Here is a 71,613-nt window from a genome sequence, read left to right on the forward strand (position 1 = left end):
GCTCTTTCCTGACCACACCCTCTAAATAGCCACCTTGAGGCATTATTCCTCTTTCCTCCTGATATTTTCATTCACAGCTCTTATCTCCAGTTTTCAACTATGTAACTGACATGTGTGTGTGCATGTGTGTATTCTGTGTCTGGTCTTCCTCCTTTAGACCATGAAGTCCACAGTAGAAAAGTAGAGACTTTTTAATACCACTGTGTGCGGTTGCTGTCACATTCTCACATAATAGGCACCTAATCAGTGTTCAGAAGCTCCAATACTTTGGCTACCTGACGCGAAGAACGGACTTATTGGGAAAGACCCTGATGCTGGGAAAGATTGAAGGCAGGAGGAGAAGGGGATGACAGAGGATGAGATGGTTGGATGGCATCACGGACTCAATGGACATGAGTTTGAGCAAGCTCCGGGATGGACAGGGAAGCCTGGCGTGCTACAGTCCATGGGGTCGTCAAGAGTTGGACACGACTGAGCGACTGAACTGAATTGAATCCGTGTTTATTGAAGGGATGAATGAATGAGTGTAAATTTCACTCGCCTGATGAAAGTGCTGTCCCAGCAATGCTGTGTTGGTCACAGTAGAGACCTCAGAAGCTTCCACTTTGCCTGTCTCTGTCCCAGTTTCCTCACTTGACTAGGGGACCCCTGCACCTGGCCCCTGGCAAAATCTGGCCCCAACCCAGCCCTTTCTCTACAGAGCTGAGGTGGTGCCTGAAGCACTTACTTGAGTTCTCTTCCACTTGCACTTGCCCTTTGGACAATGTCCCACGCCCCTCGGACAGGTGCTCCCGGGTCCTCTTAGGGAAGAGAATCTTTCCAGCTCCCTCCAGCATGGCAACTGTCTGAGTTCGTGGTTTCAGATGGCCTTTTTAAATGACTGCCTATGCATCTGTGACTTTTCCAGTAAAGACTCTGGTCACAGGCTCTAAACCACAGCCTGGACTTTAGGGTTAGAGCGGTGGTATTGTTCAGCTGCTAAGTCATGTCTGATTCTTTGTGACCCCTTGGACTGAAGCACACCAGGCTTCCCTGTCCTTTGCAGTCTCCCAGAGTTTGTTCAAATTCATGTCCATTGAGTCGGTGATGCTACCCAACAATCTTATCCTCTGTTGCCCCCTTCTCTTCTTGCCCTCAATCTTTTCCAGTGTCAAGGTCTTTTGCAATGAGCTGGCTCTTCACATCAGATGGCTAAAAGATTGGAGCTTCAACTTCAGCATCAGTCCTTCCAATGAATATTCAGGGTTGATTTCCTTTAGGATTGATTGACTGGTTTGATCTCCTTGCAGTCCAAGGGACTCTCAAGGGTCATCAACACCATAATTCAAAAGCTTCAGTTCTTTAGCCCTCAGCCTTTGTTATGGTCCAACTGTCACATCCATACCTGACTACTGAAAAAACTATAGCTTTGACTATATGGAACTTTGTCGGCAAAGTGATGTCTCTGCTTTTTAATATGCTGTCTAAGATTGTCATAGTTTTGAGTGGTACCAGCTTCAAATTTCCCCCTCTGCCTCTTACAAGCTGCGAGACTTTGGACAAGTCACTTCTCTGAGTCTGCACCTTCAGGGCTCAGCACAGAGCAGAGACTTACAACATGATGACCAGGGTCATTATCATCATTACTGTTACCTTTCACATCAGGATGAAGTAGATGCTAGGAAGCCTAGGTTTCCCTTTTTTTCACCTAGAATTCCAGGGCTAGCCTGGCTGAGGGATTGCCTGTTACTTTTTAATACAGAGCCACCAATACCTATCTCACAGCCGGAGTGGCAACCTCTGCCTCAACCCTCTTTTCCTTCTCAGTCTGGAGAGATAACTTCAGGGCACCCTCTTCTGGTCGACAGCTCAATTCACCTGACACTTGAGGGCAAAGAGACCACAAAGAGGGTTGGTTTGTTTTTGGTGGGAAAATCAGGTTTCTCCTGGCTTGTTCCTGGTTTGAATCCCTGCGTTCCTAAAACAGGATTTCTGCCATCATCCACTTGTCCTGAGACACCAAGGAAGAACGTTGGGAAACTGGGATGGGAAGCCAGGTTCCAGCCTAGTCTGCCTTGGGAAGAGACGTCACCCGGTTGAGGACAAGCCACTGCTAGACTGCTTTCTATGGCAATGTCTCACTTCCAGTCCTAAGTCTGCCTTCTTCCCACCTCCTCCCAGGTAGGCACCTGTCTCCATCTCTGGCTTCAGGATGATGCTGAGGGCCCTGACAGGGACTAACTGTGCTGGCTGCTCTTTAGGAGATGAGGGATGGGTGCAGAGGGCAGTTCTCCAAGGCTGGTACCAAGAAAAGCCCCACCCCCTAAATCCATCCACAGCCACATCCTATGGCTCTACCCTTGTCAGGCATCTGCCCAGGGTGGTAGAGAGAACAGATGCTAGGGTTCTGAGCTCTTGAAATGGTGTTGCTTCTAGTTGACTCTAAGAAACAGAAACTCTTGTGTGGAAAAATCACCACTGGCTCCATTAGCAATTAAGCACATGAGAAGAGTATGACTCAGAGCCTCAGGTAATGTCACATACTGTCTGGAAGAGCAAGTGGCTGTCAGGAAACCTGGCCCAGGGCAGGGAAGGCAGGTATCCATGCACGTGGGTTCAGTTCATTTTACACATGAGATTGGGGGCCAAGGATACACATGAGGTATCAATTACCAAATCATAAAACATTAAATTTTGAAGAGTGACCATTTTGTCTGAATTTATTTTATAGACGTGGGCATAAGCCCAGAGGCAAGTGACTTACCCAGAGCCATGAAGGGGGCAGTGACAGAGACCAGCTGGGTTGCCCAGCTCCTAAATGCAGTGCTCTAGACTTGAGTCATTTCATAGGCTGGAGCAGAGTTTGTTATTTAAGGTGGTTCAGTGGAAAGCCCATATAAAATCATCCCTAAACTCTCTTCTTGCCTCTTCCATTTCTATTTTTGGTAATTCCAGATTCTCAAATCTTAGTTTTGGGCTTCAGAGGCCATTTGAGTTTGATCCCTGGGTTGAAAAGATTCCCTGGAGAAAGAAATGGCAACCCACTCCAGTATTCTTGACTGGAAAATTCCATAGACAGAGGAGACTTGGAAGCTACAATCCATGGGGTTGCAAAGAGTCAGACAGGACTGAGTGACTGAGCATATCAGGGGACATATTCATAGTTACCTGTCAAACACAGTCTACACAATATTTGGCTACATGGGATAAGAGCCACTTTTCCTTTTAATATGGAAATAAAAATCCTGGCTGCCATTAAAATATAACAAATATATATAATATAAAATAAGGAATTACATGTACAGACTTGGAAAGTGAAGCCTTTCTTTATGGCTCATTTATCCTTTTTAAGAGGGCTTCCCAGGAGGCGCTAGTGGTAAAGAATATGCCTGCCAACGCCAGAGATGCAAGAGAGGTGGATTCGATCCCTGGGCCAGGAAGATCCCCTGGAGTAGAAAATGGCAATCTGCTTTAGTATTCTTGCCTGGAAAATTCCATGGTCAGAGGAGCCTGGCAGGCTACAGTGTATGGGGCCACAGAGAGTCGGACACGACCGAGTGATTAAGCAGCAGCATCCTTTTTCAGAGCCTTTGGTTTTAATTCCACATAACCTGCCTGATTTCCTACTGACCTGAAAATTCAGGCCCTTCCCCTGGCTTGATGTCTGAGCCTCTTCCTCATGAAGGCAGGGTGGCAGCAGCCACAAGGAGGCCCTAAGATGATAGGACTCTGAAGATCCCTTGTCCCTCCTCGCCACCTGGAGCACAGGTGAATGCTCGGACATTGCCCTGTCTCTTCCAGTGATGGGGGTATTTCTTTGGGTGTATGTTAGAGAAACAGTTTCCACCCTTCCTTCTCAAGAATAAAGTTCAAGCCCCAGGAGGCCTTGCCTGAGAACATTCACAGCAGCAGTTCCTCCAACACACAAAAAAAGAGAGAAATATTTAAACATATGTCAATAGGGGAATGTGATTGTGGCATATTCATGCAATGGAAAATAACACAGCAGCAAAAAGTAAAGGAACTAGAGTTACATAAATCTGCATCAAGGAAGCTCAAAATTTTAACGTGGAGCAAAAATAATGTGATACAATTTGAAATTAAAAACACAAACTACTCTACGAGGTTTACACATACATGTAGTAAAAACAGAAAGGTTTGGGTGAGAAACCCCAGGTTCAGGATGGTGATGTCCTGAGTGAGAGGCTAAGGGGATTTCAACTATATTTGTCAAGTTTCATAAAACTTGGCAGGAGTTCACGTGTGTTTATCGGATTATTTTTCTGCATTGCCTATGTCTAAAGTTTTTTATTTATTATTTTTTTATGCTTCATCTTTTAAAAAATATTTGTCCATTCACCGATGGCTGCACTGGGTCTTCTGCATGGGCTTCTCACTGTGGTGACTTCTCCTGCTGTGGAGCACAGCTTCTAGGTGTGCGGGCTTCAGTATCTGTGGTGCGAGGGGTCATTAGGAAGTCGATTCATAACCACTGGACTACCAGGGAAATCCATGTCCCGAGTATTAAGAAACAGGAACTCGAACACACACATGCACACACTAGGCAGCTGGCCCTGTTAGAAGTTATTTATTAACCACTGAGAGGTTTTTACTCCAAAGTATGACACCAGACATATGAGTACAACATCTCATGCGTCTTTTTGTGCTTCGGTTCGTGATCACAGAATAGACACGGCACTGACAACAGGAAACACAGGCAGCAAAAACAAATCCAAGGACTAGGTCTTTTTTGGTGGTCCTCACCTCCGACTGGCGTAGGCTGGAGTCGCCTGCTGCCCAGGACTCCTTTATATCCCAGAGGAGCTGCCCCAGAGGACTGCTCTCCCATCCAGCTCTTTCTATACAGCACTGACTGGAGGAGATTCATCATTACTCAATCTACACCAAGAGTCATATCTCAAATTGAAATGGGCAGACGCGGGAAAGGTCTTGATCAATAGGCACTCAACAAATACATACGGACTTGATGTAAGAAGTGAGTCGCAAGATGAATGAGATTAGACTCTCAGTTTTCTACCCCATCGCTGTATCTGTGACAAAGCCAGATCACCTTGTGGGCAACAGCCCAGTCAGAGACGGTTTCTCCCTTTATTTTCACCTCTGCTTCATGCACTTAGAAAATGCTCCCTGGCAAAGGACCAAGTGTTTCTTTTAAAGAAAAGATCGGACGCATTCGCACAGACCCAATTACTCTAATCTGATAGTCAATTGCAAAAGTATCTGGTACAAGGTAAGCGGATGCAAAGATTACTGAAGTTTTTTCATCTGCAAGTCTGATATCTCTGGGAATTTAAAATTCACTGAGATGGAGTTCTGGTGGGAAACATAGCTTTTATATTCTCATCTATATATCCTCATCCTTATAGCTCACTATGTTAATTATTTACATAAAGTAAAATTAAAGGGAAAGTCACTCAGCCATGTCCGACTCTTTCAACCCCATGGACTGTAGCCCACCAGGCTCCTCTGTCCATGGGATTCTCCAGTCAAGAATACTGGAGTGGGTTGCCATTCCCTTCTCCAGGGGATCTTCCCAACCCAGTGATTGAACCTGGTCTCTGTCACTGCAGGCAAATTCTTTACCATCTGAGCCACCAGGGAAGCCCAATTATTTACATAGTGAGCTATAAATTGTCATTAGGTGAATGGTAATACTCAACATTATGAATTTCTAGGCCAGCTGCTGAGGTTTCTGATGACCTTACCACTGAGAACTCAACTAGGACTCGGATTTGCATTCAAGTTAGATAAAAATGTATATTTTTCCTCCTACTCCTTTACCCACCCTTCATTCACTAATTCATTCAACACATTTTTATTAAGGGTCAATGAGTCAACTGTATTCTAGGTGCTTGGAATACACCAGTGCACACAACAGGCAACCCCCCCTGCAAAACCTGTCTTATCTCTGTTTAGTGAGATGAAGGCTGACACCGAACATGTCTGGCAGAGACACTTGACTCCTTTCAAGGACACCCGTTTTGTCTGGATTCTGGAAAACAAAACCTTTGACACCAAAGAAATGAATGCCTCATGATAGACGGCTGTGGGTGGACCTGATACTCTGGCATCAGGGGCCCCGAGAGCTCACTGCAAACATCCTTTGGTGTGACTGTATGGCAGGCTCGTGGACTTAGAAGGAAGTAGAACCCACCTTTCCTGATGTTAAGTCTAGGATCCAGACTCCTCTGGATCAGAGTAGCAGTTGTCACCAAGAACTGAGTGCTGGTCAGCTTATGCAGGGGAGGCTTTGCTCTGTTTCGGCATGCCAACCAAAAAAGGGAGGCCAAAGTGGTGAGAGGGCTCTCGAAAGATGTGTTGTGGGAAGTCCGTGACACACGCCTTGCCTAAAAAACACTTGGCAGGAGGTGGCCAGACTTAATGGGAGAAATGTCCGATTACGTGAAAGATCTTCTCATTTGTGAGCAATGAGATATTGTTTCTGTTCCTTCAGGGGATCGGCAGAAGTTATCTCTAAATGCTTTCCTACTGCTGTCCAGAAAGGGAAAGTGATGACAAAAGATGACACGTCTCTGCTCAAACTCTCAGGCAGAGACCAAGAATGACTTGACTTGTTACAGGACTGAAGGAAAGGAATTCTCTTCTAGATCAGGGGCCCAGGGTGACCTCTGAAGGCCCAGAGTTTGGCTGTCAGTATTAAAAAGTCCAGATGCAGAGTCCATGGTTCTAGAAATGTCTGGCACTTGCCAGGGATGCTCAGCTGCCAACAGGAAACTTAAAAATGATCTGCTGGTGGCCTCGGAGTTTGTTTCTAGTGAGGGGTGCCTATGGCATGGGAGTACAATTTCATCTATTGCATCATTCACAGAGACCAAGCTGCCACACCATTAGGCTGCTTTTATGGATGGTCAGCAACAGAACCCAGAAATCCTGGTACCCAGGCAAATATTACATCCACTCGAGCAAGGCTCATAATATTATACTTAATGATGTGGACAGCTATGTGGAATAATCAGGTAGCAATGTGAATCCTAGCTGCTGATTATTTACTAATTAATGTGATAGGTCCTAAACACAGCGACAGAGGCACACTCTGAAAGATCTCCTACCCTCCTCCCCTTCCACAGACCCGGACTAAATTAACGTGCGCCCCGGATGGAATTCCTTCTCACGCGGCTGGTAGGCTGAGAAGGAAGGAGTCTGACTCAGAGGGTCACTTTGGTGATGCTGGTGGACATGACAACTAGTGCCCAATAACCAATGGGGGAATCCCACCTACTCCTGGTCAGGGAAGGGCTCCCCAAGTATAACATACACTGATTTTGAGATGAAACAATACACTTATTCAATAGAAAGCACAAAATTCAGTCCAAGAGCAGGATCCAAAAAAAGCGCAAAAGAGAACGTTAAGAATTCAAATGATTAAAATGAAAAACGGAGGCTCCTAAATTTCACACTGTGGTTGAAATGTCCAGCAATTGGCACTGGCTGCCCCGGGAGTTGGGGGCCCGACAAGGACTGTGAAACCGAGTTGGGGGTTTTGCGAAAGGGATATCTCCAAATGCAGTGCTTCAGCCTCTTCATCCGAACCACTCTGTGCTTGTTAAAGACGCAGGCTCCTGGGGTCCAGCCAGGATGATGGATTTGGAATGTCTAAAGCAGGGTCCGGGAATCTGCTGGTGATTCTTCACACACTGTTTGGGAACTGCTGGGTTAGTGCCTTGGGTCAGTAGCACGATTTCATGTCGGCTGATTTTCCATCCCGCCCTGACCATCTCTAATTCTTTTGAGATGATCCAGGATACAGCATTTCCGTCATCCTTCTTGACACGCTTATTTTTAAAAAGCCACATTCTTTGCATCTGTGATTTCCCCAATTCAGCTTTCTGTGCATCTGACACCCACTGCAAAACCTGCACACGGATCATATTTGATAAGCGTCTCTTTCAATAACACAGATCAGCAAAATGTGTTCCTTCTGACCCACATGTCCTGTCTCCGTCCTTGCTCATTAAGAAATAGGAGTGTGATGGGAGAGGAAGAGGGTCCTGGTCTCTGCACACACGTCTGTCTTCTGGTGTCAGAATGCGGATGGGGCACAAGAGGAGGGGACAGAGGGTAGTGGGGTGGGGGGCGCAGACTGTACCCCAGGAGGGCGGCGGCTTGGGTGGCTGCCTAGAGGTGCAGCTGATGCCACATGGCGATCTGCCGGCGTGGGTTCTTCAGCATCTCCTCCCAGTGGCTGCGCTCGGAGCCTGAGGCATGCAGGCCCAGGCTGCAGTGGCCAAGCACGCAGCTCTGCCCCTCAGCGCCCAGGCCCAGCACGTCCAGCTCCACACTGGAGGCCCGCAGCAGATCATCTGGCAGCTCGAACATGATCATCTCATTCCACACGGGGTTGATCTTGTGCTTGGCTCGTTTCGTCTGCTTCTTCTTCAGCTTCCGAGCCTGGTGCTTTAAGGTCACCTTGACAGAGACATCTGGGGAGGGACGGAGGAAAGAGACAGAGAAAGGGGACAGGAGTGAGCTTCTGGGGTCTGGGGCGGGGAGAGCTGGGGTGGAGCTGCCTCTTGGGGATGGAGAGACAGGGTCTCTGGCTCTAGATCCTCACTGAGGCTTCTGCTCCACCATCCCTTTCCCCCTACCTCATGGGCCATGTATTTATTCAACAGAGGGATACAGCAAAAGCTCCTGCCTGGATTATGGAAACCAGATCAGAGCATAGTACCTATGGCTGGTCATTGGGTGGCCCATGATAGGGTCACGCTGAAGCACCGCTAGGAAACCTTTCTCAAGAGCCCCTCTGAATGCCTTCATGTCCCATATCAAACCAGGCCCAGGATGATGGTTCAGACATCCTGCAGCTTGATTTTAAACTCGGACCAGGAACACTACGCTATCCCTACATCTTCATCCGCTTAGTTCTTCATCCAAGCATTTTCGTCTCTTCCTGAGATAGCAGGTCTCCTGCTGGTTGACTGAGCTTTTCTCTTCTGTTCTTTTGCAAGTTTTACTGGAGGATCCCACCCCACGTGGAGGGTGAGGGCAGCCTGCCTTGACCCCAGTAGAGCTGCCCGGCTCTCAACCCACACCCCAGAAATCAGGCAGCAGGTTACTAGACGAGCTTTCACATAGCATCTTGAGGCTCTAGACTGGGATCGTGTTTTCATCAGTCAGGATTTCCAAAGCTAATGTGAGAATAATTGTTACTCTATATTTATTGCTATAATTATCACCCCCAGGTGGTTACTTTGTTATTTCAACAGAGATATTTGAGTGATAAAGTGTTGAGCTGTAATTGTCCTGACAGGAGCTATAAAAATTAAAAAAAAAGAAAGAAGCAGGAGGCAAAGAATTGTCTAGAGGGGATGAGGCAAAGGCATTGAGTTCTGACCTCTGGCTCAGGGATCTGTCAGCCAGACCAACTTGGGTGATTTTTCATTCGTCAAAAATCTCTTGCCCAAAGGTCCTGACTGCAGAGGCAATTCTTTATTTGCTTCCTGCTATAAATATCTATGTATTTATATCCTGCTCTGAGCACTTGGCTCCCAGTCCGGGTGTCACACGGCTGACCAATGCTGCTTTCTTTCCTGCTCTGACCAGAGAGGCTGTTTGGTCCTTAAGCCTTGGGGCCTGTGCTGGAGTATCCAGAGGGAAAAGCCAAGGCTTCCGGGGCATTGAAGAGATGTTTATTTGCGTATATGGGGCAGAGACGCCTCCTCAGCCTGTGCGCCCACACGCCTTCTGCCGTCACCCACACCCAGCTGGTGTGGGGATGGCAGGTCGACAAAGGCTGGGAAGAGAGAGGAGTCTAGGGTGGGTGTGGGGAGCAGAGTGGTGGCTAGCTGAGACTGGAGAAGGGAAATCCCACCACCTGCCCAGAAGATGTGCCCAGCCAGGTCTGGGTGACAAAGTGGGGCCAAGCTTCCCCTACAGCCCAGATTCTCCACTCCCTGGCTACAGTCTGATCCTGGGCTTCCTGTGAACCGTGGATCAGGCTGTTCTTCTCACAATGGATCTGCAAGGTGGGAGCCCTAGGAAGCTGACCCCTGGGCGCTAACGGGTAGGACTGGCCCGGGAGTTAATGGACATGACTTTAGGGAAGTGAGGGTGTCCTTCAGAACTGGTTTGTGAGCTTGGGGGTGGAGGACACAGCTGAGGCTGACTCTACAAAGGTACTGAGTTCCAGGGCCCTGCTCACCCATCCCCACTGCCTCCCAAGCGTCACCTCCATCTGTGCACATCCCTAGAGGGGCCCTGGCTCCCCTCTCACACCTCACTCACCCTTCCCCAGGAGCTCCTTGGACTGGTTAGAGTGGAGGTTCTTGGCCTTAATCAGCACGACTAGGAGGCGGTTGGCGGCCGGGAGGTAGCTGATGGAGAGAAGGACCTCTCCTGTCCCCGCAGACGGCTCCTGAAACAGAATCGGGGAGGCAGGAGGGCAGCCTCACTTAGGGATGCCCTCTGGCCCCGTCACTATCGCTGAGGCTGGGGTCACCCTGGAGTTGTATCCAGGAGGCATCCTGGAAATCACTTACCCATCAGGGCTGCAGAAGGGAGGAGGGCATAGAGAGATCCTACGCCAGCATGTGTTTCAATATGAGTTTGTTTCATTCGCCACAATCGTCATTTTCCAAACAGCTCGTATTCAAACCCAACGTACCAAACAGATCAAAGAGATGCCATTCAGGATACGGGCAGGACAGAGGGCCAGGACTTCCTCTCAGTTCATCACCTGTGACCCCCTCAGGCATCTTTGCACAGAACCCTAGAGTTCTAGTTTGAAAACCACTGCATTGACTGATCAGGTTCCTGGAGCAGCGGGATGTTGCAAGGCATTACTCTGGAAAAGAATCCCTTCCAGCCCCTGCAGGGTTGAGAGATGTGATGTGATCACATCAATAATGTGACGCACTAATGCTGAGCAGGGCTTGGCTTGGCCTACAGAACGACCAACCATGTCAACAAAGGCCAGGCATACGGTGGGAGCTAACACGCCACAGACACTCCCAGGAACTGCGCTTTGCTGAAGCCTCCAAGAAGCATCCAGCGTGTCCAGCCGCCTGCCCCTCCCCCACCCCCCACCGTCTGCAGCTTTACAGAGTCTCTCCATTGAGATTCCTGCAAGAGTTTGTTTGGAATTTCAACAAATCCACTGAGGGCAAAAAATAAGCGAGAGTCCCCACAGGAGGCAGGTCATAGTCTAAGGGTAGAGAGAAGTGTATGGACTCCAGAATCTGACCAGCTGGGTCTCAAGTCTGATCTCACCATTTACTAGCCATGTGACCTCGGGCAAGTTATTTCACTTTCCCAAACCTTCATTTCCCCATCTGTAAGATGGGAACCATAATATCTCCACCCAATAGGGTGGTGAAAATTAAATGAGGAATTATTTAACGGCTTAGAACAGTGGCTGGTGCACACGACGGCATCTTTACCCTAGCTTTGATGATTATCATCAGTTATCAAGAAAGGATAGTCACTACTTCTTGAGAATATTAATTGGGAACAATGTTTCCGGGTGAAGGGGAGACAGGGTTTGGGGAGTAAAGCTGGAGGATGGAGGAGCTGGCCAGCCCTCTGCTTGGGTCATACATTCGGAAAACATGTCTTCAGTATGACCGCAACAATTCAATTAGCCCTAGGTGGCTGGTCGTGTGATGGAATGTTTCTGGGAGTTGCCAGGAACTTTGGTAGCGGCATTAAGGGTAGCAGCTAACACAACACACTCTGCTAGGTGCAGTTACGATACCTATCCACTGAGGCTGTCATCCGCACAAAGGTATTCCCAGCACCTGGTTCACAGCTGACACATGATACGTGTCGTGAGAAGGAAGGGCGAGGCATCCAAGAGTAAGAGGGATACTGACCTGGTTCCCATTTTAAGTCTGAGTCCCTGATGCTCAGAGTGCGCTTCACTGCCTGAGCTCACGTAACCAGTGCGTGTGTGTGTGTGTGTGTGTGTGTGTTAGTCACTCAGTCGTGTCCGACTCTTTGTGACCCCACGGACTGTAGCCCGCCAGGTTCCTCTGTCCATGGAATTCTCCAAGCAAGAATACTGGAGTGGGTAGCCATTCCTTTCTCCAGGGGATCTTCCCGACCCAGGGAATGAACCCAGGTCTCCTGCACTGCAGGCAGACTCTTAATGGTCTAAGCCACCAGGGAAGCCCCATGAAGCCAGTTAAGTAGTGAAACTGAGCCTCGAATGGGGGGTCTGGTCTGATGGCAAAGCCCAAGTCCTAAACCTGTGGTCCTCCAGCATCCTCGACGGACAGACCTCTCCTTTCACAGTGAAGAAGCTGAGCTCAGGCGCCTGTCCAGGCGCCCAGCGGGGTGTTGCTGACCTGGGATGAGCACCAGGCTTCTGCTTCAATGGCACTTCTTGGAGGTCCATCCACAGGTGTTGGCCTGGGCTTTGGCCACATGGTGCCCAAGTGAGAGGAGCCTGGACCCCGCAACCTGTGAAGGGCTCCGCAGCTCTGTGCAGGGTGCCCAAAGCCCCAGACGAGCCCAGGCGGCGACACCACAGCCACCTGCCCCCTCGGCTCTGCTATTGAAAGTACCTGCTGACAAAAAAGAACCCTATTTCTTTCGCCATCCTCTCCCTGTCTTTTCCTGCTCCCCATCTTTCTCACGGGCTCTCAGGGAATCGCTCCAGCTGTCCTTGGTGTGGGCCACCCCGTGGTCCCCGGTGACACACATGCTGCTTTTGACAGGCCATCTCCCGGTGAGAACTGGGGCACGGCCGGCACTTCCTTTAACCCATTCTGACCAAGACAGGAAAAACACGTGGGCTACAGCAGCTGATGGCTCCACCCACTTTGTTCAAATCAGCCCGTAGGATCTGCTCTGGATGGTCAGGCAGAGGGGCTCCGTAGCCGGGCCTTGGGGCTCTCCCTTACCACTTACACCGAGAGCAGCGCCTCTGACTTCTGACTCCATGCTGCCCTCTGACATTGTTCTTATCTGTGGCAAACAGGCCAGGGGTCCAAGCGCATGCAGGAGTGTATTTGTGGAACAGTGACGGCTACAGTGAGTGCGATGATCGAGATGAGTGAGTCACGAGGGTGGGTCTTTGTCCTCATCTCCTGAGCTCTCAGCTTCAGGCACACTGCCTGGCACGTGGTGGAAACTGGACAAGACCTTTGTGGAATGAATGGGTAAGTTTTCTTCTAGGGGAAAGGGTAGAGGCAGGCTAGGTGCCTGAGACTTCTACCTGTTGGACTGCCACCCTTTGCGGGCAGCACCAAACACTCCAGAGGCCTGGAGGGGGAGGCCCTCCGTCTCCTGAGGAAGCTGGGTTACCAGCTGAAGAAACCCACATGTTGGGCGCATCTTCCCAGGGGCCCCGGCTGTGATTCCACACAAGTCCCAAACTGCACACTAATTACAGAGTGTGCTGGGGAACAGCCTGGTTCCAGCTGAGAGTGGCTGTCAATGTTTATCAATTTTCTGAGCCTGGGAAAGAGAGGAAAAGGAGGCAAAGAAGAGATCGCAGCAGATGGGGAGCGAAAGCATACTCTCCCCCAGCGGTGTCCACCAGGAAAGGTGCCTGCTGACCACAGCTCCTGTGCTTCCGGGCACTTATGTCCCACGGCAGCAGCAGGACAACGCGGGCTTTACCAGCAGACTGACCTGGCCTCAAGGCCGAGCATGCCAGGTTCCAGCTGGGCAACCCCACACTGGTTACTGAGCTTCTCTAAGCCACACTGCTCTTGCCTATCAACGCATACTCCTGTAATCAGTCCTGCTTTGCTCATTAGGGGCAGAACTTAGGTAAAGTTTCAAGCATAGCAACTGATAGATGGTAAGCGCTCAAAAATTACTACTCTTCTTCCTATTTTTATTACTCATGGGAGTCGGCAAACTTTTTCTATAAAGGGCCAGATAGTAACTATTTTAGGCTTGGCAGGCTATATAGCCTCCAGAGAAGGCACTGACCAGCTGGTTGAGAGACTGGCCATCCAGAAGGGTCCCTCTAGGCACCATCATGGCGGGCCCTTGGATGAGGGCGTAAATAACCACACACTGCCCCGCAGCCCTGACCCTCCTTGACCTGCTCACTGCCCTGGCCTGTGGGGATTGGTGGTTGGCTCTCCAAGGAACCTCTCTGGACAGCGCGACATCTCAGCAGACGCTTGTTTTCCACTCACGGCTTCGGCAGCCGGGGAGGGGTGGGGAGACCCAACCTGGGTCCCTAGCCATGGTCACTCCTTCAGAGCCCAGCAGAAATGGCACTGCACACCAGGCCTTCTAGAACTCTCTGTCCCAGAGCACTTCAGTTTGGCCCCTCTTAGACGTCTTGTGTCAGACATCCTCAGTATCACAGCCACCACCATCATCGCCGTCTTTTGTGCCAGTTTCTCCCTCGGGCCTGTACTCGCTACGAATAGAGGTGCTCCTCTCCCCTGCAGTGCCTGGCACGCAGCGGATGCAACAGGGAGTGTGAATGGTTCTAGATGGGGATAAATATCGTCAGCACCAGAGTCAGGGCGCTCACAGTGAGATCTTTTCCATGATGGTGAGGCCAGGGGTAGGGGTGTCTGTGCCTGGCAAGCTAGAAGCAAGACTAGACCCCAGGAATCCCCAAATCCTGGGCTATCAGTTTCCTCTAACCGCCCCCCGCCCACCCTATTCAAGACTCCACCTCACTTTTACACCCCGCCTCCCTGCCCAGACTCCCATCCCCAGGCTGGGAAGGTCTCCAAGCTCGTTTCATGAGCACTGGCCCAGTCATGCCCTGCCACCCCAGGGAGAGGCGACCCTACCTTCACTGAAGTCTTCAGCTCGCCCCACTGGGCAGCCCCCAGGGGCACGGACACCCCATCCAGGCCGAGGCGCAGCTCCCCGACCACACTGTGGCGGGAGAAGCGGTCGCAGGTCCTCAGGGTCAGTGTCAAGGTCGCTGTGGGGAGCTCCTCCTCGGCCAGGGGGAGCACCAGGCCTTCCTCCCACATGGTGTGCAACTCCCGCTTCTTGAGGGCCGTCTGGGCCTCCACGGAGCCCATGCTGTTGGCCACGCTGCCCTGGACGTAGCAGTCACAGCCTCCATCGTGGTCGCTGGTCACAGCTGCAGCCAGGGAGAAACAGGCACAGACGCGGGGGGCTTGTCAGGGACAAGGGGAGGTGAGAAGCATGGCCCTGCTGTGAGCTGCAGGATCTGCCTTCGCGGCCATGACCTTGGGGGTCTGAAAGAGACCCCACTGGGGCTGGCTGACCGCACTGGCTTTGTGAGATAGCCTTTGGGGAAGCCGTTCGGAAATAGGAGGTCCTTCTCATTATTCCGAGACTTCTCCAAGGGGCTTGGGCCCACAGACTGCTGATGATTTTTATTAGGGTTGCTGTGGATACCGTAACTCACTTGTTCTCTATTTTAAATATTTATCACATAACCACTTGTGATGTGAATCGCTGGGCCACAACCTCATGAGTGTTGTTTTATGTTCTGAACCTCAGTGTTTTTAAAGCTTTCCCAGTGGAGCTTTCCAGTTTGCACCTGGAGAGCTTTCGTGACTGGTTCCTCAGTGACAATGTGTGAAGTGGTATCTAGTGTTACCCAGAACGAGAAGATAAAGAACAGAGGCCAGTGTCCTAATAGAAAGAAACCTGAACTGAGCTTCAGGGAAACTGGCCTTGTCCTGACTCTGGCACCAAATAGCCAGAGTGATCTTAGACAAGTCACTTGATGTTGTTAGACTTTAGTTTTCAAAACTGTAAAATGGGACTATTGTTAAGACAAAACGTCAGAAAGTCTATGAAATGCTAAAAAAAAAAAAATCATAAAAGAAAACTAAAAGGAAAAATACTCCATCAAAAAAGCAAAATTAAATACAAAACTCCAGTTTTTCTTGTTCCCAGCTTCTAGTTTCCAGGCATCACAGAGTAGCCCATTTTTAGCTCCATGTCCTTTGCAAAGTCTTAGCTTTGTTTGCTGATGGTAAAATGAATTATCAGGGTAAGGAGACCAGGCACGATCTGATCCCATAGGAAAGACTGCTGGGTTCTAGGACTACAGAAGCTTTGCTGACCATTTAGAACACCCTCTGTGTCCAGTGCAAAGCCCTGTTCAATGTCAAAGGCATCTGTGACAGAGATGACTAGCTGTTTACCAAAACAAACAAACAAACAAAAAACCCATTCTTTTAAGTGGGAACCCAGTAAGCCACTTTTCCCAGCCTTCCTTATAGTCAGCCGTCCTGTGACTTGGTTTCAGCCAATGGGAAGTAAGCATACGTAGGATACAGTTTCTAAGGAACAGCTGTGCCCTCTTCCTGTTCTCCCCATCTTTCCACCTGCTGGGAATAGGCCACAAGGAGGCCTCAGAGAGAAAGAGTCTGGTTCCTGAATCACTGTTTGGAGGAAAGATGGCCACCAACTGGGAATCCCCAGTTTGGACTGGTATATGAGAGAGAGGAAAAACCCCTGTGTATCTGAGGATCGCAGGCCTCAGGGGCTTGTTTGTTGTAGAGTGCTCCTCTAGCCCCCAGTGCTCCCTGCAGCCACAGATGCTCAGGCAGACCACACAGAAGGCCGTGAAAGTCGGCTAAGAGCATACCTTCCAGACGAGTCACAAATAGTTCGGCCTTCTGCCTGTCATAGTCCAGGCAGTAGTGAAGTTTGGGAGCTTGGTTCCAACTGGCAGCCTTCTCTGGGTTCCAGGTCTCCATGACACAGACATCCTCCACCACACCTATCAAGAAGGTAAAGTCATTACTGACACCCACACTGGGATCCTGTTTTCTAGCCCATAATTTTCCATCTCTGCCAGCTAGGCCACGAACCCAAACCAAAATCTTCCTAACTGGGTGCAAAAGCATGGTGGCACCACCTGCGGTCCTGGGCATCAGCTTTCCAGGGACCATCACAGCCCAGTGGGCAAGACCTGGGCTTTGGTGTCAGACATGAGCTGCTACATAACAGTTATGGGATCCCGGACATGTTACTTGACTTCATTGAACCTCGGTTTCCTCATCTTTAGAATGGGAGTGACAGCGGTTCCTTGAGCATTAAATGAAATAAAGTGAGAAAAGCCCTTAGCTCAGGGCCTGGCCCCTGGTGAGTTTTCAGCAGGGGAAACTGTCACAGCGTATGTGGCTCTAGTCAGCCTGTGTCAGGCAAACCCTTCCCAAGCCCATCTCCAGCTCCACCTCTCTACAGAGTCCAGTCCATGCTCCCCAGGAGTTCATGGCTGGAAATAAATGTCAAACAATGAGTCAAGCTTAGGGAGAGCAGAGTGGACTTTAGTTCACTCTAAATCATGTTCAGTGATTACTTGCTGAATAAATGAATGACCTTATCTTTAATTCAGTTAGTAAAACTACAGCTATCACTCACTCTTCCCCTAACTTGGACTGCAGCCAAACATCTGGAAGAGTCTCATTAGTCAAGCATAATTCAAGGATAAAAGGATTCAGCAGCTGCAGCAGACTTCACTTGAAATAAATTGGAATTAATTTTTTTTTAATTTTCAGAATTAATTTAAAGGGTAAAGACATAGAGGAGTATTTAATTTTCAAAATGGTTCATTATCGGGTTCCTGCGAGTAGTGAAGAATCTCCCTGGTGTGTCTAAGCAAGGAATGAATTGACCAGGATGTGAACAGCCATGTGGAAAGCCAGACACACAAGCACTCAGGACCCAGGTGGCTTGGACAACGGCAGCGGGGTCAGCGCCAGACGGGGCTCGCCTGGCACCCAGCGCTGTCAGCTCTCAGACTGCCTCAGCCTTCAAACTCCAAACCAAACCAAGACCAAACCAAAGCCAGCACCCTGGGAAATGCGGGAGTGGATGCAGCTTCAAGAATCAGGACCCTGAGCCCGACAAAGGGCCAGTGAGGATCTTTGCTTGTAGGAGCGGACTGAATTCGGCACATCATGGGGACATGATCCAGTTAACGCTGGACTGATCCAGCGTTCTCCTCCCTTGCACCCTCTAGCTTCTGCTCAGTACTTGCTGAGCCAATTCACCCTTGCTAGATTGGAATCCCACCCCAGTACTCTTGCCTGGAAAATCCCATGGGCGGAGGAGCCTGGTAGGCTGCAGTTCATTGGGTCGCTAAGAGTCAGACACGACTGAGCGACTTCACTTTCACTTTTCATTTTCATGCATTGGAGAAGGAAATGGCAACCCACTCCAGTATTCTTGCCTGGAGAATCCCAGGGAGAGGAGCCTAGTGGGCTGCCGTCTATGGGGTCGCACAGAGTCGGACACGACTGAAGCGACTTAGCAGCAGCAGCAGCAGATTGGAATCAGGATTCCACTGATGAATCAGTGGAATCAGAACTTGGTTGTTGCCTTCTGCAGTGGGGAAAGGAATGAGGAACCGGAAAGGGAAGACAAATGTGCTCTGAATCCTTCAGTTCCAGACTCTGAAGTGCTCTGCTACTGTGCTTGGTGGACAGTGCGCATGCCTGGCTTCATCCCAACTTTAAGAAATCTGGTGTGTGTTTGTTAGTCACTCAGTCACATCCGACTCTTTGTGAGCCCTCCAGGCCCTCTGTCCATGGGATTTCTCCAGGCAAGGACACTGGGGCTCCCAAGACAATGGAGCCATCCTGTGAGTCTGATTCTGATAACCACTCCCAAGGTCCTCCTGCAAATTGTTCCCCACCCACCTTGAGAGCTCAGCTTAGCTCTCAAGTCGTCGATGGGTCTATTTTAATTTAAAATGTGGGCTGGCAAACCTGGAGGCTAAAGGCCAACCAGGATTCCTTCCTGCCTCAGGTACTACCTGAATTTGTTCTTGAAGAAATGCCAGCGTAATCACTGTGGTCCTGGGCCGGGTTGGAGGAGGGGCCACCTGTTCACTGGCCAGCGCGTGGGTGCTGGCCCCCGACCAAGAGATGCCTTAGGAGTCAGGTCAGCGTCAGAGCAGGTTTCCACCATCCCCCTCTCTAACCACACAGAACAAAACCCCAAACCACATAACAATCCATTCTCCTGGCTGGATTTTTTTTTATCTCCTTATAAAAGTCTGTGTGCTCTGTTCCTTTGGGTTAGGGACCGTCTCTGTTTCCATATCTGCCCCAGGGCCCAGCAAATTGCCTTACACGAAAAGGCGTTACATTCTCGATGTTGATGAGAAGGAGAATGGAAATAATAATATTAACGATGCTTTGATTATATCCTTGTGCCAGGCTCTGATCTAAACACTTCATATGCATTGTTATATTTACATTTTACAACAGCCTTACTGGGCAGGTGATAGTGCCATCTTATTTTATACTCAGGGAAACTGAGGCCCAGAAAGATGATCGATATGACCAGGGTCACACAGTGGGTACATAAAAGGGGAGAGAATTAAACCCATGACTCTGAATGAAGCCCATAGTTTAACCACAACTCTTTATCCCTTCTTTGTAGTTGTACACACAGCTTGGAAGGGACTCTCCATTTCCCAGTGGAAAGCTGGAGGCCTTGCAAAGACACAATGTGGGAACACGTGGGGAATAACGGAGTGTAATTCCAAAGCCTGGTGCCCTCTGCTCGCCCAGTGTCCAACGCTGCGGACACGGGCTGGCCACGCCCACCAGCTAGAGATGCTTTCCAACCCTGCTGGGTATCGTCCACACAAGAGTGAGGAGCAGGAGAGCCCTACCATTCTGAGGAAGGACGAACAGCTCCTCTGTGACCTGCCTCTTGAGGCGGCTGTCATTTGGGGCCTGGGGGCTGGCCGGTGCAGCGGGCTCTGCCGTGGTCTTCAGCGTGTAGTCGGCATAGTTGATGACCTCGGGGGCCGTCACGGCTGGCCTGGGTCCATAGATGTCTGGGAACTTCAGGAGGGCTCGGGGCTGGACGGGCTCTGTGGACTTTTTGACGTTAAACTGCAAACACAAATCACTCCAGTTAGTCCACAAGAGGTCCTCCTGCCTGTTTCCACCACAGAAGGGAGAGGAGATGACCTGAGCTTTCAGCGGAGGCAGAGGAAAGGCTGGGGTTCCTTTCTGCTCCAAGGAACATGACCTGGGGAGGCAAAATATCACTGCCAAGTGCAGCATAATCTCCACCAACATGAATCACGCCGGGGCCTGCCGAGATGTCAGCCCTGTCAGTCCAGCCCCTGGGCATCCGTGGCCCGGGCGCCCTGCTGCTGTGTCCAAAGGAGTTCCCCAGGCCTGTCATGATTACCCTCCCCCACTGCTCTCATCTGCCTTTGTTTTCTCTTCTCCTTGTCTTCCTCTCTTATTCCTTCTCCCCCTCCCCTTTGGCACTCAATGACTCAGAAATGAATGTGGTCCCACCACACTTAGAACCAGATCTAAACTCCCTTGGGTAAGTGCTTGCCCAGCCTGGCTGTGTTCACCTTTCTGACATCACCCCCAAACCCCTCTCCAGCCACTGAGCAACTTGCTTCTCAAACAGGCTGAACTCTTTCTGGGTCTGACTTCTGGCTCCCAACTCCTCCCCGCCAAACCACCCACCTCCACCTCCACCTCCACAGGCTCTAAATTAAGTCCCTCCTCCAAGTCTGTCCCTTCCTACCACCTCATTCTGCGCTTTGCTTTAGAGCATGGCTTTCACCCTGTACTGTCTCCATCACTGCCTGGCCTGTTGTGGTCAGTCTCTCCCACTAGTGCACAATCTCCATAAGCACAGGGATTATGTCTTGCCTTGCTCCTGCAGCATCTGCTCGTGGGGAACACGCAATACATACTTATGGCTAGGGCTCCCATGTCCAGTTGTGTGGTTTGTGCACTGTGCAAAGATGCCCAGATAAGGACCAAAATGCGATTTGTGCTCCACTTGCCTGGCTATGTGCCCTGGGGTAGGGCTTAGTTCCACCTGGAGGAAAGGGCATCTTTTCTTGATGTACCTGCTTGTCAAGCCTTAAGTAAGCAAAGCTCCCTCATACAGGAGTGGAATCTTCTATCTTTGCCTCCACTGGGGACTGAGATTTCTCTTATTTGACAGATTCAAAGTTACATAAAAGGCGGCAATACTGGGGACCTGCCCAGTCCCCAGGAAATAGGAAATGATAACCAGATCTAGAGCTTGAAACGCTGGCACACTGGGTGGGCCGCCCACAGAACAGCCCTCAGACCGAGGCAGGGCCCAGCAGGGCCCCCAAGCAGCTGCCTGCTCCAGGCTCTCCTCCCGCCCCTCCGCTCTCTGTGGCTGGGGGAAGGGCTGGCCAGGGGTCAAGGTGGCTCTGCACAGTGGCAGGAGTGACTCGGAGATTGGGAAGTCCCTGCAGTCCTGGAGCGGGACAGAGGTTTCACTGTTTCAAAGCTCATGTTTAGTGCTTGCCCTCTGTACATTTCATTACCCCAGGACAACTCCTGGACACTCTGACCTGATTGAAACTTTGTCCCCAGATATTCCTGGGGAAGGCTGGAACTTGATGATAGTGGGCATTCCTAACTATCCTCATTGATTGGACAATGGACGGAGTCCATGAGAAGGTGCTAAAGAGACGAGACACAACACCCACTTCTTGCAGATACCTGAGGGCTGCTGTCCCCGCACTGCATCATGCATCCATCAGAGCTCCCTAAGGGGCTCAGAGGGGATAGAACACCTCATCCTCCCTTGGGAACACTGCCCAGTAGGCTGTAATACAGCCCAAACACATCTACCCTGATCTCTGCCAAGTGCATCAGGCACGCATGAGCTGGAAAAGCACTTGCTGGCTTCCACGGACGAAGGTTTCCTGGGGCCAGACAGTGAGGGCAGGGACAGGATTGAACCTAGACCAGCCTAGACCCAAAGCCCACTGCCCCAGTGGCTCCCCACCTTTTTCTCTGCCTTCAAGCCTTTACCAGACAGCACCCACCCATCAGAGACGCTTGTCATGATCACACATGTCCACGAATCACCCTGGGAGGAGTTGTATGCTTTGCAAAGTCAGGTCCCCTTTGCACCTTCACCCCATCGAGAGTGCCACTGGGCATCCAGGGACCTGGCTTCTAGTACTGACCTAACTGTCTGAGTTGAGCAACTTTGGGCAGATCATTTCGCCTCTCAATTATATCACTCAAGGAAGAGGTGATTTCAAGGCTTGTTTCACTCCCACATGCTGAGCATGTGGAAGACACAGTTCTTTATTCGCAAATGAGTTGGGGAGACCACCAGAAACAGAGAGTAAGTAACAGTGTGTTTGGCAGGTGGGACAGAGGCGGGCAGCAGACAGCCTGTGTGAGTAACAGATGGGAGAGAGCAGATGACACCTCCAAGGAGGCAAGCAGAGCCATCCTGGGAGCCAGGGCATGAGCTAGACCTGAAAGGAGAGGGTGTCTGGAAGGTGGAAGGAGGAGTGGGGAGGAAGGCCAGGCCCCAGAAGGAGAAACGCAGAGAAATGACTGATGTCCCCATGTCTTTCTGTCCTCCACAAAGTCGTGCCCACCTCTAACATTGCATCCAAGTCTGAGTTATGCTAACTGTTCCCTTTCACAATAAGGAAAGGGAGGATGGAGGAAATTCAAGGTCATACAACTGAATAGGGGTATACCAACAAGCCTCCGTATATTTTCACTTCAAGTTTGTGTCATTTCCACTGCCTTGCAGCTGCTTCTCAAAAAAAAAAAAAAAAAATCCCTGTTTGTTTTGGATGCTGGATTCTCAGTGGCAACTGCAGCATCCCACAGCTTCCCAAAGCGACTGGACCACATCCTCTTCTCAGAGTCGTCCTCTTCTGTCACTTGTTGGGGCCAGAACTGAGGCTGTCGGGCTGGTCTGGGGAACATGTTCACATTTTATATTTTGTTTTACCTTAGTTCAATCATTTTAAAAAAGGGTTGTGTGTGTGCAAGCCAAGTTGCTTCAGTCGTGTCTGACTCTTTGAGACCCCATGGAATGTAGCCCGCCAGGCTCCTCTGTCCACGGGATTCTCCAGGCAAGAATACTGGAGTGGGTTGCCATGCCCTTCTCAGAAAAGGGTTGTGTTGATTAATTCCCAATTTGGTCAAATCAGGCTGACTGCATTTTTAAGAGGGGAAATGGTCATTGGGCTCAGTTCTGAGTGAGGGTCAGTCTGTCACCCCCAGCCCCTGCAGAGCCTGGGCTCGCATTCCTCCCTACTGAGTGGGTCTCACTTTGTGTGGCCCCTGAGGACCTCAGGAGCCTGTATCTGGCTGGGTTTTTCTTGGGTGCCCATCAACATTGATCCCCTCTTTCCTCCCACTTCCCTCCAGGTCACCCGGCTCTTTTGGGTCCCACCCCAGTTCCAGGGCAAGGGTGGGGAGGGGGTACTGTTTGGTCTGATTCTATTTGTTCTCGGCATCACCTTGGGGACTGTCCTGGGGAAACCACCCAGACAGAATGAAAGGACTTGCTTTCCACGGCAATAGAAGAGATGCTCTCCCCCGCTGAATAGGAAGCACATGGCCCTGACTGGCGACTGCAAGGTGAGCCAGTCTTAGGACAGAGCCGCCAAGGTGGACTGCAGGGTGGACAGAAGGAAGCTGTGTCTTTGATGACAGTGTCACTAAGCCACCAACTCAACCAAGCCTGGAAGCTGTCTTACCGCTGCACTTCCGGTTACATGAACAATATTGTTCTTATTGTTGAAGCCCCTTTGGATTGAGGTCTTTGTGAATTGTGGCCAAAAGCATCCTGAATAGATGCCATGCATTTTTATCGAGCAACACAGGAGATCATGACCTTGATGTAGAGAAACTGCCTAGACGCAAACCTCTCCCCAGACCCCTGTGCGTCCAGCCAAAGGCATCCTCACTGACTGCTGCTTCTTGCTCAGCGTTGGTAAGATCCTGCACAGCCATGGCTGCCTTTGGTGAAGAATGATTTATTGCCCTAGACCCCACAGAGAGCAGAGCCTGCTGACCACTCCATGAGCCTCTCCAAGTGGTGAAAGCAGCCTCTGATGACCTATCTCCTTCCCGTGTACAATCTTATTTATTGCATTTTGAAACCCTGGTTCCACCTCATCTTACAAATGCATCTGTTTCCACTTAAATAGCTTAAACATCAATGCCCAGGAAGCAGAAAAGAGGTTTGGGCGCTGAGGGAGGGAGCCTGGAAAAGGATTAGAGGTGGAGGGCAAGAATGCTTGGGAGGAAAGAGGTGGTCGGGGAGCAGATGCCAAGGAAGGACCTGAGCTCAAGCCTTACGCTGTGGATGTTGGCGGGGCAGTCTTTCAAAGTGGGTTCCTCTTCTAAGCATCCCTTGGCCCAGAGAAGAGGGCTTGGAAATAGGGAGGCAGGGAGAATCAGGGAGGTTTCCAGTGGAGGCAGGCGTTCAACAACTAGGGAATGCCCAGCTGTGCTCAGCACAGCAGGTACAGAGATGGAGAGACACCCCCATTGTGGCATCAGCCCCTTGTGATGTGTCTCCTTGGCTTCTCCCTCCTCACCTGTCTCTGGAGCTGTGGGCCGCTTACTCCTTCCCACATGGCCAGATCTTCATGGTCACTGACCAGCTCCATGTGGGCATAGCCCCAAAGTGCCTCATGTCACGTCCGTGCCACACCCCTCTTGCCGCCTGCCTTGGGGCTTCTCGTGGCTTCTGAGGTCTGAGACACCCAGGGACACAGTGGGTGCACCCAGAGGCAACCCCGATGTGTCAAGGATTAAAGCTCCATGGGGGAACTCGGCCACCGAGGGCTCCCCCCTTCCTCCTCACTACTCCTCCCACAGGTGTCCAGCAGCCTTTCGGAAGGTGACACATGGAGATCCAGCAGTCGCCCTTGGAACTGGCTGGTGGCCAGCTCTGTCACACTCCCTGTGTGCGCGCCCCTCCCCACCTCCCTCCTACATCCCTGGACGGCTTGCTAATTAACAGAGGCTCAGCAGGCTCAGCTTTCCCGTCATCCAGGCTAAGACAGATGGCAGGGAGAGGAGGGGCGAACCTTCATTTAATGAACAAATATTTATTGATCCCCTATGACAGGCCAGGTCCTCTGTTAAGTGGCAGGAACACAGAAGCAAACAAGACAGATGCTGTCCTTTCCTATGGGGCTCATGTTGAAAAAAAAAAAGGAGATTAATTATGAAGTTAATGATCTGTAAACAAACATTTAACCTTACTAGAGATGTTAGGTGACCCCTTTTGTGACATGATTAATTTTTTCACCTAAAGACTGTTTTATTAATTCGAGTTTTTGCGCTGGGACGTCTATCTTAAAGCATCACAGCATTCAGGAAGTTACTGGTGAGGGAAACAGACCCAGATAGAAATGGAAGCAGATGGCTTCACCCTTTATATTTGAACTTTTAAAAAAAGAGATGGCAGAGAGGAGAGAGTTGAACATAGAGTACTCAGATGAGGTCAAACATGGGCCACTGTGGCTGGGGTCTGCAGCTCAGCACAGCAAAGCCCCCCTCAGGGGGGAGCTGGGTCAGAGGCCAGGGACCTGACAATCTCTGTCATTCTGGGCTCTAAAACTGGTAATTATGTATACTAACATGTGTAAAAGCGTTTGAAATATAGCCTGGTCATCAGAGTTGATGCTCTAAAACAAGATGGCTTGGTTGATCTTGGATCTGTTTAACCTCTCTGTGCCCCTGGTTTCTTATCTGTAAAAGAAGGGGGTGTTAGCAATAGCATCTGTCTCCGAGGCTGTATTGAGGAGTAGAAAAGACATCTGGGTGTCAAGCTCTTAGCACACAAGCGGGCATGGCAAGCCCTTGGAAACACTGGAGATACTTATTTGACTCTGGCATCTCTGCAACGTGGATTCATGCATTGGGACCAGTCCATCAACATTTTTTAACTTCATCTGTGATGAGATATGTGTGTGTCAGTTGCTCAGTCATATCCGACTCTTTGCAACCCTATGGACTGTAGCTCACCAGGCTCCTCTGTCCATGGAATTCTCCAGGCAAGGACACAGGAGTGGATAGCTATTCCCTTTTCCAGGGATCTTCCTGACCCAACGATCTAACCCAGATCTCTGGCATTGCAGGCAGACTCTTTACCGTCTGAGCCATCAAGAAAGCCCTTGTGATGAAACAAGCAGGTGTAAAAACAAAACAGCTCCCTCCCCCAGATGGCTTGAGAAGCTCTGGTCTAGCTCTGGTCTGCAAGAAGCTTCTCACACCAGGGCTGCTGGAGCAAGTGCTACAGTGGCTCCCAGGGACCCTCACCTGCCAGAGGTCTCACCTTTGTGTCATTCTTTACCCTTGATTATTGACTGACCCTTGTGAATTGCTTCTGATGAATAAAATATGCAAACAGGATGGAATATCTCTTCTGACACTGCTGCTGCTGCTGCTGCTGCTAAGTCGTGTCAGTCGTGTCCGACTCTGTGCGACCCCATAGACGGCAGCCCATCAGGTTCCCCTGTCCCTGGGATTCTCCAGGCAACAACACTGGAGTGGGTTGCCATTTCCTTCTCCAATGCATGAAAATGAAAAGTGAAAGTGAAGTCACTCAGTCGTGTCCGACTCTTAGTGACCCCATGGACTGCACCCTACCAGGCTTCTCCGTCCATGGGATTTTCCAGGCAAGAGTACTGGAGTGGGGTCGCCAGTGCCTTCTGACACTAGGTTACAAAAAATCCGATTTTACTAGTTCAAAGTTGGTTTTTTTTAATTGAAGTATAGTTGGTTTATAGGATTGTGTTAGTTTCCTATACTCTGCAGGAGAACCTTGCTTATTTTTAACTAATTAATTTAATTGGAGGATAACTACTTTACAATATTGTGATGGTTTTTGCCATACATCAACATGAATCAGGTATACATGTGTCCCCCACATCCTGAAACTCCCTCCCACCTCCCTCCCCAACCCTACCCCTCTGGGTTGTCCCAGAGCACTGGCTTTGGGTGCCCTGCTTCATGCATCGAACTTGCACTGGTCATCTATTTTACATCTGGTAATATGCATGTTTCAGTGCAATTCTCTCAAATCATCCCACCCTCACCTTTCTCCACAGAGTCCAAAAGTCTGTTCTTTACATCTGTGTCCCTTTTGCTGCCCTGTGTGTTTTATATACAGTAGCTTGTATCTGCTAACCCCAAACTCTCAATTCACCTCTCCCCAACCCCTTTCCCCTTTGATAACCATAAATTTGTTTTCTATGTCTGTGAGTCTGTTTCGGCTTTTCATTTCTATCAGATTTTAGATTTTGCATATAAGTGATATCATATAGTATTTGTCCTTCTCTCTCTGACTTACTTCACTTAGTATGATATTCTCTAGGTTCATCCATGTTGCTGCAAATGGCATTATTTCATTCTTTTTATGGAGAAGGAGTACCACATCTTTATCCATCCATCTGTCGCTGGACATTCAGGTTGCTTCCATGTCTTGGCTACTATGAACAACAACTAGTAGTTTCTTAAAACTTACACATACATGTACCCTCTGACCCAAGGAAGGTAAAAATATTTGTTGACAAAAAGACTTACTCATGAATACTGATAGCAACTTGAATCATACTAGCCAAAACCAGAAATCAGGCAAGTGGCCATCAACAGGACAATGGCTAGATGCCTTATGGCATGTTCTTACAATGGAATATTCCTCAAAAGTAAAGAAATGAATTGTCAATACACTCAACAACAGGGAAAAAAACCACAAAAACATGATGAACAAAAGCCATAATACATATTCATCTATACTATGTGATTTCATTTATATCAATGGTTCGCAACTCAGGGAACATCTGCAATGTTTGGAGATATTTTTTGTTTGTCACAACTGGGGGTGGAGGTTGTTACCAGTTAAGAGGCCAGAAAGCTGCTAGCTATCATCCTACATTCCCCAGGACAGCTCCCCACAACAAAGAATTATCTCACCGCAAAGTAAACAGTGCCAAGGTTGAGAAACACTGATGGAAATTAACCTCTAGAACAGGTGAAACTAATCAATGAGGATAGACCTTAGAACAGTGGTTCTGATTGCTTCTAGGGAGAATTGAGTGGTAAGAGGCACAGCAGAAGTGTGGGTTACAGCCTAGAGGATATATATTTGTCAACACTGATCATCATAAACTAGCAACTTCAGATGCTTGCATTTCACTGTATGACGACTGCATCGCAATAAAATTTAGATAGAGATACACACACACACACACACACACACACACACACACACCCACACCACACCTCTAGCCCACCTGCTGAATTAGGCTTTCTGGTGTCTGGATCAGTGTTTCTCAAACTTCACTTCCAAAGCAACACCAAAGGCAGACAAAGGTAACACATGCTCCAGGGAATGGGAAGTCTAGAACAATCGGATCTCTTTATTGAAATCTCTCGTTCTATCTTAAAGTTCGTGTGACTTTTTGTATTTGGCTCCATATAAATTTCTCAGTATTAAAATATTTTGAATTACCACAAGAAAGGACACAAAAAATTTTCTTGTTTATTTTGTGATGTGGAATATTTTCCATAACACTGGCTAGTACCACATTCCCTCTGCTCCTCAAGACACGCGCGCACACGCACACACACACACACACGCAGAGGCCCTAGAGGAGAAGCAGGACTCTTCCTCTCTCTGTATGTTGGACAACATACAATAAATCAAGCTGAAAGCTAACTGAGAATAAGTCATTTTGTCTCCAGGAAAGCAACAACTCGTAGAAGCGCAGTCTGTGTGAATGGCCCTCCATCCAAGTTTTCCTTCCAACCATAGAGATAACTCCCCTAGAGAGAATTTGGGGTACAGCTGTAGAAGCTCTTAACCAACCCAGAGGTTTGATCCCTTTTGCCCATTCCCTCTATAAAGCATCCTTACACACCCCTACACCGGATTGCACCTTCCCGGGCCACTTGTTCATGACCTTGTATTAGTCAGGGAAGACCAACTGCTTTGTAACAAACAACACCCAACCTCACCTCAGTGGATGAACACAATGAAAACTGGTTTCTCTAGTCTTCAAGAATCTGTTCGCTCTTCTACAAACTCAGAGTCCTCCAAGCCCCTTCCATCTTGTGGTTCTGCCCACCTGTGCCCTGTACCATTCAGATATGAACTCAACAAATCCTCGTAATAACCCTATCAGGAAGTGCTGCTATGACCAATCCCATTTTACATATGAGGACACACAGCCAGCTGGTGAGCAGTAAAGGTGAGACTCAACCCAGGCTGGCCCCGCCAGAGCTCTCTGTTTAACTGTTCCACTGTGCCTGCAGCCCTTTACCACCGCGTCACACTTGGAATCACCGTTTGTTCACCCGCACTTTAGTGCCCCTTAGACTGATGCCTGGACCACTGCCCGGCTGCACCACTCTTTACTCCACCCCTGCGTGCCTTTAGTCAGAGGCAGAGGGTTGAGCACTGTTCCACACTTCAACCCGTAGAAATGGCACCTGGGGGAATGTAAAATTCAGATGCCCAGGTTCCTTCCCCGCTTTGTCTCAGAAGTCCTAGCTGGATCCTAAAGAATCTGTGCATCTAAGAATCTTCCTAAGGTGACTATGATGCAGGTGGTCCCTGAAGCTCACATGGGAACCCTCTGGTTTGGGGGAGGTCAGAGAATTCCAGGCAAGGTCGAGAGATAAGGTGAGCTGCTCACAGGTATGACCTCCCTCTCAGTCAAGTTCTCCTGGCTTCCAACAAACAGTTATTTGTCTGGTAGACAGCTCCTGGGGAGCTGCTCGTACCAGGATCTCCAGTTCTTGGCTACTTATGGGTGAATCCACAGGGTCAGGTCCTGGCGGAAGGGTTTATTTCAACTTGCAAATTCGAAATTCTCTTTGAAGAAGCAGCTTGTCTTCCAGTCCAGGCGCCTTGCAGTGTTTCCATGGTAACCCAGCCACCACACATCTTTTGTTATCCCTTCCAACACCTCTTCTTCTGTTTATTATAGATCTGTGCCTTCTTAAATCCCCTTCCCTTGAGACTCACCCCCTGCTGGTCTCTTTCCCTTCCGTGATTATTTTAAATTCTAAAAAGGCCAGTCTGTGATTGACTTAGCACACTCCCTGCCCCATAGCTGGATCTAAGGCAACACACTAGGGGGTTTATTGTGGGGTAGACTTGCCAGCTAGGCTTATCTATCAGCCAGGTAAACGCACCTCGCCCAAACCAGCAGGAATGAACCACAACTGGGAATAACAGAAAACCCTTTCTCTGCTGCTAGTGATTCACCAGGGCCTCCGTGATAGCTCAGGCGGTAAAAAATCTGCCTGCAATGCAGGAGACCTGGGTTCAATCCTGGGGTCAGGAAGATTCCCTGGAGAAGGGAATGGCTACTTACTCCAGTATTCTTGCCTGGATAACTCCATGGACAGAGGAGACTGATGGGGTACAGTCCATGCAATAACAAAAGAGTCAGACACGACTGAGTGACCAACACTTTCACTTTTTACTTTCAGTCATTCATTCATTCGTTCAACATTTACTAAATCTCCAGATACTTATCAGCTTCAGGAATAACACTGTCCTATCATTCTCTCGTGGCTTGGGCATTTCCAGTGGAGTGGGAACAAGAAACCAGTTAGTGCAAAAAAGCAATCTCAGGTAAGAAGTCCTTTCAAGACAGGGACAGATGGTGACGAGGTTGTGTCCACTAGGAATATGAAATCAAGAAAGGCTTCCTGAGCTAAAATTTGAGGGGAGGAGACCAGCTAAATATGAGATAGAGTACATAGGAGCCCATCAAACATTACCTGGGGGAAGAGTTACAGGGTGGAGTTGGGGGAGTGAAAACAGGATTTCACGATGATTCAGAGACTCTGATTTTGGTTGCTGCACCCCCCCAGCCCCAAATCCAAGGCAGCATTCTGACAAGTGGAGAAGTGGCAGAAGGGCTTTTTGGGTCAAGGCAGCAGCTTGAAAGTCTGCAGTGTGTTCAGAGGACCACGGGTACCACCAAAGCCTTAAGCCCCGTGAGAAGAGGAGGGACCATGAGTGCTCTCAGTATCCCCACACTTCTGGAGGACACAGAATTCAAACTGATTTTTAAAATAATAATTCCACCGGGCTGCCACAGAGTGGCAAGATCCCACCCAGAGAACCTTGTAGGTGGTGTCTGCATTGATTCCATCAGTCACATCACAAAACCGGACAGGACAATACAGCTGCCACCTCTCCACCTCTTCCTCTGCACCAGATGCTCTGCAAAACGCAACAGACTTTACTGTATTTGATCCTCACACAACCCTAGAGATGAGCGCCTACTGTTTTCTCTTTTTCTGTACGGGCTTCCCTGGTGGCTCAGTGGTAAAGCATCATACTAGATCAAATCAGAAAATGAAAGTGGTTTCTAAACAATCAAGCTGTGAGCAAACAGAGGGCTCAACATGTGGGCCCTGACCTTTGCCAATTTGTACACACTCTTCCTGACTCGCTGACTCCCCCTCTCTTATTATTTATTAAGGTTGGTAACAGTAGCTAACGTTGACTGAGCACCTTATCCACAGGGTTGTGGCAAGAGCAGATGGTGCATTCAAAGCAGGTAATTGAGGGGAATTTCATAAAGCAGATATTGACAAGGGTGTGGAAGGTTAAGGAAACTAACAAGTCATTGGAAATATCCTGGGGCCAGGAGCAACTGGGCAATGTTCACATGCCTAGAACTGGCCCCTGGGACAAGGGCACAGGGAATAGACAATGGGGTACATTTGGGTGGGATTGGGGGTGGGGGTGCAGGGAGAAGGATCTGGAAAGTGGTTCTGGATGCTTTCCGGCCCAGCACTAATGTTCTGGGCACTGTCCTATACGAATTAGCTGACTGAATCCTCATGACAATCCAGTGTCAGTGACAGTTAACAGATGGTCACATTGAGGCACAGAAAGGTTAAGTCACTAACCCACCGTCACACAGGAAGTGAGGGGCAGATTGGAACTGAAACCCAAAGCCCAAGTGCTTCATCCCCTCCATACATCTTGTATGTGAAGTTCAGTCATTTAAAAGAATCATTATAAGGACAACTTGATTATTCATACTATTTATTAATGCATTAACCATTTCACGTGCTGCTGCAATTAGCGCGTCCTCCCAAGGCCACCCATGGGAGTCACAGGAACCCCATTTCTTTCCAGCGGTAGTGTCAGCCAGAGCCACCCCTTCTCCTCTCCTCCTGAGGAGCCGAGGCCCTGGTGTGCCTCCTTGGGGCGGTCCATGCAGTTGACATTGCCCAGATCTCAGGCCACAGCCCAGAGTAAGGAAAGCACACCAGTGGTGCTGACTCTGCTTTCCAGACTCTAAGCCACTGGGACAGCCAGGCTCCCAGCTCAGGGGAGCCAGGCCCCTGCCTGATCCTCCTGTGGGCTACAGAGGTTACAGGTTCAAGGCACTCCTCTTTTAGTCTCTTGTTTCCCTACAATAAAGAATTCCAGAAACACCGTATGACACTTGACTGCTAGAACGGACATGCAACAATGGACTGGTTCAAATTTGGGAAAGCAGTATGACAAGGCTGTACATCGTCACCCTGCTTATTCAACTCACATGCAGAGCACATCATGTGAAATTCTGGGCTGGATGAAGCACAAGCTGGAATCAAGATTGCCGAGAGAAGTATCAACAACCTCAGATATGCAGATGACACCACCCTTATGGCAAAAGCAAAGAAGAACTAAAGAAAACCTTTCATCTCTTGATGAAAGTGAAAGAGGAGAGTGGAAAAGCTGGCTTAAAACTCAATATTCAAAAAACTAATATCATGGCATTCAGTCCCATCACTTCATGGCAAATAGATGGGAAAACAATGCAAACAGTGAGAGACTTTATTTTCCTGGGCTCCAAAATCACTGCAGATGGTGACTGCAACCATGAAATTAAAAGATGCCTGCTCCTTGGAAGAAAAGCTATGGCCAACCTAGAGAGCACATTAAAAAGCGGAGACATGACTTTGCCAACAAAGGTCTGTCTAGTCAAAGCTATGGTTTTTCCAGTAGTGATGTATGGATGTGAGAGCTGGACTATAAAGAAAGCTGAGCACTGAAGAATTGATGCTTTTGAACTGTGGTGTTGGAGAAGACTCTTGAGAGTCTCTTGGACTGCAAGGAGATCCAACTAGTCCTGAATATTCATTGGAAGGACTGATGTTGAAGTTGAAACTCCAATACTTTGGCCACCTGATGCGAAGAACTGACTCCTTAGAAAAGACTGATGCTGGGAAAGATTGAAGGCAGGAGGAGAAGGGGACAACAGAGGATGAGATGGTTGGATGGCATCACTGACATGATGGACATGGGTTTGAGTAGGCTCTGGGAGTTGGTGATGGACAGGGAAGCCTGACATGCTGGAGCCCATGGGGTCGCAAAGAGTCGGACACGACTGAGCGACTGAACTGAACTGACCTGATGTGACTGCTGACTTAACCCAGCTGCTGATCCATCTGGCCTTCTGAACGTAGCCATCCCTTAGGATTTCTGGTGGATTGGTTCCAGGAACCCTTCAGACATGAAACCCACAGATAAGCAAGTCCCTCATATAAAATGCCATAGAAGAGTCGGCCTTCAGATCCGTGGATGTGGAGAGCTAGCTGAAACAACTTTAAGTCCGTCAATTACTTACTCAAATTCTGTGCCCTGACCCTGCCCCCTATAGGCCTTGTGAAGGAAGGAAGGGATGGTTCTGGCACCTTTGACCCTGGTGGGCATATTGCCTTCAGGGTGCCCATGGCCAGCCGCGGGACCAGCCCTTCTCAGCTGTTCTTCCAAACCCAAGGAATCTTCAGACCTCGGAGGCCTCTACTCTTTCTCCTCTTTCTGCAGTTTGCAACTTTCCTGATTCAGTTACCTGGGCCATGATGTCAACAGCACTCTTTCAAAGTCTAAAGATCTCCCTCGCCTCCCCATTCTTTCCCTGATCTCTCGAGGTCAATCACTGGATGGTGTCTGCATCCAGTAGCTGGGCACCACAGAAGAGTCACGCGACAGGGCAGATGGTTCCATAATAAAGTCATGGTCACCAAGCTTAAACTCAGTACTTCCCAGAAATCTTACTGTTTCCTTAACTACTCCTTCAAGCTCACATTTTGGAATTTCTCTGTCTCCTCTGACTGCCTTCATAGAGGAAAAAGGAAACCAAGAGAACAAAAGACGCTTCAGTTCAGTTCAGTTCAGTTCAGTCGCACAGTAGTGTCCGACTCTTTGTGACCCCACGGGCTGCAACACACCATGCTTCCCTGTCCATCACCAGCTCTCAGAGCTTACTCAAACTCGTGTCTATCCAGTCGGTGATGCCACCCAACCATCTCATCCTCTATTGTCCCCTTCTCCTCCTGCCTTCAATCTTCCCCAGCATCAGTGTCTTTTCCAATGAGTCAGTTCTTCCCATCAGGTGGCCAAAGTATTAGAGTTTCAGCTTCAGCATCAATCCTTCCAATGAATATTCAGGATTGATTTCCTTTAGGATGGACTAGTTGGACACTTAGTGTCCTGTTAACAGACCCATGGAAATGCCTTTCTTCTCCGCACTGATGCTGTGGCCCATCCAGTGTCTTGTGACACTGCGGGAGGTGTTCCCCTCTCTCCCTCCCTCCAGGATCAGTCCTTCCATCCCAGCCTTGTGCCACCGTCCCCACACATGAGAGCCTTACCCTAGCTATTTTCGGTCTGTTTCTCTCCCTCTCTCTTGAACATTCATTCTTCTCTTTCAACTGGCTCCTTCCCATCAGATTCCAACGGTGCTCCATAATTTTTTGACCTCTGTCTTTCACTCAGCCAGGCCCTAGCCCTCTCCACCCCTTGGCAGCCATGCAACTCAGAAGAACTGCCTGTACTTGGTACTGTCCTCCTCCATCACCTTCCGCCCCTCTACACCCCTTTCCCAGAGGCCCCATCAGCCCACTTAAGGTCACTGTTGATCTCCAAGGTCACTGAGGATCTTTATTGTTTCATTCCTATGGGGTTTTTCAGCCTTATCTTACTTGACTTTTCAGTGACTCCCTTCTTCTTCAAAAGTTTTTCTCTTGTCATTATTAGTATTTTGATATCACATTCTCCAGGTTTTCTCCTTCCTCTCTGGCCACCCCTCCTTGTTTCATGAAACACTGGCATTCCTCAGGACTTGTTTCCAGGGCCTTTTCCCCTCTCATTCTGATTTCTAACCAGGTGGTCTCAGCCATGCTCATGGCTGGGCTTTCTACTCCCGAATATACATCCCCCCCAGAGGGTGAGCTCCAGACCTGCAGAACCACTTCATGGAGATAGCACAAAGGTTCCTCACACTCCCCTGCACAAAAGTGAACTCACGACTTAAAATATACAGCCTCATCCTTGTCTCACCACGTGGTACCACCACCCTAAGTGAAACCCTTAGCTCTCATCCCCAACTCCAACTCCTCCCTCTTCCTGAAGCCTACAGCCAACTCAGAGGCAAAGCCAGTCAATTTATCTCCTAAACACCTCTCCAAACTATTGCCACAATGACAGTGGTCCAAGCCATCATGGTCTCTGTCCAGAGTTTCCCTGGTCTCCTCACTTCTAGTCTTCTCCCATCCAAGATGATGCTGCGCCTTAAATCCAACTATGTCACATCTCACTTAAGACCTTTCAGTAGCTTCCATTGCTCTTGGGAAAATAGCCCGACACTTCTGTTGGCCCAGAGGTCCTGTGTGGTGCTCTCTGGCCGGACCTGCCTTGCTCACTTGCAATTATTCTCTCCTGTACCCTTGGAGCTCTACCCACTTTAGCCTTCCTTCAGTCCCTCCTTAGTGATATTTCTTTTTGCCACAGGGCCTTTGCACATACCCTATGCCGAGAATACTTCAAGTCCTCAACTCCAGTACCTTTACTTAGTAAATGACACTAACTTTACGCCACAGGGGTGTGCAAGACAGTTCATTTGGGGTATGGGAAGAAAATAACAGAATTTCATTTTATAATTTATTTTTACATTACTGTTTTAAAAGGTCCATTTTGTGTATGTTTTATCATGTACATGATATAACAGTAGGGCAACATGTACATATAACGTATAAACATACATATGCTTTGCGAAGAATTGAGTATGTGTGTGTAAAGGGTATATATTTTAGGCTCAAAATTCTTTACTAAGTCTCCAAATATGTTAAGATCAGAGCACTAATGAGTTATCACTTCTTGAGAGAACTCTTACCTACCTTACCGCACCTAATAGCATTAGATTTATATCCATTTGTACGACCGTGTGATGAAGCTCTCTACCCCGAGGACATGAGCTTCAGGAAGTCAAGGGTGTTGTCTGCCTGGTCACTTTGGTGTCCCTAGTTCGGACACGACTGAAGCGACTTAGCAGCAGCAGTGTTAATTCAGGGTCTTGCATATAATAGGTGATGAAGAAGTCTTTCGTTTTGGTTTGTTTTGATTTGTTGTGCTTGGTTTTTATTGATATACTGGAGTACCATTGATTAGGGCTTCCCTGTTGGCTCTGTGGTAAAGAATCCCCCTGCCAATGCAGGAGACACACGTTTGATCTCTGGGTTGTGAAGATTCCCTGGAGAAAGAAATGGCAACCCGTTTCAGTATTCTGGCCTGAGAAATCCCATGGACAGGGGAACCTGGCGGGCTACAGTCCATGGGGTCACAAAAGAGTCAGACATGACTTAGCGGCTAAACAACAACAGCTGACTAGCAACCTCGTGTTAGTTTCAGGCATAGAGCAAAGCAGTTCAGTTACACACAGTCGTGTATCTATTCTTTTTCAAACTCTTTTCCCATTTACATTATTACAGAGTGAGGAAGTATTTTTTGAATGAATGAATATCCTAGGATTCAGTTATCTCTAAAGGACTCAGAGATACCTAAACAAATATCCTAAAGGATTCAGAGATACCTAAAATATACTGAATAGAGAGACCAGGCACTGAATGTGTTGGGTGTGTTCAAAAGTATTGTCTCATTTAGTGTTTAATATTACCGTGGAGAACCTTATTGCTATCACCTCTGTTTTGTTGGTGAAGAAAGCAGGATTCAGAATGGCCAAGGTCATTGAGCTGGAAAACACTGGAAGTTGAATTCAGGTTTAGGGGCTTTCCTGATGGTCCAGTGTTTAAGAGTCTGCCTTGCAATGCAGGGACACTGGTTTGATCTGGGAAGATCCCATATGCCACAAAGCAGCAAAGTCTGTGCGCCACAGCTGCTGAGCCTGTGTGCCCAGAGCCCATGCAACGCGCCCTGCAATAGGAGAAGCCATCACAAGGAGAAGCCCATGTACCACAAGAGAGTAACCCTGCTCGCCGCAACTAGAGAAAGCCCACGTGCAGCAATGAAGACTCAGTGCAGCCGTAAGATAAATAAAATTGTAAAAAGAAAATAAATTCAGGTTTAGAGTCTAAGTCTAATTTGCTTCCTATTACATCTCAGCGATTTGATCAAGAAGTGAGCATTTTCGTTCTAAGAGGCAATTTCCTCTCTTACATGGTCTCAAAGACTAGACTGTTTTTACTTAAACTCATTCTGGTGAATATCCAAATACACACAAGTCTACCAAGTAGTGGTTACCAATGAGATACCTACGCTCTTCTTCGCTCCTTTTCATCCTCTGATCCTTTGTCTCTCTGAGTTTGGTAATGAGGCTGTTACAGGAAGAGCAACAGTCATGTCGCTACTTAATGGATTCAGCCTACTCGCGAGGTAGGCAACTTATTAGATCATGCATCTGCAGGGAATATGCCCCAAAGCCCCGAGACCACGCTGATGTTTTCCCAGGCAGTTTCGTCTCTTCTCGTGCCATTGCTGCCTTCACTGTATGTCTTTCTGGGAGCCTCGCCCTTTCTTTGTGAATTGACTGTGCTGGAAACAAAAACACCATCTAAGGTGCTTGGGGGGTGCACTGTGAGAAAGGATGGGGGTTCGGATATGAAACACAGGAGTTTAGAGCTCACTGAAGTTATTCTCAGCTTCATTCTGCAACTGTTTCCTAATAAGTCATCTAGTTGCCCAAACAAACCACTCTTCCCCAACCTCCTCATCTTCAAATGCAGTTCTCTTGAAAACATCATTCTTTATTTCTTTTTTTTTTTTTTTGGCCGCACCTCATGGGAAGGATCTCAGTTCCCCCACCAGGGACTGAACTCAGGCACAGCAGTAAAATAATCTAATCCTATCCACTAGACCACCAGGGAACTCATGAAAGTATCAATCTTAATTCTGTTTGAAAAGCAGTCTTCACTATGCTGCCTCCATAACTCACATCCCTTTCATCAGGCTACTTTTAGCAGCAAGTTCAAAACTGTGTGGTTTATAATGATTTTCCAAGTAAAATGTGCTCCCCCGGGGTATTATCTCATTGGTCTTTGCAATAGAAGATTTTTAAAACTGTTTCCAATGTCAGCTGTGTGAACCGATGCTTGAAGGGCAGGAAGACTCCACGTCCTCCAGGCTTGTCTTGATGCCCTGCCTTGTCACTGGGGGTGAGCACAGAGATTCTTCCACAAGCTCAGCACCTTCTCCTGCTTTTATTTCTGTGCTTGTGATTTTTACGTTGGCTGCAAGCAGAGGCGGTGGCCCCAGGAGTCTCCTTCCCATTCATCTATCCGTCCATCCAATGACTCATGCAGTCAGTCATTCAGTGTTTCTCCTCACTTCTCTTGCTCTCTGCCATCCTGCTCAGTTTTTCTATGAAGGAAAAGTACGTCTTGAATTAACGAGAGGAGGGTGGGCAGAGTCAATGAAATATATCAAAGTACCCTAGGGTCTCCGCCAGATGGGTTAAGACTCAATTTCACAGATTTTCCATGGGACGCTCTTCCCCTTTTCTCTTATTTGTATATGCACGTATACATATTCCCATCCATGTGTGCATGTATTCATATATGCAACCACCCCTCATTCTTTGACTCTAATCTGTTCATGGAAATAAGCCTGCCGGGCCAGTGAATTTCAGAGAGCAGTCACTTGCATTCCACTGTTTTAAATGGGAAAAATTAAAATGCATTCCGAGTCCACCCCAAACATCAGTCAGGTTCCCAAAATATCACTATAAATCACTGCAATGCCCTTAAACACCATGTAAAACTCTCCTAGGAATGTTCTATAATATGAATCAATTAAAACACCCTTTTCTTAATTAGCACTTAGGGAACTCCTCAGTGGGAAGGTCTATTTTTGTGCAGTGAATAGACATGGTAAGCAATCAAGGCTCCTCCTCCTGGCATCACATTGGCCCAGTGATGCCCATGTGAAGAAATGTCGCTGAGAAGTAGTAAATGCCACCTCAACTAGACCTGAGTTTCTAGAGCCCCCAGGAACCTAGGTGAAGCAGATGGGGACCCTTGAGGGACTAAAGTTTTGGGGGGAAAGGATAAGGAAGGTGACGATGATAACACGCACGGGGATCATCCACACAGAGTCTGCTTTCTCCTTCTGACTCTGGGGTGGTCGGTCTCCTTTCAGCTTGCCTCCTTTCTTTGTCTTCTGGGTCTGCAGCTTCCCCATCCTACCGGTCTCTCCCCTTCCTTCTGCCTCCCCCTTAAGCCCATCTGATTTCTAGTTCGGGTGTTTCTCCCACTGTGCTCTGTTGGTCTCTCTCTTTCTCTTCCTGTACTCCAGGCACATGAGAGGAATCTGGGCCAGTATCTGAAAATCTAAAAATGTCGAAAGATGCAGCAGCATTTTCTGCTGGAGTGAACAAAAGGTGCTATTGAGCCGTCAGTCACATGAAGAGAGGAGCCATGAGCCTGAATTATCTACATGCTGAACCAGAGGAGAAACTAGAGAGGGAATAAGACGGGACGGGTCTGGGACCTGTCACTGAGAAGGACCAATGGACACAGACCAAAGGTCCGCAGTATGTTTCAAAGAGCCTAGTGCTTCCAGTGGGCATGTGCTCATCTCCCTGAAATAATCCATGCTGATTTCTTGATGCAAAATTCATACTGTCTTCCCTGTTACTAAGCAACCAGCCCAAACATGTTTACTGTGTAAATTTCTCTGGAGGGCCTGGGGCCGCACCCAGTGCTCGAAGCATAAAGGATGCAAGAGGCACAGAAGCCAGCCAAAGCTTTGGGAAAGGTTTTAAACTGACCTGCAAAGATCCATATATTGTAGACACTTTTAGGCCATACCTGGGGAAATGCAGTGGCTCAAGTAAAATTTTGACTATTTTTTTCCTGCTAATCTCCAGCCTAGTGGACAAGGATGTGGACTCTGGAGCCCGACTTCCTAAATGTGATTCCCAGTTCTGCTACGGAATAAGTTGCTACAGAGTAAGTTCCATGTGTAAAATGGATGCAATAAGTATGCATATATCAGGGCTATTGTGGGGATAAAATTAATATGATTGAAGAGCTTAGAATAGTGCCTGGCACACAAGAACTCAATAAACGTTAGCTATACTATCACTATTCTTTATTACTCTATGGAAACGGATATACTTTTTGTTTGTTTATATCAATAGGAGAGTTTATCGGCTGGGAGATCAGCTAAGAAATCAACTCTTTAAAAGGATTGAGAATCCAAGGTCAGGCCTTCCGGCAGTCCAGGGTCAAATCAGTTCCAGGAGCGGGGTTAGCAATTCATGTTGGCCTCCTGTGATCACTGAAGTACCAGGAGACCTCGTCAGGGCAGCCAACAAGAACTGGAGACAAGCCCTACTTTGGGGCAAAGTTGGAGGTGCCTATCCTAAGGGTCTCCCATGGCCCCCTGAACCTCACCTGTGATATGCTTAATGACAACTGCTGGCTTCATTGTCTGCTTCCTTGCTTACAAGGAAGAGCATACACCTGTCTTTTTACCGCTATGGCCCAGTGCCTAGAATATGTTCATTAACCTTTAATGAGTGAATTTAATAGTTGCTGAAATGTAGTGCTGGGGCTCTGATCCATCCTCTCTGCCAAGTCTACATTCAGACAAGTACTCTGAGAAGACGTTGCTCCAGGGGTCTAAGGAAGAGGAAAACAGGCAGAAGCATTAATCAGGCCGCACTGATGTTCCCCAGGCCCTGGTCTGAGGGAGGAGGCAGCTGCAGGAGTAGCAGCAGAAAGCAGACAGGGCCGGGGGGTGGTGAATAACAGACCACAAAAAGGAGGGCCGTGTCTTGATGACAGCCCCCAAATCCTCCTATTAAAAAACACTGGCTTGATACTAAAACAGTATTCATAAACATTACATCACAACTTGACAGATAAGAACTTTACTGAATTATAACTACATTCAGAAAATACACAAATCATAAATGTAGAGCTGTATATGCTTTCTCTCATAAAGTGGACACAGCTGTGTAATCAGTACCATGTCAAGAGGCAGAGCTTATAAACAGAAGCTTCCCCACTCTGCCCCAGGCATTACCTGTCCCCAGTGGAAACCCCAGACATAAATGGGCTTGATTTCAAATCTAGTGGAAATGGAATCTTAACCATGTGCATTCCTTTGTACCTTTACGCTCTTCTTCAGATGTTCTGATATGATTTAAATCAAAATATACATTGACCGTCACGTGCCTATTATCTACTGGATATCGTCAGAGGTACAAGGAAAATGAAACACAGTTCTTAATCTCAGAGAGGGGGAAAGACTCTACTATACATATGTTGCTTGATAAAAATACAGCACATATTTAAATTATTTCTTAAAAACATCGAATCTATTAGGTGTTTGCTCTGGTTTTATGCCCCTTGAAAAATTCATATGTTAAAACCTAACCTGAAAGGTGATGCTATTAAGAGGTGGGGCATTGGGGTGAGCAGCTGTGAGGGTGAAGCCTTCATAAGAGGGATTAGTGTCCCCATAAAAGTGACAGAAGAGAGCTTCCTGCCCCTTCTACCCCGTGAAAGGTGAAAGTGGAAGTCACTCAGTCGTGTCCGACTCATTGCGACCCCACGGACTATACGGTCCATGGAGTTCTCCAGGCCAGAATTCTGGAGTGGGTAGCAGTTCTCTCCTCCAGGGGATCTTCCCAACCCAAGGATCGAACCCAGGTCTTAAGCATTGCAGGTGGATTCTTTACCAGCTGAGCCATCAGGGAAGCGCAAGAATACTGGAGTGGGTAGACTACCAGCAGATCTACTCTCCAGCAGATCCTCCTGACCCAGGAATCAAACCAACCGGGGTCTCTTGCATTGCAGGTGGATTCTTTACCAGCTGAGCTACTGGGGAACCAGGTGAGGTTACAGCCAAAAGTCTAGGAAGCAGGTCTTCACCAGACACTGGGTTGGCCAGAGCTTTGATCTTGGACTTCCCAGCTTCTAGCTCCATGAGAAATAAATTTTTGTTTATAAGCTACCCACTCTGTGGTATTTTGTTATAATAACCTGAATGAACTAACACAGTGTTCCATCAAAAGTCACTTTGCTTCTCAACTCTGCTGGAAAGAAGGTAGGATTTTAGAGTTTGGTAGTAAGTAGCAGTAGGAGCTGGGAGACGTGGATACGAGAGACCTGGGGACCACTGCTGGGGGGCCCTAGGGGGAAGCCTTTGACCGCTAGGGGACAGCAGCAGGGTTACTCTGGGAACCTCTGAGACGCATCTGAGAAGATTCACATAAGGGGACAACAAGATAAGCGCCAGATGGGAAGAAAAATCACACATTGAAACTAAAGCTTTCTGAGAACAGAACCCAAGTCACGCTGAGGCATCAGGGGCACCAAGCTGTGGGGAAGGACAGCTCCCCCGCTTGCTCAGTAGTCATGTAGGTTCACCAAAAGGAGGGCTTCATCTGCAAGGACCCAGAAATGCAGTGAGTGGCAGCCTGTGCAGACAAGCATGAAAAGGAAATTCTGGGGGACGGAACCAATGGGTCTTGCTGCCTGTCACTAATAGGTTCAGCAGCAGCAGTGAATTAAAATGATCACATACACATATCCCACATCTGACCCTCCTCTGTCTCGTGGCTCAAGCATTCGGCCATCACTGCATAATAACCAAGCTTTGAAAGCTGGGCTGATAACAGAAAACGAGGTCCCAGGTGATCCCAGGTCACAAGGATGGTGTAGTGAGACTGAATCCCTCTCCCCCTCCATAAAGGACGGCACACAACGGGGCGGAGGGGGTGAGGGATTGTGTAAGAAGGCAGGAAAAGGGTCCACGATGTACATTTCGGAAAAACCAAGAAAAAGAATGAATTGAAGCCAGCTGGAGGCGTGAACAGCAGTGAGAGTTTGCACCTTGGCCACCTCCCACTCAGCAGAGACATTGGATGAGTTTCTACGGTTGTTTAGAGAAGCCTATGGTACCTCCTCTGAGTGCTTGAAAAAGCAGCAAATAAAAGACACAGGACTACAACAGTCCACCTAATAAAATCAATCTTGGAAATAGCTACACATGTGCCTCTTTATTCTTTCATTAAATAAAAGGATCTCGCGGGAGATTTAATAAGTGCATAATTTAGAATTAGGGATGAGCATAAACACTATCGAAAAGCTGTGAGGTACTCTGAAACTACCCGTGATTTCCCTTGAGGACCAAGTCACAGGTATTGTTCATATTCCTGTGACGTGTTGTTTATACTCCTATTTACAGAAAATGCTAAGTTTCAGGTAGAGGCTCATGAAAATGGAGTTTTTTCCTCTCCAAGACCATGAACCCCTTCCATTTTTAGCTACAGACTCCCTGTTGGGATCTGTGGATCTCAGGTGAAGAACCTGCAAGGAAAACTTCAAGTTCTTTTCAAAAGCACTATAAACTTTAACTTCAGCTGACCACTCATGGCCAGAAATTAGATTCCCCAGGCATAGCTAAGAAATCCAAGGAGTTTTTTCCAGCAACCACAACCAGCAACTTACAGAGACACCCCAGTTCTCCTGGTTCAGGAATCCAGAACCCTCTTCCCCAGCCCCAATGCCCTCTCTGTTTAAGAAGCATCTTCTGAGAACCTTCCTTACCAGACTCTTCTCCTCTTTGTCGACATGTGCCAAGCCCCTCGCCCTGCTGCCATCTGCCCTATCACCACCTCCCTTTACTTTTTTTGAAATGTCAACATGCTGTCTTTTTTCTCTGTGTACTTTATCTGGGTCAGCGGCTGAATCAGTCTGAGCACAACGGTAGCCAAACCAACATTGTGAGATCTCAGCTGCATCACGTTCACACCTACAGATTCACATCCAGGTGCCCAAATCCTCATCACTGAGGGAACCAAGTGAGGGATGTGAATGGATGGGTCTCACGTATCAACAGGGGCTTCCCAGGTGGCTCAGCATCAAAGAATCTGCCTGCAAGGCAGGAGACACTGTTTCGATCCCTGGGTCAGGAAGATGCCCTGGAGAAAGAAATGGAAACCCGCTCTAGTATTCTTCCCTAAACCATCCCACGGACAGAATTAGCCTGGCAGGCTACAGTCCATGGGGTCACAAAGAATCGGACATGACTGAGTGACTGAGCACGCACATATCAACAAGCATTTATTGTGACCCTGTGAGCCAGCTCTGGGTTGCAAAATATATCTACATTTGAAGAAATAACTCAGACAATAATCTCCAATGGCTGGGCATGGGATGCCTTAATAGTAGTCAATAATTTCTCATTGGGCACCTACTAGGTTTCAGACACTGAGTAGGTGCTGGGAATGAATATTGTAAGTAAGCAGATACGAAAAATCACATCCAACTGTCACAAACGCTACAAACAGAAATAAGAAGGCATAGTATGGAGGGTATAATGGGGGAGGGGGGCTTTGTTACATGTGGCCACGGGCAGAATCCTCCCCCTGAAGAGGTGAAATGCAAACAGAAGGAGACCCACAGGATGAGGAGGAGCCATCTCTGTGAAAAGTCAGAGGAAAATGGGAGGGGTTGGCGTCTTCAAGAAGGATAAAAACCCAGGGGAGCTGAGACCGTCCGTGATGGGGGGCACTCACACGAGCTTGGCTGGAGAGGCAAACGCGGGCCACACCAGACAGGCAAGACCGTGGGGTGGAGTGGCTCACAGCACGGACTCCAGAACCAGACCAGCTTAGAATCAGGCTCAGGAACTTCTCGGGCTGTGTGGCCCTGGGCAAACTCACCCACCCTCTCTGAACCTTAGCCGCATTATCTACGTCTGTCATTGAGTGGCTAATTGCATTAGGTGTACAGCACTTAGAGCCCAGCCCCGGGCAAGTGCCAGGCTACGGTGTGCTGTGGTCTGTTCAAAAGCTCAGTGAGAAGCTGGGGAGGATTTCAAGCCCGGGAGACACAGGATCTGGTTTGTCTTTAACAGATCATTGGCCGCTGCTTGGGCTACTGGTCCTCAAGAAGACAAAGAGCTGGAAGTGATCCCGGAGGTCATTTGCACCAACAGTGGTCCCAGTGATTCTTTCTGGGAAGGGGCGGGGGTGGGGGACAGACAATGCCTGAAGAGCTGCCACGGAGAAAGGCAGAAGAATGAATGGCTGTCCCTCAAGTGTGCCGAGTGGGAGAGGAGGTTGAGGCCTCCATGTTTGGAGAAGAGCTTGTCCAGCAGCCCCCAACCGCGGACCCCCGCACAGGCCCCGTGGGGAGCCCGCTGCTCCCATTTCAGACGGCCCTGGATCCCACATCCCCCTGCCCAGCTGACCCCGGATCCTGCCGGCACCAATGTCACTTTGCTGGGATCCCAAGTCCCTCAAGGACAGCAGCCATTTCCTTCCCCTCTCACAGTGACTGACAGGGCCCCCGCAGCTGGGCCTGAGCTTTTGAATAATTGATTGGCAAAAGGAAGGCGGGGGCACGGCTCTGTAGTGCGGGTCCTGGAACTCTGAGCCCTGGAAGGAATCGAGGGGGCCCAGGGAAGTCGTTAAGTCACCTCCCTCTTCCCCAGGGGGGGCCTGCCTTCCTCCAGTCTCTCTGGCCAGACCCTCCCTCCCAGGTCTGCAGAGGACTTAGCCTCTGCCACTTTGGGGATATGTCCTGGACTTCACAGCCCATGTAGGGCAGTCCTCCCAAACCTTTCTCAGACCCCCTTCGGCTGCAGTGTACAATGGGGACCCCACCCATTTTCTGCCCAGAGAGGCCCTGGGGGACGAGCTCATGTGGAGATAAAAGCCCTCCCGTCTCCAGAGACATCTGCAGCCACATCGGTGGGGAGTGGAGGGTTGGAGGGGGGCTCAGAGCTACTCCCTCAGGCTGGCTGGAGCTGAGGGCTGCTAGGGGGGGGTGAGGGTCGCCCAGGCCCTCCATACTCACCTGCCTCTCCAGACCCCAGCACCCCCAGCCCAACCGCCCCTGCCCCGCTCCCACTGCAGCCCCCGGCTGCCACCCCCTCTCTCCCTTCTCAGCTCGGTCAGTGAGCTCCCCTGCGCCAGCGGCACAGCGGGCCCACTCTGTTTTCTATCACCCTTTCTCTTCTCCCCAGTTCCTGGAGCTTCTCCTTCTCGGTCATTCCCCTCTTCCTCTCCCCTAAGCCTCGCAGCCCCCTGCCCCAAACCCTCAGAGCCTCCCTGTCTTATTACTCACCCCTCCAACTCGCCTCCCAGCTCCGATTTCTATCTAAGCCCCCTTTCCCACTCACTCCCATGCTTGCACCTTAGGCTTGCTGGCCCCTTTCCTCCTGTACCCTAGCCGCCACCCCCCCACCCCCCAGGCCTTTGGGACCCCCGCCCCCGCCCCAGGGCCTCTGAACACATCCGCTGTCCAAACGCGTCCGCTGTCCCCACTCCCAGCCGGGCTCTGTCGCGCAAAGAAGAACGCCAACCATTCCTTCCCATCCACTCCCCCCGCCGCAGCCGCCAGGGAGACCCCCCACCCAAGCCCCGGGGAAGCCGAGGCCCACGGCCGCTCACCTGTTGGGCGGCCCGCAGCACGCTGGGCTTCGCCTTCTCCGGGTCGGGCTCCAGGTCTCGCTGCAACACTCCCTTCTTGGGGTGCATGTGCCGGCACAGGCAGGTGACCCCGCACAGCGCGAGGATGCTGGTGGCCGTGCCCAGCGTGGCGCCCAGCGCGATCACCGGCACCGACAGCACCATGGTGCCCCGCTTCCCCGCACCGGGCTCGGTCCCGCCGCCGCGTGCCTCCCCGGCCTGGGGTCCAGGCGCGCCAGCCGCTCTCCAACCGCCGCCGCCGGAGGGGCGGAGGGGCGGAGGGGCGGGCAGGGAGGGCGGCCCGAGGACGTCAGAGCGGGAGGCTGGACCCAGAGCTGGCTGTTGCGGCAGCGCGTCAGCCCAGCACGTGACCCGACCCCCCACCCCGGCCCAAGGTGGATCCGCTCAGGTGGAAGGAACCTGAGCGCATCGTCCTCTCGTCTCGAGTCATCCTTCACGCTTTAGCTTTAAGTAGGACTCTTGGGTTCACTTGGGTTCAAGAACAGGAGCTCGCCAAGGTCACACTGTGCGTTAGGTTAGCCGGCAAACCAGGACTCAAACCTTGGCCTGCAGCTCTGTCTGGATAGGGGGTCGTTTTATCAGACTACTAACTGGTGCAGAGAGCCCTCTCCGTGGAAAAGACCCTGATGCTGCTGGGAAAGATTGAAGGCAAAAGGAGAAGGGGGCAGCAGCGGATGACACGGTTAGATAGCATCATCAACTCAATGGACATGAATTTGAGCAAAGTCTGGGAGATAGGGAAGGACAGGGAAGCCTGGTATGCTGCAGTCCATGGGTTTGCAGAGTCTGATACGACTTAAGGGCTGAACAAAAAAGCTTTGTTCACCCTCTGGCCAAGGAGGCTTTGGAAAATCGAGGCCTGCATGAGCTTTTTCAAACACAAAAAGCTGGAGATTTCCCATCTCCCAAACTTGCCATGTGTTTACTTCCAGGGAGAGGGACTGGCGACCAGGGAGAGGGCATTGATGCTGTGTCTGGGGTTGAGACTATACCTCTCTTGTCCTGGAGAGGATGATTGCAATGATTCTTTTCACATCTGTCTGCACTTCCTTAGCCATGAGATTGGCATGTATTCTCATCTCCATTTACAGATGAGGAAGCCTAGACTCAGAGAGGATGTAGGGCAGGTTGAAAAATCCAAACTCAAGTTTGCAGGTTTCAAGTCCACATGCCACCCTAAAGGAAAGGACTTACCATAGAAGGATAAAGAGTATCAAATGCAGCAGCTAGGATTCCATGCTTCGATCCAGAGAAAGAAATTTAGTGTGCTTAGAGTGAGGGAAAATTAGAATTCCAGGCATGAGGAGGGTTGTCTCAGATCACAAACAGGGCTTTCCAGTGATTTTCATTATGTGGAAAGTTTCATTTAATTCAGCGAGCATTTGCTGGGTGTTGGTGGTGATTTCGTTCCAAACAGGGCTCTAGGCTTCCCATGAGGCTGATGACTCCCAAACCTATGATCATTCTAGCCAGACCTTTTCTGTCGAGATGCAGACGTGACCAACATCTGATACCTCCCAGTGTTTGTCATCCACTTCTGCACAATAGACCCATAACTCTATCAGAGGGCTTCCCAGGTGCCTCAGAGGGTAGAGAATCTGCCTGCAGTGCAGGAGACGTGGGAGACATAAGTTCAGTCTCTGAGTTGGGAAGATCCCCTGGAGAAGGAAACCACTCCACTATTCTTGCTTGGAGAATCCCATGATTCTGGTGAGCTACAGTTCACGGGGACGCAAAGAGTCGGACGTGACTGAAGCAACTCAGCATGTAGCAGCTTAGAACAATTCTTCTGTGACTTCTCATGTGGTTTGTGTGTTGACTGGGCTCAGCTGGGCAGTTTTGCTGCTCAACATGGTATCTCCTGGGACAACGGTCAGCTGGGCTGCAACACCCAAGATGGCATACCTCACGGCAAGTGGTTGGTACTGGCTATTGCTCAGGGCACAACTGGGCTGTGTATGGAGCACTTGGGTTCTTCCTTATGCGACTGGAGCTTCTCACAGCATCGCAGCCAGCTTCCAAGAGGAAAGAAGCAGAAATTGCCAGTTCTCTTAAGGCCTGGGTTTATCAGTCCTTGAATGTCATTTCTTTGGTTAAAGCAATTGTCTCCTTCTAATCCTTTCTCTCAGTTCAGTTCAGTCGCTCAGTCATGTCCAACTCTTTTTCACCCCATGGATTGCAGCACATCAGGCCACCCTGTTCAACTCCCCGAGTTCACTCAAACTCATGTCCATTGAGTCGGTGATGCCATCCAACCAACTCATTTCTCTACAGGGCATCAAAAGGGATGTTTGTGAAATGCAGAGCTGATCTTGTCACTCACACACATAGAAGCTTCCACAGTTTCTCCAGTAATAAACTCGAGAGACTCCAGTTGAATCCAGAGCCCTTTCTGATGTCATCCCAGCCCTCTACACACTTCCCAACCTTCCCTGGAGCCCCAGACACTCCAGGGGACAATTGGATTCAGTCAGCAAGTGAATATCTTTAGAGCTTCCATACTGTCACCCATTGGTATGTTCAGCAGGCCCTCAGTAACTGTTGAAAGGGTGAATGGTTCAACATCTCATGTAGGACTTCCAGTGGCTTGAAAGGAATCCCATTTGCTAAATGAGCTCCATTTGATTAAATGGACTCTTCTGTAAGTATTTATTTTGTACCTGCTGTATGCCCAGGCATATTTTCCTACAGAGATTCATTTGCTGCCATCTGTGGGGCTGAAGTGCTTTATTCCCGGGTGATAGACTTAGCATTCTCTCTCAAAAGAGCTTCCCTGGGAGGCTTTCTTGGCTTTTGAGCCTGGCGATGCAAAATGTCCTGGGGAAATAAGAGGTTTAATTAATGCTTTCAGTCTGGACTTCCCATGCCTGAGCTGCTCCCCTGGGAGACCCTCAATGCCACCTAACAAGATCTGGGGTGGGGGTGAGGAAAAGGATGAAGAACACTTACTATCAGACATTTTCTGATGGGGATCAGACATCTGTCATGTGGTCCCTTGTTACTATGGTTACTGAGATGTTAGCAGCTGCAGTGACCTTCATTTTTAACAGGAAGAGGGACTCCAGTCCAAGAAGAACAGAGTGCCTTTTGCCTCTTTCACACACAGTGAACCCATGGCAGAGCCCAGCTAGACCTCTGGAGATTTGAAACCCAGTTAAGTCATTAGGGCCCTGGGTCACCTTGGCTACATCTCATCAAAGATGTGACTTTTGCTTCTTGGTTACTGATACCCAGGCAGCAGCCTTTAATGACAACTCTCTAAGAAAAGGCATTAGTGGGATCCTTTGAAAAATGAGATCATCACTATTGAGAAAGGCAGTTGACAGAGTGGAACACTAAGACAGTCTGAGCATGAGGTTTGCAAATAATTGGAATGCTGGGGCCACCAGAATGCCAAGTGCAGACAGAGCAGGATGTTCGGGTTGGGAAGCGGTGGTGGTTGGGGCGGTGGGGGGGGGGGGACTTCTGGAGGGCCAAGGAGTAGATCTCTGAAGATTCCCCAGCCTCTTGATGAAATGCCATTGTTATTTTGATGCATATTTTACTTGTTGGATGTTGAATTTTGTTAAGTATTCTGAGTAATTGCTTTGAATTTTTAAGATATTAAAATGCTTTTGGGGAAAGGATTTCAAATATAGGAGGTACTCTTATTTAGCAAACATTTATGATGTCTGCCTATAGTGCTGGGCAGGAGGGAAGAAACTTAGAAGCAGGACAACTGAATTTTAGCATCAGAAGGATTTCAGAGATCACTGTGTGGAATTCCCTCATTTTACTAAGAGGAGGCCTGGAGGCTGGAGAGATTGTGGCTGGTTGCAGGGTAGAAGGAGTTAATGGCAGAGCTGGGAAGGTGTTTTCCATCAGGGTAGATTAGATTTTGCTGCAGTAACAAGTAACGTCAAACCTCTGAGATTAACTCAATAAAAGTATATCTTGCTTCTATCACAGTTCAAGGAAGGCCAGAGAACCTGGGTGGGCAGCTCATCTCTAATCAGGAATCTGGGCTTTTTCTGTCTTGAGACTCCTTTGCTTTCAGCCATGGAGACAGAGGAAAGAGAGGGGATTGAAGACCATCTGTGACCTTTCCGAGGCCATGGATGAAAACAGTACCTACCTTTCACCCCGTTGATCAGTCAGAATTTGATAGCATGACATCTCATAATATGACAGAGGAGATTGGGAAGTACAGAGGAGAAGCATAAACAAAAGTAGTCTTGGCCCAGGAGCCAGAGCTTAGGACTTCTTCTCTAGTGCTTTCATTCTCTCGAGAAAGTTTTTGAGTTTCTACCACGTGCCAGGCACTGTGCTCAGTGAAGGAGCTATTTTCGCTGTTTAGTTGCTAAGCTGTGTCCAGCTCTTTGCGACCCCGTGAACTGCAGCACGCCAGGCTTCCCTGACCTTCACTATCTCCCAGAGTTTGCTCAAACTCATGTCCATTGAGTTGGTGATGCAATTTAACCATCTTATCCTCTGCCACCCCGTTCTCCTTTTGCCTTCAATCTTTTCCAGCATCAGGGTTTTTTTTTCCCCAATAAATTGGCTCTTCGCATCAAGTGGTCAAAGTATTGGAGCTTCAGTTTTAGCATCAGTCCTTCCAATGAATATTCAGAGTTGATTTTCTTAAGGATTGACTGGTTTGATTTCCTTTCAGTCCAAAGAGTCTTAACCAGCACCATAATTCAAAAGTATTCAATTTTTTGGCACTCAGCCTTCTTTATGGACCAACTCTCACATCCTTACATGACTACTAGAAAAACCATAGCTTTGACTAGATGGACCTTTGTCGACAAAATGATGTCTCTGCTTTTTAACATGCTGTCTAGGTTTGTCATTGCTTTCCTTCCAAAGACTGAGCGTCTTTTAATTTCGTGGCTGCAGTCACCGTCCATAGTGATTTTGGAGCCCAAGGAAATAAAACACGTCACCGTTCATGCTTTTTCCCCTTCTATTTGCCATGAAGTGATGGGACCAGATGTCATGATGTTAGTTTTTTAAATATTGAGTTTCAAGCCAGCTTGAAGATTCAGGGGATCTTCCTAGCCCAGGTATTAAACCCGTGTCTCTTGCATCTCCTGCATTGGCAGGCAGATTCTTTACCACTAGGACCACCTGGGAAGCCCATGAAAGAGCAAAGTTAGGGGGCAAAAACCTAATTTTGGCATGGTCCCTCTCACCATGGAGTTTGCATTCCCCCAGGGAAGACAGACAGTAATCATTCCTCACACAAGTACATGTGAAATGACAACTGTGATACAAGCTAAGAAGGAAAGGTTCAAGGTCTAGATTGACTTATTCTGAGATACCAGTGACGGCTTCCCAGAGGAAACAGTGGGCTTCCCTGGTGGCTCAGACAGTAACGAATACGCCTGCAATGTGGGAGACCTGGGTTCGATCCCTGAGTTGGGGAGGTCCCTTAGAGGAGGGCATGGCAACCCACTCCAGTATTTTTGCCTGGAGAATCCCCATGGACAGAGGAGCCTGGTGGGCCACAGTCCATGGGGTTGCAAAGAGTCAGACACGACTGAGTGACTAAGCACAGAGGAAGCAGTGATCTAAAAGACTAAAGCTCATGCAGCAAAGAAGGAAGAAGAGTGTTCTGGGCAGAGAAAGAGTACAGGCAAGGCCCCTGTGACGGAGCTGCATGCTGGGCGAGAGTCAGCAGTGTGCTGGTCAACCAACTCTGGAGGAGGGGGGAATTGATTTTTCGCATTTGTTGATTTCTCTGGTGTAAATACTCCTATTGTGGTCAGTTTCCAGCCGCCAACAAATTCCCGAGCATTCACCAGTAGGAGCAGTTCCAGCACGCAACTGGCCCAAGCTCTGTGTGAGATGAGACTAAAGGGAGAGACGGGGGCTGGGGCACCGGGCTTGTGGGTCACGACGGAGTGTGTTCTCAGGCGGGGCAGCAGGATATAGTCCACCCTATGCTTGAAGAAAGCTCCTCTGGTTGCCGTATTGCAAACAGATTGGAGGGGGACAAAGTGGATGCTGGTGGATTGGACTGGGGGCCACAGTGGGCATGCAGGGGAGGGCTGCCAAGCTTCTGTCATGACATATAATCATGTGATGGGCTGAGGTTCTAATCCTTTGTCTTTATGGACACTAGACAGCGATGATCCAATGGCAGATAGTTTTTAAAACTTCAAGCTTTCTGAGCCTTGATTTCCATATCTGTAGAGTGGACACAATCATCTCCACTTCATGAAGATATTGTGAGGATCTAAAGCATCAGTTCAGTTCAGTCGCTCAGTCGTGTCTGACTCTTTGCGACCCCATGAATTGCAGCACGCCAGGCCTCCCTGTCCATCACCAACTCCTGGAGTTCACTCAAACTCACGTCCGTCGAGTCAGTGATGCCATGCAGCCATCTCATCCTCTGTCGTCCACTTCTCCTCCTGCCCCCAATCCCTCCCAGCATCACAGTCTTTTCCAATGAGTCAACTCTTCACATGAGGTGGCCAAAGGACTGGAGTTTCAGCTTTAGCATCATTCCTTCCAAAGAAATCCCAGGGCTGATCTCCTTCAGAATGGACTGGTTGGATCTCCTTGCAGTCCAAGGGACTCTCAAGAATCTTATCCAACACCACAGTTCAAAAGCATCAATTCTTCGGCACTCAGCCTTCTTCACAGTCCAAGTCTCACATCCATACATTACCACTGGAAAAATCATAGCCTTGACTAGACGAACCTTTGTTGGCAAAGTAATGTCTCTGCTTTTGAATATGCTATCTAGGTTGGTCATAACTTTCCTTCCAAGGAGTAAGCATCTTTTAATTTCATGGCTGCAGTCACCATCTGCAGTGATTTTGGAGCCCAAAAAGCATAGTGCTGTATAAATAATAGAGGATACTCAATGAATATTAAGAATTAAAATGATTCTATTTGCTCCAGACCCTTTAATTTCTCAATAAAGCAGCTTAGCTTAGTGAAAGGGTAGCTATTGAAGTCACACAGGTATGTATTATTCTATCTTGGTTGCTTATGAACTGAGAGACCCTGGATAGATGAGTCAGCTTAGCTTGCTTGAGCTTTACTTTTTTTCATTTATATAATGAGTGTAGTATATTTGCAAAGGTGGCTGCAATTATTCCCTTTCCTGTGTTCACCATTCTTTGCAATATTATGGCTTTCCAAAAACTGGAGGTCTCTTGCTTCACTTCTTCATCAGGGCTGGCCTTGTGACTTAATTTTGCTGACAGACTGGTGGAAACATGTGCTGATTCTGAGCCTAGGCCTAAGGAGACCTTGCATGCTTCTGCTCTTTGTCGTGGGATCCTGACCAGCCAGCATGTGAAGCCCAGGCTGACCTGTTGGAGGATGAGAGAGCAAGTGGCCCAGGCGTCTGCATGACCACAGCCCACCCAGAAGCTGAGCCGTGCAGCTGACGGCAGCTCACCGCAGACGCATGATGGAGCCCGGCTAACACTAGAAGAACCACCCAACTGAGCCCAGTCAGAGTGCCAGCCCACAGAATTAAGAGCTGAAGGAAGGTTTGGAGTCCTTTTAAGCCACTGACTTTTGGAGTGTTTGCTACACATCCAGAGCTTCGAGTGTAGATGATATTCTGTGCCTCACAGGGTTGCTAGGAGGGTTTGGAAAGCACCCAGCGCAGAGCCTGGTGCACCGAAGTCATATGACTGGTTTCGATCATTACTCCTGCCTCCCTAAGACATCCTCACCGAGAACTTTCAGTAATGCCTGGTGAGTGCGCTAGCCATTAAAATCCTATAAGAGTCAATCCTGGGGACCTTAACACTTAACATGGTGATAGCTTCCTGATCCAGCCTCCACAGAACCAACTTTCCAGATTACTCCAGTGTCTCCAGTCCAATTGCTGTGTTCGTCTCCAAATCTTTTCATGCCAGTTGTTCTCCATATTTATATGTATATAATATGTCAACTAACGAGATAGAGGGGCTTCCTGGGTGGCTCACTGGTAAAGAATCTACCTGCCAATGCAGGAGACACAGGAAATTCGGGTTCAATCCCTGGGTCTGGAAGATCCTCTGGAGAAGAAAATGGAAACCCACTCCAGTATTCTTGCCTGGAAAATTCCACGGACAGAGGAGCCTGGCGGACAACAGTCCATGGGGTCACAAAGAGTTGGAAATGACTTAGCAACTAAACAACAGTGAGATAGAAGCAGAGTTAGTTCTATAAAAACAAAGGTGAGTACTTTGGAAAGACCCATACAGATAAGCTGCTTTCAGGACTTCCATTAAAATAAGTACTAGCAGGTTACCTTCAAAGTGCTGAAGGAAATTATAAAAGTCTAGGATTCTGCCATCAAATTGTTAGGCAAGTGTATTTAAGCTCTTCCTCTGCCGTAAAGAAAGTGAGCCTAGAGGTCACAGGCGATGCATTGTGATATATACAAAACGAAACAGTGTTAACGTTTATGAACTACTTCCTGCATGTCAGGCAGGGCTCTGAGCGTTTTATCTGTACTAACACATTTCAGAAACTTTGAGAAAGATTTCACAAAGCTCTGGTCAGTAAAATATGGGAAAAATAATGAAAACTATGATTTACATTAAAACAGAATCCTTAAGGAGTGTGTGTCATTTTTAACTTTTTATTGAAGCATAACCTAAGGGCTTGGAATGAAAACTGACCTTTTCCAGTCCTGTGGCCACTGCTGAGTTTTCCAGATTTGCTGGCATATTGAGTGTAGCACTTTCACAGCATCATCTTTTAGGATTTGAAATAGCTCAACTGGAATTCCATTACCTCCACTAGCTATGTTCAGTTCAGTTCAGTTCAGTCACTCAGTCGTGTCCGACTCTTTGCCACCCCATGAATCGCAGCACGCCAGGCCTCCCTGTCCATCACCAACTCCCAGAGTTCACTCAAACTCACGTCCATCGAGTAGGTGATGCCATCCAGCCATCTCATCCTCTGTTGTCCCCTTTTCCTCCTGCCCACAATCCCTCCCAGCATCACAGTCTTTTCCAATGAGTCAATTCTTCGCATGAGGTGGCCAAAGTACTGGAGTTTCAGCCTTAGCATCAGTCCTTCCAAAGAACACCCAGGACTGATCTCCTTTAGAATGGACTGGTTGGATCTCCTTGCAGTCCAAGGGACTCTCAAGAGTCTTCTCCAACACCACAGTTCAAAAGCATCAATTCTTTGGCGCTCAGCCTTCTTCACAGTCCAACTCTCACTTCCATACATGACCACTGGAAAAACCATAGCCTTGACTAGACAGACCTTTGTTGACAAAGTAATGTCTCTGCTTTTGAATATGCTGTCTAGGTTGGTCATAACTTTCCTTCCAGGGAGTAAGCGTCTTTTAATTTCATGGCTGCAGTCACCATCTGCAGTGATTTTGGAGCCCCCCAAAATAAAGTCTGACGCTGTTTCCACTGTTTCCCCATCTATTTCCCATGAAGTGATGCTAGCTATGTTAGTAGTGATCAAATCAGTACAGATCCAAAATCACTGCAGATGGTGACTGCAACCATGAAATTAAAAGATGCTTGCTCCTTGGAAGAAAAGCTGTGGCCAACCTAGACAGCATATTAAAAAACAGAGACGTGACTTTACCAACAAAGGTCCGTCTAGTCAAGGCTATGGTTTTTCCAGTAGTCATGTATGGATGCGAGAGTTGAACTATAATGAAAGCTGAGCACCGAAGAATTGATGCTTTTGAGCTGTGGTGCTGGAGAAGACTCTTGAGAATCCATTGGACAGCAAGGAGATCCAACCAGTCAATCCTAGAGGAAATCAGTCCTGAATATTCATTGGAAAGACTGATGCTGACTCCAATACTTTGGCCGCCTGATGCAAAGAACCGACTCATTGGAAAAGACCCTGATGCTAGGAAAGATTGAAGGCAGAAGGAGAGGGGGACGGCAGAGGATGAGATGGTTGGATGGCATCATGACACGATGGACATGAGTTTGAATAAGCTCTGGAAGTTGTTGATGGACAGGGAAGCCTGGCATTCTGCAGTCCATGGGGTCACAAAGAGTCAGACAGGACTGAGCGACTGAACTGAATTGAACCTATGGGCAAGAAGTGCACAGATTATAATTTAGCTCATTTTGCAAAAAGGACACATCCGTTCTATTTAGCACCCATATCAAAAAAACAGAACAATGTTCACCTCCCAGGAATTCTTTATGCATTGTTGTCTAAAATTTCCCATTTTTAACCAGCATTTTTAGATGGACAGAGCAGTCCCGGTTTCCAGGGGAAAGGAAGCTTCCAGACAAGAGGACGTGTCTGTGCTGTCCACCAATGGGAGGATGCTGCCACCTAGAGGAGACAGGAGGAAATGGACTCTCTCCTCCAGGTCTTCACTGTGGGAGGAGCTGTGGCCAGACAGTCCTCTGTGGTGGTCTGGACCAGTGGTCAGGCTGGAAGGTAGTACTGTGTAGTGGTCAAGTCAGAGGGTGGCACAAGCTACCCCAGAGTGGTTCTGGTCCCACCAGGGAACCAGCTGAGGGGGCAGTGGCAAAGCACTTTTTATCCGTGTGTGCTAAGTCACTTCAGTCCTGTCCGACTCTTTGCGACCCTATCACCAGGCTCCTCTGTCCATGGGATTCTGCAGGCAAGAATACTGGAGTGGGTTACCATTTACTCCTCCAGGGAGACCTTCCGGAACCAGGGACCGAACTTGTGTCTCTTGTGACTCCTGCAATGGTAAGAGAGAGGGTACTTTACCCCTAGAGTCATATCTGGGTGAGTCTCCGTTTTTGCCATCTATACATGGAGAGAATTAAGTAATATAACAGGTAGGAAGTGCTTGGCCCTAAGCCTGGTTCATAGCGTAAGACTGTTGGAAATTATGACTCTCGTGCTGAGAGGCTAGGGCCGAATGGAAAACTAGAGGTCATATGGTGGAGGAGAAGCACTGCTTATTGTTGTTACTGAAAAACACCTCTTGGATTTACCCAGTGGTTAAAAATCTACCTGCCAATGCAGGGGACATGGGCCCGATCCCTACTCCAGGAAGATCCCACATGCCTCAGGGCAACTGAGCCCCGCTCCACAACCACTCAACCTGCGCTCCAGAGCCAGTGTTCCTCAACAAGAGAAGCCACCACAGCGAGAAGCCTGCATACCACAGCTAGGGAGCAGCCCTTGCTTCCTGCCACTAGAGAAAGCCCGCATGCAGCCACAAAGACCCAGCACAGCCCCAAATGAATACGTTTTTAAAAAGAAAGAAAAATATTTCCCCGCATGAAGTTTTATGTAGAAATTGAACTTGTAAACAAAACACAAGATGCTCTGGATGAAGAAGGAGCAGAGAGAAGAATCGTGTGGGGTCCCCCATCCCCACATCACACAGCAGCACCTCTGAGGAGCTTCCAAGTGGCTCAAAGGCACCCATGAAGCCACTGATGTTGGTTGACACCCTCATTTCACAGCTGGGGACACCGAGGGCCAGACAAGAGAAGGGACTCCTTCGAGTCACCAGACTTTGTAACTGAGGTGGGCTGAGCCTCCAGACCTTGTGACTCCACATCCAGTGCTCCCCTCAGGCTCTCTGCTGACTGCACAAACTATTCACAGATTTGTTTCTTGGCTGATGGTGAAGGGCCTAAGGGGCCCTCTCAAAGAATGGTCTCCTTTCCCCTCATTCAAATCATGGTGGACTTCCAGGCGGAGGTGGAGTAGGAGGACGTGGGGAGGTGTTTTGGGGAAGACTTCATGCCGTACTGGAGAAGAAATCTCAGAGGCAAAGTCAAGTCAAGTTGGTGAATTTGAGGAGCTCTTTAGGCAAAGCCAGGTGTCAAAGAGGTAAAACCCCAGAGAAGGTTTAGGGAATTATTGTGAAACAAAATCGATTCATCAGTGAAAAGTACTTTGAAGGTGGCTAAGTGCTAAACTTTGGCCACCTCATGCGAAGAGTTGACTCATTGGAAAAGACTCTGATGCTGGGAGGGATTGGGGGCAGGAGGAGAAGGGGATGACAGAGGATGAGATGGCTGGATGGCATCACTGACTCGATGGGCGTGAGTCTGGGTGAACTCCGGGAGATGGTGATGGACAGGGAGGCCTGGCGTGCTGCGATTCATGGGGTCGCAAAGAGTCGGACAGGACTGAGCGACTGAACTGAACTGAAGTGCTAAACAAACAAGATGTTTATTATCATCAATGTTATCATGACACCTTATATGAATCAATAGGCCTGGAAGGGATCCTAATCAGGATGAGGAATTGATGCTGTGAGTAAAACACCACCAATGAAAATAACAAAATGCGAATCTCTGGGCCCCATTTCTACCAGGGAGGCTGATCCAGGGTCACTGGTGTCTCCCTGTGTTAAAGATGAATGAGATCTCTACCTTCCATCACTGCTCATAAAGAAAATCCATCATCCTCTTCTGCTCACAGAATTGAGTTATTTATTGATTGCTGATAACACTAATTACATTCGATGCCTTACCTTCAAAATTTGAAGTGCTCATAATTAGCAAATACATGTCAGGAATGAATGAAGGTGACATTCACTCTTTTCTGTAAGTACAATGAGAATGGCATCTCTTTCTTTTGTAAATAATCTCACTTGATACAATGTAAAATTAAGATCATTCTTGAAAATACCAATCTTGGTTTCTGTGTACTATGGCAACTGGTGGATGTGACTGATAATCTCCAAAGATGACCATCAATTTCTTCCCTCTCTGTAACTCCTTGCTTCCTCGTATGGAGATGGAGAAGCTGCTTCCCTCACCTTTGATGTGGGCCAACCTTGGTGATTTTCTGGACAAGAGAATCCACAGAAGTGATGCTCTGAGACTTCCAAGACTAAGTCATAGGAAACCTCCCAGCTTCCGCCTGGGCCTCTTGGAATGCTCACTGGAGATGCTCCCTCTACGAGCCCTTTCCAAATTCTGGGAAGTCCAAGTACATGGGAAAGCCTTGTATAGAAGCTCCAGTCAACAGCCTAGCTGAGCTCCCAGCCCACAGCCCACACAGGCTGTGATGAGTGAGCCATGTGGGATGTCCAGCTCAGTTGAGCCTTCAGACGACAGCAGCCCCAGCCACGACCTGAATGAACGCAACTGTCTGAAAGATCCTAAGTGAGATCTGCTCATCTGAGTCCAATCAACCGCTGAGACATGAGAGCTAATTACAAAGTACCGTTTCAGGCCACTGAGATCTGGGACTCTTTGTCACATCACAATAGATAATCTGAACGTGTCAATATTTGTGAACCTACTGCCAGTGTATTCTGTCTCCTGTTCACATAAATCTTTCTGCAGAAGTATAATTCAAACAGAAGGATTAAAAAAAAATCTCCTGAGACTTCAGAGCTTTTTTTCCCATGTCCTGTGAAAATAATCTTCAAAGAGAAACCTGTAATTTGGTGCAACCATTCTCCTTGATGATAATGCTGCAATGGACATCTCTGTATTCATAAAGAGCATAAATGCTTGTAAGATGCTCTGTCAAATCAGGACAGGACTGTTGGACTTTCTTCTCCCACTTATATAATGGGACAGAAATACAAGCCTGTGACTCTGCTAGATTTCTTATTTTAATAAATGAATAGTCTGTCATTTAAATTAACATGGGAAATGCATGTTTTCCAGTGAACTCCTCAGGGGGCACTGGTGTGGGTGGTCCAGGGACCATAGTTTGAGAAACATCGGAGTGCTCCTGTGCCTGGGGAGGCGAGCAGAGCAGGGCCCTGGTTTCTTCCTGGTTGTTTTCCTGCATCCGCTCCACCAGCTTTCTGGCTCCATCAGTGCGCACCGCCTCTATCCCTGCCTGCGTCTATCTCCCACCCGTTTTCTACCTGCCCTGAAGGAAAGCCACCGGTTTTCAGGAATCAAGAACCAGGTTCTCTCTGCTCTCCTGGGGGTTCCACCTCGCACACTCTGGCCAGAAAGCTTCCCCCTTGCCCACTTCCCTGCCCGCTGCCGCTACTGCCCTTGGCTCTGTTCTGGGCATCTCACAGTGCCCTCCACCCACAGCCACCTGCCCCTCGGGAGCTCCATCTGCTAACCTCAGGGGCCGAGAGGTACCCAGCGTGGGCGAGCTGGCACCCTCTCTGTGGGTATCATAGCAGGAAATGGCAGCAAAGTCACTTCCCTCGCCCAGCCCCTAATTGCCTTAATCAAACCCACAGGGCTTTATTTAAAAAAAAGAAAAGTGATATTTATAGTTAAATAAATAGGATTCCTCAGTAATGAGTGTGTATCTGTTCACAGTGCCCTCATTTTCTTTCTTTTTTTAAAATTGTTTTCTAGGATATAATTGATGTTTAAAAACCACACATATTTAATGGGCCTTTGTAAAGTTAAATGAATTAACGCAAGCAAAGGGCTTAGAACAGCAGTCATTGCATTTGAAGCATCTGGGGAATACTAGTTGTTATTTGTATTGTTGTCATTATTATTAATCAGAGCTTCTCTGAAGATAGCAGTAAACGTGGAGTTTCTTGGAAGTCTCTATAGTTTTACCCTAAGAAAGTATGATTCTGCATTCTCATCCACCACGGATTTTTTATTGGCCTTGAAATAATGTGTTTTAAATGAGCCCAGGAGGTGAAACAAAAATTAGTCCCAGATTTCTTCTATGGCTTCTGTCATTGCTGGTCCAGCACAGAAATGGGAAATACTCACCTTTAAGTCGCTCATCTCTCCCTCATCTCTCCCTCTAGTTTGCCCTGGGCTTCCCCATCCTGATCTGGTCACAGCTCCTTGACAACCTGAGGGTGCGGGCTAGGCCAACGCACTGCTGTTCACAGAATGTATATGGTTAACAGGGCCACGTCCGGAGTCAGACAGCTGGGTTCACATCTCAGCTACTCTACTAATAGCTGTGGCCAGTTGCTCCACTTCTTTTAAGCCTCAATTTTCTCGTCTGTAATATGGGGTGAGGATGGTAAATATCAGAATTATCATGTTGTAAGAAATGAGTCAGGTAACTCTGCACCACAGTGCCTGGCTACAAATAGTGTTAGCTCTGGTTAGGTGGTGTCCTGATGGCAAATCCTGGGATTTAGAAGCTGTTTAAGATCCACTCTGTGGTGAACCTTGTGTTAGATGTGTTTTTAGGGGTGTGTGTGCGTGTGTGTGTGTGTGTGTGCATGTGTGTGTGTGTGTGTGTGAGATGTGTGTGCCTCTCCAATTCAGTGGTTCCCATTTGGGAGCAATTTTGCCTTCCAGGAGATACTTGGCAATGTCCGGAGACATTTTTGGTGGTCACTGTTGGGAGAAGGGGAGTGGCTACGTGTAAAGGATAAGAATGCTGCTAAACATCTCACAAGGCACAGGACTGTCCCCATTCCCCGACAAAAAAATCATCTGGTAAAATGTCAATTCACATATGTCCTGGCACGGACGGTAAAGAATCTGCCTGCAATGCAGGAGACCCGGGTTCGATCTCTGGGTCGGGAAGATTTCCTGGAGATGGGCGTGGCAACCCACTCCAGCATTCTTGCCTGGAGAATTCCATCGATAGAGGAGCCTGGCGGGCTACAGTCCATGGGGTTGCAAAGAGTCGGATACGACCGAGCGACTAACACCTTCAAATGTCATTAGTGCTGAGGTTAGAAATCCCTGTTCTGGTTAAAATATAAGCTTCGTAAGGACAGGGGCTGCCTCTCTGCCCATTGATGTATCCCCAGACTGCAGCCAAGCACTTGGTCCTCAATAAGTCTCTGCTTAGTGGATGATTGGCACGAGTGAATGATGATCATGGTTCTCAGTGGGTAGAGGTGTCTGTGGGGCTGGTGAGCACGTGGTTTGGCTGCAGCCTGCTCCCCTGCCTGAGAAGTCATCAAACCCGGCAGAAAGGGTCCCAAGCCCAGAGGGTAGTAGAAGGGTAGGTTAGGGTGAGCCCTGGGATGCAGGTCTCTCTGGGAGCTGGCTGGTGGATCATGGGTTCATGCAGTCTACACCAAGCGTAGCATTCAGGAAAGTCATCAGAAAACTCTCACACAGCAGCCATCAGAGCAGAGATTCACCTCGGAGCCTCCTGGAGGCAGGGCCCATGGTTTGCAGGCCCCCGGGAACACCTCAGTCGGGTTATTTTGCCATCAGCAGTGTTGAGTGGTCCTGATGGGGGCTGGAGGTGGTGCTAGTGTTGCCTGCAAAGCACTTAGGACAAATCCTCTAGGATCTACTGATTTCAGCAATCTCCCTGTTTCTTTAGTGATCACTTCCTGCCCTGAAAAGTGCTACCTCCCAGCATTTCTGCAAGTTTGAGAAGGGAATCCACATCAGCGAATTCCAGCAACCCTCTCGCTCTAGGCCCAGCATCCCTTGTGCAGAGACAAGCGGGCGGAGGCCCCAACCTGTCCCGTTCACATCCCGCGCTCCTTCCCGCAGAGCAGGGGGCCCCCGTGCATGGTGAGGGCACAAGACAGAGACTAGGGGTGCCGTCCTTCGAAACTGTATCTTCTTGAGCCTCCTTTCAGGTCCACATGACAGTGGCTGACAGAGAGACGTTGGAAGTGAGTCCAGAGCATCGTCCGGCCAAGTAGTGACCGAAGGCTTTTCATGCTGGTAACAGGATCTCGCTTGATCTTTTCCAGGAGTGCAGCTCTGAACTGGTAAATACTTTCAGGCTTCGGGAATTGCAAAGTAAGCTTTGTGATCAAAAGCTTACTTAAAAAAATGTATTTAAAAAAATGTAGGTATAATATTTGATTTTAAATTTAACAGAAGAAACTGAGGTTATGCGAAATGAGTTTCTGATCAGATAACCGCTCTTCTCTACAAGGTATTAATTTAAGAGATTCTTTTAAGGTGAAAAAGCAGAGCATGGAAAAATTAGATTAGAGCTATTATAGTGTTTTTTTAAACTCCATGTTTTAATTTGAAGCAGAAGAGGTTGACACCCACAAGGCTCTGTGAGACGTTGTTCAGCAAATCCTTCACTCTTTCTCTCCTCACAGCTGGACGACACTCCCCAGTGTCCTTGGTGATCGAGTTGATCCTGCGCTTTAGGTGACGCCCTACGGGCAGGAGTGCTGTGGGTCAGCGTCATGGCCTGTGAAGACAGCAGTGGGCGGCCCTCCATGCTCCTCCCCGTCCCACTGACTGGATGCGTGCAAACCCAGCCACCTGCCCCTGCTGACTGCCAGGGCGCAGACACCTGGAGCCCTCAATCACCAATTAAGGCAGAGCTGCTGCCAATCAGGAAACAACTATTTGAAACTTCTATCACGTTTGAGCCTTTATATATTCCAGATGTGTTTGTTAAGGTAGTTAACATGACCTTAACCAGTCCTCTTGTTCTATAATTAAATTGGCACAACAATCACTATAGTTTTTCCAATATGTGGTTTTTTTTTTATATTGACTGTTGGTTTTATTCACAAATTGGAGAAGGAAATGGCAACCCACTCCAGTGTTCTTGCTTGGAGAGCCCCATGAACAGAGGAGCCTGGCAGGCTGCAGGCCATGGGGTCTCAAAGAGTCAGACACGACTGAGCGACTAACACTTTATTCACAAATAAATCCTTTCAGGAAAACCCCTAATAATAATGGCTAAAATTTATTGGGCTCTTACTATGTGACAGACACTATGCTAATTACTTACATGTACTAATCCATGTAATTTTTGCAATAGTCGTACTATGTATGAATGCCATCCCCATTATATAGATGAGTAAACCGAGGCACAGTGAGGTTATGTAAAACAATACAGCTGAAAATTCCAGAGCTGGATTTCACCAGTTTAGGCAGTTTGGCTCTGAGTTCATTTTCTTCCCCTCAGTATCAAACATTTTAAGGAGTTAGATTCCTTAAGTTCTTGTGGGGTTCATTGCCTTATTTACTTATTTATCAAACTGCTTGTAATACCCTATTATGTGGTACCAAATTCCATGAACATATAAAGTCTCAACTCTGTTTTTCTAGGTATCTTCCTCTTAGAATCATCCGGCTCTTTTTCTAACGAGATTAATTGCTCTCTAGGCCTGCTCTGAGGAGGAGGCAATGGCACCCCATTCCAGTACTCTTGCCTGGAAAATCCCATGGACGGAGGAGCCTGGTGGGCTGCAGTCCATGGGGTTGCTGACGGTCGGACACAACTGAGCGACTTCACTTTCACTTCCATGCATTGGAGAAGGAAATGGCAACCCACTCCAGTGTTCTTGCCTGGAGAATCCCAGGGATGGGGGAGCTGGTGGGCTGCCATCTCTGGGGTCGCACAGAGTCGGACACGACTGAAGTGACTTAGCAGCAGCAGCAGCAGCCGGCCTGTTCTGTTAGCTGGAATTCTGGAACTTCTCTCTATCACACTCCTAGGTTGTATGCCACATTTTTCTCTTTCTTTGGTGCAAGAAAGAGGACTCCATTTGCTGGAGCACATCCTGAAGAACTTTCTCAGAAAGTGACTGTGAGAGACAAATGTTCTTAGTATTGGTAAATCCGAAAATGTCTGTTTTCTGAACTTCAGACTGTAGTCAGTGCTGCGGCCGCTTGGGCGTAGAGATGTGGACTGGACGCTGTTTGGTCTCTTGCTTTCAGGAGCGTGCCCATACTGTTCCTGCTGCCCAGTTTCTGGGCCAGTCTGAGTCTCACTCCTTTAACAGCGATCTTTGTTCTTGTTGTTTCTCTTTAAAAAGTCCTACCGTTTAGAAGACCTGCTCTTTATGCTTGGGGTTTGTTTCACCACGGTGGATGTGGGCACCTTTCTATTCATTGTTCTGGGCATACTGTGGACCCATCTGTCTAAATACCCGATCCTGAGTGCTTAGTCATGTCTGACTCATGCAGACCCCGTGGACTGCAGCCCACAAGGCTCCTCTGTCCATGGGATTCTTCAGGCAAGAACACTGGAGTGGGTTGCCATTCCCTTCTCCAGGGGATCTTCCCTACCTCGGAATTGAACCTGGGTCTCATGCATTGTAGGCAGATTCTTTACCATCTGAGCCATCAGGGAAGCCCACGTGGTCCTTAGCTCTGAGAAATACTTTTGTTCATTTTCCCAATTCTTTTTTTGGAATTCCAATTAGTTAGATGTTACACTTTCTAGATCAGTCTTTCATGTTTCGTATTTTTCTCATATTTTCTATCCTTTTCTCTTTTTCTTTTACCATCTGGAAATTCCCTTGTCTTTATAAATCAAACTTTTAATTCATTTTTAATTTTGGCAATGGGCCTTTCACTTTTCAAGAACTCTGTTATCTTTATAGCAACTCTTGCTTTTCTTGGTTGCAACACCTTCACAAATTTTTCTGCAGAAATTCTGAAAACTATTGTTTATCACCTGTACTAACTCTATTTCCTTTAGATTTAACTTTACCATTTATTTATCTTATGCTTTCAGTATGGCTGTTAGCATAACTGGTGTCACCTTGGGCCCTTACAGTTTCTCCTGACCTTTCACTGACTCTCCCCATCACTTCTCTGTCATTAAGAGCTTTGGTTAATAATCATTAAGACCAGGTGGCCTCTATGCTCTGTTAGTCCCCAGTGATGAAAACCTTTCCTGATGTATTATTCCCAGCACCCAGGAGATTAGTTACCCATTTCTAAATCTTGACTTAGGAATGCATGTCCTGTTTCCAAGCATCTACCCCCATGCTGCTGCTGCTGCTGCTAAGTCGCATCAGTCGTGTCCGACTCTGTGCGACCCCATAAACGGCAGCCCACCAGGCTCCCCCGTCCCTGGGATTCTCCAGGCAAGAACACTAGAGTGGGTTGCCATTTCCTTCTCCAATGCATGAAAGTGAAAAGTGAAAGTGAAGTCACTCAGTCGTGTCCGACTGTCAGCGACCCCATGGACTGCAGCCCTTCAGGCTCCTCCGTCCATGGGACTCTCCAGGCAAGAGGACTGGAGTGGGGTGCCACTGCCTTCTCCATACCCTAGGTTAACTATGAAATTGTCCCGGGGGCCGCTGGCAGTATGGAGTGAGGCTGGAAGCGCTTCTGGATCGCTGGCTGCCCAAGCCAGAGCGCACCGTGTGAGCAGGTTCAGTTAAGTTCAGTTCAGTTCAGCCACTCAGTCGTGTCCGACTCTTTGCGACCCCATGAATCGCAGCACGCCAGGCCTCCCTGTCCATCACCAACTCCCGGAGTTCACCCAGACTCACGTCCATCGAGTCAGTGATGCCATCCAGCCATCTCATCCTCTGTCGTCCCCTTCTCCTCCTGTCCCCAATCCCTCCCAGCATCAGAGTCTTTTCCAATGAGTCAACTCTTCGCATGAGGTGAGCAGGTTACCCTACAGTAAATCGATTCATTGACTCTGTGGAGCTGCCTGACTCATTTTTTCACCTCCTCAGTTTGATGAACACTTTTCCTTCCCTCCATCCTTTCTTCCCTCAGGGACTTCTACTGAGACCAAAAGAAAAAAGAAGCTCTTTCTGATGGGATCTGTGGCTGTAACAATAATGGAAATCAGTCCTTGCCAGGTGCCACCTTTTAGAGGTTTGAGACACAAGTCCACAAGGGAAAGTAGAATCCAGAGATGTTGGGAAATACTAATTCCTGGATTCAGCTGTGCCTGAAGTCAGCCTAATCTTTGGTTTAATGAGTCACTGATTTTTTTTTCCTTTGTCTTATCCAGTTTGAAAAAAATTCTATTATTTGCAACCAACAGAGCTCCAAATTACATAACTAACCAGTTACCTACTGACCTTTGGCAAGTCCTTTCAACTTTTAAAACTCGATGTCCTCATCTGTAAGGTGAGGGTTGGGATCCTGGCCTCCCTTGAGGGTTGTGATGAGGCTCGAGTGAGAGGCTGAGTTTGATCACCCTTTAAAACTGTAGAATGCTCTGTGTGCTCAGTCACTTCAGTTGTGTCCGACTCTGTGTTCCCGTGAATCATAGCCCCTCTGTCCATGGGAATTTCCTGGTAAGAATACTGGAGTGGGTTGCCATGCCCTCCTCCAGGGGATCTTCCCAATCCAGGGATCAAACCCAAGTCTCTTGCATTGCAGGCAGATTCTTTACCTGCTGAGCCATCGGGGCTCCATTGGGGAAACCCCATAAAATGGTATAAATGCACATAATTATTATTGTGGGAATTCTGGTATTTGAGATATTCCCATTTCTGTCACTTGGGAACCACATAAATGACCAAGAACTGTCCCCGATCAAGCTGGGGCCTAGAGATGAGTGATTCTGTGCCACAGAGTGAGCTCTGGACAGGACACACAGACTGTGACCCCTGGCCTGGTGTGGGCATCGTCCCTAGACTGTGATCTAGTCTGCTAGGGACTGGTAGCTCAGCTGGTAAAGATCCCCTGGAGAAGGGATAGGCTATCCACTCCAGTATTCTTGGGCTTCCCTGGTGGCTCAGACGATAAAGAATCCACCTGCAATGCGGGAGCCCTGGGTTCGATCCCTGGGTTGGAAAAATCCCCTGGAGGAGGGCATGGCAACCCACTCCAGTATTCTTGCCTGGAGAGTCCCCATGGACAGAGGAGCCTGGCGGGCTACAGTCCAAGGGGTCACAAAGAGTCGGACACACTGAGTGACTAAGTCATTACAATATCCTTACAATTGATATTGTAATGATTCACGCTTTTATTTAGTCCCTTTGTTGGGGTTGGTTTTTCTTTATTTTCCCTCCAACCAAAAGAATCACTAAATATTTATTTCTTTGGAAAACTAAAACCAAACCAAAGTAAGCGGACTTGGTCTTCTGGCTGGTTCCCACTGTGAGGAAGGAGCCCTGGGCTGGCGTGTTTGGCAAGGGTGCTTCTCCAGGACAGAGCTGGAACGGATGGGCTTCTTAATGTTTGTTTAGTGCTCTGGGCCTGTGAAGGGCCCTGGGGTCTCTTACTGGGTTTGTTACTGATGTTTAGTGAGCCGTAAAACCCTGATTTCCTGCCTGCACTCCCAGCCATAAAATAACCGTTTGCTACAGCCTGTAAACACCCCTTGGTCAGCAGGCCCGGCTCCCAAGGTCTGAGGAGCTGGTTCACCAACATCCTGCAGGGGCCTGCTGATAGCATTTCCTGCCTTTCTGCTCCGCCCTGCTGGCTCCTCTGACTTGCTCCCCAGATGTGGACTCACAGTCCTGGTTTTGCCAGCCTTGCCCTTCAGGACAGGCAGGGCTCTGTGCTGGGAGCAGAGGTCTCAAGGGACTGCTGTGTCTGACCCTGAACGTGTAGCCTCAGCCCTCTCTGCTCGCCACACAGAACTCAGGTGGGCTCGTCTCAGGGCCAGGGGCCAGCTGAAGCCACCGCCCCCAGGGAAGCCTCAGCCTCTATGAGGCCCTGCTCAGACTGCACTGCGGGCTTCACATTAGGAAGGTCTACTGGCCTGAAAGGTCTCAGAAGCCTGGCCCACACCTTCACCTTCTGTCTCAGGGTCCCTGCCTCTAGCTGCAGGACCGGACCAAGGGTTGTATCCCTACCGTACACACACTTCGACTCTGCAGCTGCTATGGCCGCCATTGGCAGACTCTCCTGAGAGTGAGGGCATTTGGTCCAATTCCCTCCAGAGACTGGGAGAAGTGATGGGGGAGGCTGGGTCTGGCTCCTTCCAGCCTGAGGAGAAATTCCCACATCTGAGCACCGTCCAAGAGGACAGTCGACCTTGTGGGCAGTGAGTCCCCTGTCATTTTGAGAGAAAAGGGACATAACACTCATCTTACTCTAGTTGAAGCCAAACAGGAAAACCATTAACTCACCCACCCAACTCACGGAACGGCAGAGGCTGGGTTATCCTGTCTGCGGACCCAGGGTCTCCACATTTTGTCCTGACCTCCCATTCCTTCAAAATCCTTCGACGGGTCTGGAGGCCAATCCTGAAGCTGTGATTTAACAGGAAAGAACGGTCTTCTCTTTTCAACAGCCACGTGTAAAACCCTAGGGACGGTGCCTGGTTGGCCTAGGTTGGGTGGTGCGCCCACCCCTTGGGCCAGTCACAGAGTCTGGAGGGGGGGGATGGGTGAGGGTCCCTCTCTTCAGGAGAAACATGCTGAGTGGCGCCAATCTGAGCTCAGAGGGAAGTGTGCACACCCGTACCAGACAAGGGGGGAACTCAAGCACTAGGCAAGTGCTCTAAGTGCCTCCGGAAGGAGCTGTGAGGGAATTTCTTCTGGGGGAAGAGTTGGCCTAGACATGCGGTAAGCCCCTCTCAGCTGCTCTCTGGACATCACGTCTCATGCTCTGTGGGAGGGTCATCCTCCCTGTCACTCCAGAGACTGCCAAGGCAGTGCGGGGCATGGGGACGGGGCCTGTGCATAAGTGACTAGAGTGCTCTCCACCGTGTAAAACCTGGGGGCTTTCACAGCTGTGAGTCTGGAGACGTCCTCAGAGGTCAGTCTGTCTGCTGCGGGCATACACCTGGTCCCAAGGAGCCGTGAGCTTGGACCGGGTCCCCACTCTGCAGAAGCAGATCTGCCTATGGGTACAGGACTGCCTCCCCGCGCAGCTCCGGGCCTCCACCCGCATCATGGAGCAAAGGTATGAACTTGCCCTGAAGTTGTGGGTCAGGCACACAGCTCCTGCCACTCTCTGCGTGGACCCTGCTCAGCAGAGCCCCAGCGTTTCAGTTTCATTCCCAAGGCCACTCAAGGTGATGCCTGTGGGGGTCCTGTAGGGCCTCCTTATGCGCTAAAGCCAATGTGACAGAGTGAACTCTTTCTCTGGCTCGCCACCCCTTGTGCTGGCCAGTGGGTGAGCTTTTCACGAGGCCGAGGTGGGCAGATGGGTAATTAAACAGATACAGACAGGTGCAGTGGTCATCTCAGGGCACATCCCCCTCTCCTCGTGGAAAAGAAGCGTGTTGCGCACACAAACCTTTAAGCTGCATTTGTGAATCCTGGAAATGGATCCATGACTGTCTGCTAGCTGGACATGATGCCCGTGGAGGGAACCTCATACCATATCATCAAGGAGTTGGTATGGTTTTCTCCCAACAGGACAGCGAGCTGCCTGGGCAGGCTTTCTTCACATACGCACTCCTTCCCCAAGCACAGGTGCCAGAGTGCTAGGACCGTTCTAAACCTCTGCCTCTGCAGTGGCCTTAAACAGCACCAAGAGCTCCTGCAGGACCAGGAGCAGGCAGTGAGAAGAGCTGGGTGGCCGTAGGTCTCCTATGGGACCCTAACCTCAGCTCCGGCTGACTGCCCAGGCTTCTGGAACCTCCTTTGACTCTGACACCTGGCACTTTTTCCTCTCTTGGTCTCAAGTTCAGCTCTGCCTCCCGTGGAAGTGGGCATCCAGCATTCTATGTGTTGAGGGATAGGGGAGCAGACTCTCTCTAATCACTTCCCCATGGGCAGGTGGGTGGGTTTTTCCCTCCTTTGCTTCCTTCCCTCCCTCCTTTTCTTCTTATGGAAACATAATTTACATGCAGTAAAATCCCCATTTTTGGTGTATAGCTCTATATGTTTTGTTGCTGCTGCTGCTGCTGCTGCTAAGTCACTTCAGTCGTGTCCGACTCTGTGCGACCCCAGAGACGGCAGCCCACCAGGCTCCCCGTCCCTGGGATTTTCCAGGCAAGAACACTGGAGTGGGTTTCCATTTCCTTCTCCAATGCAGGAAAGTGAAAAGTGAAAGTGAAGTCGCTCAGTCATGTCCGACTCTTAGCGACCCCATGGACTGCAGCCTACCAGGCTCCTCCATCCATGGGATTTGCCAGGCACGAGTACTGGAGTGGGGTGTCATTGCCTTCTCCGTATGTTTTGATAAAGGCACACAATTGTGTGGACCTTCTCACAATCAAGACAGAGAACATCTCCATCACCCCAAAATGTTCCTCGCCCTGTGCCCCTTTGTAATCAACAAGCTCACCCCCCTCAACCCCAATATGTGGCAACCGCTGGTCTAGTTTCTGTCCTTCTATAGTTCTGCCTTGCCCAGGATGTCATGAATGGAATCATGCAGAATGGAGCCCTCTGGGTCTGGCTTATTTCTCTTCGCAAAATGTATTTGAGATGTACCCATGTTGTCGCGTACAGCAGCGGCTTGTCCCTTTGATTTTACTTATTGGACATGTGTACCACAGATCGTGTGACTGTTCATCCGCTCCCCTGTTAAAGGAAATCTGGGTTGTTTCCAGCACTAAGCTATGATGTCTAAAACATTCCTGCACAGGCTTTTGTGTGAACACAAGCTTTCATTTCTCTCGGGTGGTATGGCAGGTGCATGTTGAACTGTATGAGAAACTGCCAAGCTGTTTTCCAGAGTGGCTGTACCAGTTTACATGCCCACCATCAGTGGAGGAAGGTTCTGGATGCTCAGCGTTCTGGCTGGCACTTGGTCTTGTCAACAGAGTGAACTTCTCAA

General features: G+C 48.7%; 1 protein-coding gene across 2 annotated transcripts; it reads right to left on the minus strand.

Annotated features, from left to right (window-relative positions):
- Positions 1–4,551: 4,551 nt before the first annotated feature.
- Positions 4,552–46,668, minus strand: SYT13 (synaptotagmin 13). 2 transcript variants are annotated; one of them, NM_001098115.1, is given in 6 exon segments: positions 4,552–8,441; positions 10,246–10,375; positions 14,730–15,031; positions 16,517–16,651; positions 19,559–19,784; positions 46,412–46,668. In NM_001098115.1, coding segments are annotated over 6 exon segments (1,281 nt in total). In that variant the 5' UTR covers positions 46,595–46,668; the 3' UTR covers positions 4,552–8,136.
- Between the last annotated feature and the right edge of the window lie 24,945 nt (positions 46,669–71,613).

This window comes from Bos taurus, chromosome 15 (assembly GCF_002263795.3).
Source record: "Bos taurus isolate L1 Dominette 01449 registration number 42190680 breed Hereford chromosome 15, ARS-UCD2.0, whole genome shotgun sequence".
In the NCBI taxonomy this organism is placed as follows: domain Eukaryota; kingdom Metazoa; phylum Chordata; class Mammalia; order Artiodactyla; family Bovidae; genus Bos; species Bos taurus.

What these genes read in the sequence shown, in the direction of transcription:
- SYT13 (XM_024975496.2), bottom strand. Translation starts at nt 16,628, where the DNA reads ATGGAGACCTGGAACCCAGAGAAGGCTGCCAGTTGGAACCAAGCTCCC. An exon ending in ATTTGTGACTCGTCTGGAAG is followed by an intron (nt 15,032 to 16,516) that starts GTATGCTCTTAG and finishes CCCTGGCTGCAG; the next exon opens with CTGTGACCAGCGACCACGAT. An exon ending in CAAGGAGCTCCTGGGGAAGG is followed by an intron (nt 8,442 to 10,245) that starts GTGAGTGAGGTG and finishes GTCCCTCCCCAG; the next exon opens with ATGTCTCTGTCAAGGTGACC.